Genomic DNA, 54,270 nt, shown 5'->3' with positions numbered 1-54,270 from the left:
TGAAACACATTTAAAGTTATAATGAACACCACGTATTATATCCATTATCTATATTCTTTCCACTTAATATATTCCATTATTTAATACACCAACTTGATAATCCTCTCTTGAGTAACATTTCATTATAAATATAACGCAATATTGTCATAGCGATTCATTTATTGATACAACCACAATCTTTAAGCCATTACAAACACGCAATCGTCTACTACTTCAAATAATATCTGATGGAATTTAAGCAGACACATATCAATACGTATATACGATAACATTGATAGTTCATGAATTCCAAAATATAGTTGCCATTAGAAACTGGTTTCAGAAACAATATAATCAAAAAAGCAATAATTGTTCCACCATAATAATCATAAGAATTTGCACTTCTCCAAGTTATCACCACAGCAAGTGGATATGCGCTCTTTTATTGTATTAAATTCATACCCGTTCAAGGACACAACACTTATGTGTTCGACAGAGGTTTAACCGCAGCCTTCCTAAATCCCCAGTAATTCATTTTATTCATCATTTAATACTGTAGATGTTCTTTATTTTCGCTCAGAATGTGGCCAAGAATGTCGTCTGCATAAAGAAGGATGCAAACATTTTCGCCGTTAATGATGATTCCCAGGTTCATGCACTTCAATTCTACAGCTAAATCGATTATGTATAGTCCGAATAAGGCATGCTAAATTAAGTTTCACTGTTCTACGGAGCCTTCTATGTCAAAGTAATCCCGTAGGTGTCCATAAACATCAAACCGTGCACGATATATGCTATACAGATGTCGCTGTATGTTACAAAAAGTCCTTGAACGCCGAAGGATAATAGTTTTGCCAACAAGCAGTCTCAGTCAACCGGGTCAGAGACGTTCATCATGTCGATAAGCATTGCGATTGTCTATTTCAAATTAATGAGCACATTGTAAATAGAGTTACGTGAACGCAGTTTCCGAAAGCCGTTTTGTTCACCTACAATCATATCATTAAGTCCAGATCTTTTGTTGATCGGTTGTCGAATACACTTGAGAAAATTGTTCTGATCGTCGGAAGTAGACTTCTTCCGCAGTAATTGAGACGTATACGTCTGTATACAACGGTCGCTTGTGCTGTTTTTCGGTATACGCCTTATGATGGAAGATGACCATAACGCGGGTATTATCCCGGTTTTATAACATTTATTAAATAGTTAGCCAAGGAGCGTGTATGAGTTTCCGTTATTACACACTTGGTACGGGAGTAGGTCTTCATCACATGCCTTGCCATTTTTTGCAATTCAGCTCAGCCTTATTTCATTCATCCATTGAAATGTATTGTAATATTTTCTCCTTCTTAAGTATCTATATATCTAGATTGCGAAACAGACGATGATATGTGCGTTGATTCCGCAGGGATACGTGTAAGGCCTACGGTAATTCAGTCAAATAATGGTTTCACAATTCTGTGAACTCTTGTTATTATGGCTGATCATTAAGCAATGTGGAGCCTATATATTCTTAAATAGTGCATTAAAATATGATAAATAAAAATGGAATTTCTGATTAATACCTTCAAAACAAATCATGCAAAGTTATTACGTTTCTTATTAATCCATGCATCGAATAATTTTAAGAATTACTTTGGTAGTCTGTATCAGACCTTCTCATTGCATGTCAAACTTTGATTTCAAATCACTTTATACTAATAGCATTCTTCTTTATTATTTAAGACTTTTGCAATAACTTGAAACAAATGTTTACGATGAGCCGGGTTGTCCGCGTTCACGCCCGCTAATGGCTAAGAAGCTTCGTCTCAAACCAGAGCCAACAAGTTATGGAGGAAACAATTCAATAATGTTCTCTGCCACATCCGGTGTATCCAAGGCTCTGTCATTGATCACATTGTTCCGTTTGTATATCACGTGCCATCGAAAGTAACTCTTTGACTTTAAGACTCTTTGCCGGTGAAGTCTCCTGTACAACGAAAAAACAGTCCGCTACGGACTCCTTATGATTGCAGGAAAAGTTAGAATGGCCACATTGCAGCCACTGCCATAGTCAAGTCAAGTCAGGTCAAGTCAAGTAAATTTTATTTTTAGTCGGCAAGAGTACATAACATATAACATAAGCTATACTTAGCTTTTAAACCGACATTTTTAACAAATGTATAATAATAACATATTAAAAAGCAGCTGTTAAGAGAGACAGTAAGATAATTTAAACATGGTTAAGACAAGCATTAATACAAAAGTGCATAATAGCATACATGGCATAAATGGCAAAGCATTTGTCAAGCAAAGGGAAGTAACTACACATAAACACAAAAACTGAGCGATTTATGCTAATAAAGACCATACGCCTACAAATAAATTAAAACAGTTTAAATAAATAGGGAAAGCATATCAGATAATAACATATTAAAAGCAGCTGTTAAACGAGACAGTAAAATAATTTAAACATAGTTAATACAAGCATTAATACTTAGGGCATTATGGCATAACTTGCAGAGCATTTGTCAGGCAAAAGGAAGTGACAAAAAATACAACATAGAACTGAGAGATTTATGCTAATCTAGGCCATAGGCATACGCATTAATTAAATCAATTTAAAAAATATAATAAGCATGCATGGCAAAGAGGCTTATAAGCACATAGTAGTATACATATATATATGAGATATCTATGCAGCAACTAAGACAAGTCTAGCCAAATAAGCAGAACATGACAAAAGACAAAGCAAAATAATAAGCAAAATGATAAGCAAAGTAATAAGCAAAACAAAGCATAACTAGAAAACATGTCAGGTCAGCAGTCCCAGTCTGCAGACTCGCTACCTGATAAGTTGGAACGAAGATATGGACAGCTAAGTCTGATTGCACCCTGAGCAGTTACATATCTTTCCATTCCAACCTGAGATCACGGTTTTAAATTGGCTGAAGGAGCCTGCTTGTCTGAATTCGTCAGGCAGCGAGTTCCACAGGACTGGGGCTGCATACCTGAAACTTCTCCTACCATAGTGTTCTGTCTTTACAGATGGAACCTGCAATATATTTGAGTATGTTAAGTTATAATTATTATTTCTTCTTTCAACTAAGTCATGCAGAACAGGTGGACATATTTTATTAACAATTTTAAAAGTTTCATTTGCCATGGTTCTTAATCTTAGAATGTGTAGAGGTGGTAAATTGGCTCTATTTAACAAATCTTCATAGTTACAAGCATAATCATCATAAACAAATCTCAAAGCTCTCTCTTGAATTTTCTCTATTTTCTGGGTGTAACTCTTTGTACAGAAGTGCCATGACAGAGGACAAAAATTAAAATTTGACAGGATAAAAGTGTGAAATATTGTGAGTCTACTAAGTTTATTCAGATTACGGCCAATTCTCTTTAGAACATTAAGTTGTTGAGCAGCTTTTTTACAAATATTCTGGATGTGAGTATTGAACGATAGATTGTAATCAATATCAACACCTAACAATTTTACAACATCGTCACAAGAAATAATATTATTATCTATTTCAAAATTAGGAGTTTAATCATGTTTTTTTTTACCAACGGCTAGCGCCTGAAATTTGTCAGGATTTGCTTTCATACAATTAAAAAAAATACTTTAATCTGTTGCTTACGGTCTGTCAAATAGGAGCAAAGAGTATCAGTGGCTTTCTCAGAGAGTCCATAGGATGCCAGCTTACACAGCAGAATGTTGTGTGGAAGACAGTCGAAGGCCTTGGACAGGTCCATTAGGATGGCGGCTACATACTGGTTAGAGTCCAAAGCCTTCTTCCAGTCCTCCAGTAGCCTGAGAATGGTAGTCTGGCATCCATGTCCTCTCCGGAAGGCGCACAAAAATTGATCAAAAATACTGTCAAAATAAGAAGCAAGTTGTTCTTCAAGTACTTTCTCATAAAGTTTAGAAGTGACAGGCAAAATACTAACAGGGCTATAGTTAGACTTCAACAAAGAATCATTTTTTTTATACACAGGGGTGACTTGAGCTTCCTTTAACCTATCAGGAAAAGTACCAGTAGAAATGGTAGAGTTTATCAAATGAGTTAAAAATGGAGTCAGAGACATCATGCCAATTTTCAAAAATTTAACAGAGATTTTGTCCACACCGGTTGCCTTTTTAACATTAAATTTACTTATAATTTGAGACACTTTTATATTAGTTGTAGGAGCAAAATTAAAAGAATTTTTACCAAAAAATTTGCCTAAGATTTTTTCTATACTGGGATGATTGTTTTCATCAAAATGGTAATCCTTGCCAATATCATCAGCTACATTTACATAAAAACTGATAAAAATTTCAGCTACATTAGAGTTGTCAGATACAATTTCATCATTTTCGGTTAAAATAATTTTTGATTGCGAGCCGGTGCATTTTTAAGAAAGATATGGTTTAATAGTTTTCCAAAAGTCTGTGGATTTACACCCTCCAAGGCAGCGTTCCTGAAATATTTTTTTTCTGTTTGTTAACATAGTTTCTGGCCTTCCTATAAGCTTCCCATGTTTTAGAACATTTTTTTTTAAATACTTAGTGTAATTCATTTTTTAGCATATATTGCTTTGCGTAGATTTCTGTTCATATATTGGACACTATTCTTTTTAACATAAATCAGTTTCTGTGGTGCATGTTTATTAATGACTTCTACAACATCAGATTCAAAAGAGCAATATACATTATTAACTTCATTTTTATCATGCAATTTGCTATGAGGTATATTCAAATTTAAAAGATCTTGGTTGTATGCTTCAGGATCAAAGTTTCTAAAACTCCTGATATATACTTTTTGTTTCTCTATTGTTGGAGTTTTACAGTTAATAATAGAAGAAATCATGTTTTGACAATCACTGATACCAGTGGGAAAGTTCAGTGTTTTCAAAAACAATTTGCTAGAGTTTGTGAGGATTACATCCAATAGCGAGGATTTACAGTTTTTAACAAAGCAAGTATCATTTTTAACAATATGTGTAAGGTTAAAAATTTCCATTAGATCTTGTAGAGGTCTGCCCTTGTTCTGACATGAAAGATCATAGTTAAGGTCACCAATAATTGTAAAATAGTCAAACAGGATTATGCACTTGTCTAAAGTTTTTGTAAAATAATCACAGAAAATGTCATCTTTCATACTCGGTGGCCGGTAGACACTAATAAAACAGATTTTGTATTTTCCAAATTTACCTCGATTATAATGCTCTCAAGATTATCACATTCCAGATCTTTCCGCGGACTTGAAGCAACGTCAGATCTAGTATATGCCGCTATGCCCCCACCATGAATGTTCCGGTCTTTCCTTTCAAGTTTGTAGCCTGGCACCTCAAATATTGTGTTTTGAAAGGACGAGTCCAATTTAGTCTCTGCAATAAATAAAAGGTCAACAATTTTATCATTCAGAATTTCAGCAATTTCCATAAATTTATTTTTTAAGCTGTTGATATTAATATGGCTGATTATGAATTTATTAGGATGTAGTTTGCGTGCAGCCCTCAGCTCTTCAAAAGGCGAGTCAATAGTAGAAACACCGCCAGAGTCACTTTCATCCAGATGGCTTATATCCACATCACTAAAGAATGAGTCTGTCAATTGAAAGTTGCTGCATATTTTGCAAAACAACGCATTATCACTGTTAGCTAATTTTTCATACTCCGCCGGCGAGATATTTGCACATTTTGGACCTATGTGCCACCAGTAGAAGCAATTCTCACATTGTACGGCACGGTGGTTAGTGGCAACTGGTTTACCACACTGACAACAAGGATTCCTGATTGGGCCAGGGTTCAAGGCCACATCGCCACTTATAATGAGAAGGATTGACATGTATTGTTTATTGTGTAATTTAATAGGGATTGACATTGGAACAGTTCTATTGTATCTGATATTGAAGTATAGTATGGTAAAGTGGTTGCAAAACCATTCAGTGGCGAAAGTAAAAAATGTCAATTGGTTTGGATAGTCCTTGTCAGCACCACATGATCGATCTAAGGCTCTGTTAGTACCATTTAGCTCACATATTGTGTCTAGCATATAATCCCGATTGATAGTAAATGATACCTTGAAAAAGCTTCTGTTTGCAATTAAGGTTACAAGTGTTAATATTACGAGAATCTTCTGAGTTGAAACTTCCATTTTCACGATTTGTTTACTTTCTGCGTTCTTCCGGAAGTTTGTTTTCAAAGCGCTTGGGTTGTGATTACGTGCGTCTGATGACACAGACTAGGAGAAAAAAGTCGATTTCTGTGTGTTTCTGGACTTCAGCGTCACTGTGTTGAATGGTAAAACGTTCAGTAGTAAATTTGTAAAAGCTTAAAGTTTAAAATACTGTTTAAAAGCTCTTATTTCAACCAATTTCATGAGAAAATTTGACTATAAAAAATTTCAGAAGCGCAGTTGACGCATGCGCACATCACATATGAAAGCCAACAAGTAAATTGACTTTCTCATACAAAACATTGTGAGCTGTCCATATGCGGTTCAATGTCCATCCTTATTCTTAGGAAAGCCAGCACATCCCGTTCACCACTACCAAGATCTGCCTGATCGAAACTCTACAGAGCCGTGCAGGAAGATTTTTCATGCGGCAAATAGCAGTATTAGCCAGATGAGAAAAGACATTCGCTGGCTAACAACGTCGTAGGGTGCAGGATCGCGTGACTTTGTTGGGTTCCCAATAAACGTTAATGGATGTAAACACACCGGTAAGCGCTGTTTTTCCAAATAAATTTTTAAAACAATTTTTCTTAATAATTTCAACTAGTGCATAAAAGACAGATTTTTATGCTGCTTATGGCAATGTGAAATACGTCAGAATACTTTATTTAATAAGCCTGTTTTTTTGTTCAAAAAACCATAAAGATCACAGTATATATGCATACAGCAAGTAAGAGGTCCTCTCAACCTCCGCGTAGAGATATGACTGGAACCAGCGTTGCTGGATCAAATACCTGCCTTCATAACCAACCACATGATGATAGCCGAGCCACATGGTACACTAATTTGCTCGTTGTTTATTTTTACCAGGGACCTATACAAACAAACTTTGTTTGTTTAGGTCCCTGTTTTACTTTATTTCAGATAAGTACTTTATTTTGTTTTATGAACCTAAACTTAGACTCATTTTAAAATATAAAAGAAATATACTACTTTTCATAATATAATACTTAAACAAAATATAAAATCCTCCCGAATCTGGTAGGATTTTCTTGTAATGGCAGATGATTGTATGTGAGAGCTTGGAAAGACAACTCTGCATGGAGCTGCATGTCCTATTAAACACTGCTCTTATGGTCACAATATACTAAAAGATTTCCTACACAAATTCAATGAACAAGCAATACCTTTAACAAAAAATAAAGTCAAACTTTTGCGCATAGAGACCCCCATAACCATACCTTTTTTTGAAGAGCATTCCAAGCCGCAATGATTAAAACAATAAAAAATAGGTCATGCGTTATGCAAAAAAAACTCTACGCGAATCAACGGTACTGTTTTACGGCCATCTATTTACCGGCTTTGTACCAGTTGATGGGGTTTCCCGTCATCTGTCAAAGTCTCATGTAGTGTCCAACCTTCAAGCAAAAGAGTGAATTTCTGTTAAACAACAATGTTTTCCATACCACATGCACAAAGAAACATTCTAAAATAAAATCATGGCAAGTGCCCCTACAGAGAATTGTGCCTTCTTATAAATGATGTTCATGTTTTTAGAGTGTATAGAATTGCACTCCAAAATTATTATCCCCATGCTTTTTGAAAAGCGTGGGGATATTTTGGTTATCTCCGCCGTCCGTCCGTCTGTCTGTCCGTCCGTCCGTCCTTCCAGCCACTATCTTCTCCTACACTATAAGCACTAGAACCTTGAAACTTACACACATGGTAGCTATGAGCATATGTGCGACCCTGCACTTTTTGGAATTTTGATCTGACCCCTGGGTCAAAAGTTATGGTGGTTGGGGTGGGGCCAGGTCAGAGATTTTCACTCATTTTTTATGTTATTTTACATTAACTTCTTCATTTCTACACCCATTTACTTCAAATTGACACTGAACATCTCTTATGACAATGCGGTCAATCTCAACTATGCATGGCCCCATCACCAACCCTGGGGCGCCCCGCCCACATAGACCACGCCCACCCAAAATTGCCTTTTACTCTAACTTCTTCATTTCTACACCGATTTACTTCAAATTGATACTGAACATCTCTTATGACAATACGGTCAATCTCAATTATGCATGGCCCCATTACCAACCCTGGGGCGCCCTCGCCCACATAGACCACGTCCACCCAAAATTGCCTTTTATATAAATTTTCATTTCTACACCGACTTACATCAAATTGATGCTGAACATATCTTATGACAATACGGTCAATCTCAACTATGCATGGCCCCATTATCAAACCTGGGGCGCCCCCTGGGTCAAACATGCGGCGTGTGGATACGCGTCGGCCTCTGCCGCGCCATTTCTAGTTTAGTATATTGTAACCTAAATTATTATTGTAACATGCAACAGCTGATATGTAGCCGCTACAACAACAACAACAAATGTCAAAACAAGAGAAATGTTCCAACATTTTCTAAAGCGTGAACGAGGAGATTGCGACATTGTTCAGCTGTATAATTTAGCTAAAGGTTGTTATTGATGAATTAAATATTGCATAAACCTATTTAAAAACTTTTTCGGAGCTTGTTACTAAATACACTTATTTTCAAAATTTGATTTCTCTTATTCCCTGGCTAGTCCATATAAAGGGACTACCAGAGGCTGAGCCTTTGATAATTTTTAGCTATGACGGCTCTGGGAGTCCATATGCACCAGTGCTTTTCACAGGAATTTTTTCAGGTGCCCCGGGGCTTATAAGGGTGGCTTCGGGAGGGGTGTCCCTTCCCGAAGTTGATTTTTTTTAATTTAACGTGTCAATTGACATTCTGTGGTGTGTTATTACTCTAAGAAAAACAGCGTCAAAAGACATTATTTGGTGCGCTATGACTCCTTAAACAACCCCCCCCCCCCCCAGCTATAAAAATATTTATAAAGACATTTTTTAATTATTGTTTTAAAACTTTCCCCGCAAAGATAGTAAAATCCCGAATAAAACGATTCCCCAATACGTCCATATCAACCCTACTCTATGACTGCATACTAACTAATTTTCAAGTGTCTATTCATTACCTGATAATCCCAATTTTATAAGCACTTTTTGGTAAATATTGACGATAAAAGTGCTAAATAATTTCTTTTACAACAAACGTTGCCATTTTTCTTAAGTATCAAATAAATTTCAGCATAAGTGACTATTTATAGATTTGATGAAATATTGCCACTGAACATGCGTGAATCCCTTGACGTAGTGTGTGCTTGTTCAAGGGGCCTTTTCACAGATTTTGGCATATTTTGAAGTTTGTCATTAAATGCTTTATATTGATAAATGTAAACATTGGATCTTAAAAGCTCCAGTAAAAATTCAAGAATAAAATTTAAAAAAAGAAAAAAAAGTAGCCGGTACCAGGGCTCGAACCAGTGACCCCCGGAGTCCTGGAGTTAGTCTGAAATAAAAAGGAATTTGCCCTCTCGGCTATTCCGCCGGTTATACACAGTTTAAATATTGTATACCTTATATAAGAAATCTTCGTAGTTTCTTAAACTTAAACGACAACAACAGAACTCTCCAAATTATTCAATTGTTTCGCGTAGCAACACTTTATTATTTTTGGGTTTTCAAATCGTCAAAAGTTACATATACTGGCTATATTGGACTATGGTAAATGTTCAGTAATACTGTTTCCTCACAAATAGCATAACTAAAACGAAAATTTGCGAGTCTGAAAGAATTTTTTTCAATTTTGTCAATTTACCAAACTGTGAAAAGATCCCTTTAATACAACCCTCAATACACCCACGCTTTTTATGCACATGACGCCACGTTGTACCTGCTGCATAATTTTCGCAACCTTTTTATTGAGACAAAGGGTCAACACAAGATAAATTATCACTGTTTATTTGAAGCTAGAATCTGTTAACGTAGAGTTAACATTTACATTAGAGAGTGGGTTTGGGATTACAAATTTAATTATGCTCATTTGAGGCTTCAAGAAAACATTAACAGTTGCCTAATAAATTCAACAATAATTTGCTAAAACGCTTTACAAATTGAGTAAATGTTTTGACAGTATTATTCATGAAATGCACAACTTCCACGAGGATTACAGCCATCATCAGTCTTCTAAGTAACTGGCCAAGATTTCTGTGGCAATAACATGTACGTCACGAGTCGTCTGCATGATTTAACTGCAAGTAGTGCCTGCCTACGAGTGCTGTCGCTTATACAAAGTGTACGCTCGAGGATCATAAATCAGCGTAAATTTTTTTCAGCGAAGTCAATATCGCTTTGATCTTAAGAATGGCTAGTTGCAGTAACAGCCAAAATACACTGATCGGAAAATCAGGCGCACGGCGGACTCTGATTTCAAAATTCAAGCACCCCGGTGAGGGACCGTTAAATGGCCTGTGGAAAGCACTGACACCCCTTCATAAACACAACCACAGTTCCCCGCAGCTGATCAGTGCGCATCACCAATTAAGGAAAGTGATGAATAAACTTCAAAAACACATTAAATTTACCTGAATTTACACTACAGACGTTATCCTTTGTATGTACCCTTAAAAAATACAACAATGTTTCAGCACACTATTCATGTTGACATTTTGATGTTAAAATTTGGAACAGTGTTAATATTCGAAAATCTTTATCGACTTAGGCTACATCACAAATAATGTGCAAAAGATTGGAATACTGCAACCTAACCGATAGTGGCATTTTATGTCAGCAATATTTTGACACTGTTCCAATTTGATGGATAGAAAATGCCAAAGAATAGCAAAGTAAAAAAAAAGCAATTATTTCTTGCTTTAATGGTACCATTTGCATGAGCTTATGCTTTAAACAGGTAAACGTTGATAAGTTTTTGCAGTATCTGTTCCTTAGTCCTTGCAGTGGTGATCAATTGCGTGTTTTTTTGGAGAAATTCTTAACACAAAAACCTGATAACAATCCAGTAATACATGTACCAGTATCAAAATGAAAAATTTATTTTCTTCATCCGAGTCTCTGATTGCCTGGTCTTAAGCTGGCTGCTGAAAGTTTGTAGTGTATAACAGTGTAACATGAATTAGGACTCATTCTTATGACAGTATTATCAATGCTATAGATTTGTTGGTACATGGTGTAAACACAACGCATGCTATAAATTAATGCAATATTTCTTTGGAGTAAATAAGTTGGTTAAAAAAACAAACATACTTTCGAATTCAGAGTATCTCAGCATTTTCCTTTGCAAAATATGATTATTCTGCTAGCACACGATATCACCTAAGTTTTTTAAATTTGGACAAAAGGGAAAGATTCTTGATATTTTTGTGTTTATTTATGCCTAAAAAGAACACATTTTATATGGCAATATTAATGTTTAAAGTGTTAAAAGAGTTTACATAAAAAAATATTTTCTATTTGCAACTCTCAGGGCCCAATTGCCACACTGTATTTCTGTGTGATCAAAGGGCAAATTGGTGTAGCAAAAGCCAAACAGGTGTTCAGTTCAATGGTTTTATTAGCTGGGCTGTTTTCGGAGAAAACCCGAAGGTATTGTCATAGCCAGCGTGTCCGTGTCGTCCGCAAAACCTTACCATTCGTTGAGGTTTTGAACATTGGCTCTAAAATCAAAGTGGTTTAACGTACAACTTTGAAACTTCATATGTAGCTGCACCTTGATGAGTTCTACATGCCACACCCATTTTTGGGTCACTAGGTCAAAGTTCACTGTGACCTCTAAAAAAAAAAAAATCTGACAAGCTTTCATTTATTCAAAACTGCACCTGCAGCCGAGCTTGGCACCCGTTATGCGATGCTCTTAAAATAGCTTACTACAGTACGGATCATTACCATCGGATCCAACTTGTTATATCAAAGTTACATGTAGTAGAGTGCAGTGCTTAGGCAATTGTAGGTTCAAGCCCTACACCTGGCATGCTTGTCATCTTAGGTTTGCTTTCTGAACAAAAGAGATTTCCTGTAATCTATTGGTCAACATGGGTTCCAAAGACAAGAGTTGTTCACTTCTGACAGAGGAGATTACTCGCAATTGAAAAAACATCATAACATTTCATAATAATTGGCTAATGTTAATGTTAATCTATATAAATTCTGAAAAGTGAAGGTGTGTCAAATGTAAAAAAGATGGCAGCCTTTAGGCTTAAGGCAATATAGTGAGTTTAAAGATGAAATAAAACACTTTATGCCAAAGTGGACTCGTCAATGTTCCAGCTATGCCATGAATTGAATGGTGTTGTGTAGAATTATGAAGATGTCATGAAGTGTCAGGATCTGAGGCTTTTTACGAGGTAAAAATGTTTATTTTAATTATCAAAATTCTACATCTGTGTAAAAAAGGTATGTAAGGATATAAATCATCTTTAGTGATGGCTGCATTCAGTTAGAATGATATTTTAATCTGTTATCGTAAGTACATATGATTATTTTTTAGGAAATGTTGACTACCTCAAAAGGTTGAAACTGGAAAGACGTCTAGAAGTACATACAGGATGTGTAAGTTAACAACTTTATAGGTTTTTTTTGCAATTGAATCAAATTCTTTTTGTTTCCTTTTGAAATAAGGATTAAAGCAAGTTTTTGGGTAGTCCAAATTAGCTTTTGGCTCATCAAAATAAAATAAAAACTTATTTGTTACTTGTTTGTTTGTTTCATTAAATTGAGATAATTAACATCACATTCAAGACCCCTTCCTAAGTCACTTTTTTAAGGTAAAAATAACTGTTTTGAAATAATAACCCTGAGGACATATTAGTATTATCTTTTCATTATATTGATAAGACCAATATACAATGTAAGTCCTTGGCCATCAGTGTTGATTCAGTATTGTAAAATGTGAAGATACATTAAAAATCTGAGTCAGCAAAGAAGAAAATGCTTACCAAACAAATTATAAAGAAGATCTTTAGCAAAATTGAAGAAATTGATATTGTAATTATTTGCATTTAAGTTTTGATATGATGGAAAAGTATTCAATTAGAATATTTATTTAAAACCTGCATTTCATTCGCCACCTGCTGCTCATTCAGGTGAACACAATATGTTGGAATGACAGAGGCACAAATATTCTGTCAGGTTCTGATGATCTACATCTGGTTGTGACAAATCCTTTCACTGGAAAAGTGAGTATGCAATGGTGGATACTGAGTTCCAAAATGGTGTCAGTCCTTTGAAAAACATGGCCGCCATGGCATTGGCAGTTTTCAATATATATGTATGGCTTTGTAAACCCGTCTGGAGTCATATTTTTTCCCAATCTTCATGAAACCTGCTTGGAAATGTGTTCTAAAGATGTCTCAGCTGAGTTCATAAATGGTTCCAGTCCCATGAAATACAGCACTGCTCGATGGGGCTAGGCAGTTATCCTTTAGGTTATCTTATCTTTTTTGTATGCTCTTAGAACAATTAATTAGAATAATATTTTGTTTTAATCAGGAAGCAGTTAAATAGGCTAGGGTCATATTAACATATAAATGTACATATTAAAATGTAAAAAATATGTACACCTGTCCATTATAGATAAACAGAATAAACTCAGTTCATTTGCTGTCTTGTGTTGTATTGATGGCCAAATGCTACCAAATTAGATTGTTTTTCCAAGTTTCAATATTTGTTGGCAAGAGCCTTCCATTATTTTAGGGTTATCTTAATAAGAAGTGATTTACATTTAAAATTACCTCTGTGCTGATAAGCGTGGCAATGGCAATTGTTTGTTATCAGAAAATTATTGCAGCCAGGACTTTTGAGTGGCGCTTTGGGAAAAATGGGCATAATGCATGTGCCTAAAGTGTCATGCCAGATTAATCAGGTACGACACTTTTATGACATTTTTCTTTTAAATGAAGTCTCTTCTTAGCAAAAATCCAATTTAGGCGGAAAGTGTCATCCCTGATTAGCCTGTGCGGACTGCACAGGCTAATCTGGGACGACACTTTACACTCATGCATTATGCCCAGTTTTCTCAGAATGCAGCTCATTTCATAAGCACAATATTCAAATGGTACTGGTTCTACCCAGGAAACATACTCGCTAGTGTCTCAATAAGCCTTAGGCTTTCAATGCAGTCATAAAATAAATAGGTTAAAACTAACTCCCACCTATTCAAGGTGCTTACGAAGATTCGTTCAGGTCACCGACAGAACATCTTTAGTGCGAGGTACCTGCCTAATGGCCTTGACAACGAGACAGTCAGCTGTTCTGGGGACGGGAAAATATTCTACACCCATCTGGAGAGGCATGAAACAGAGTGTCGATTTGACTGCCATTATGGAACTACATACAAGGTGAGTGTTGGTTCATATGAATGGCGTTCTGGGAAAACTGGGCTTAATGCATGGGCATAAAGTGTCATCCCAGATTAGCCTGTGCAGTCCACACAGGCTAATCAGGGATGACACTTTCCGCTTAAATTGGATTTTTGTTAAAAAGAGACTTCAATGAAACAAAAAATGTCATAAAAGCGGAAAGTGTTGTCCCTGATTAGCCTGTGTGAACTGCACAGGCTAATCTGGGATGACACTTTACGCACAAGCATTATGTCTAGTTTTCTCAGAACGCAACACTTATGAGCCGCTTTCTGGGAAAACAGGGCTTAATGCATAGGCATAAAGTGTTGTCCTAGATAAGCTTGTGCTGTCCAAACAGAGATAAGCTTGTGCAGTCTGCATTGGCTAATCTGGGATGACCCTTGTGCCAAAACTGGATTTTTGCCAAGAAGAGATTTTTTTTTAAAAGAAAAATGCAATAAAAGCAGGGAGTGGCGTCCATGATAAGTCTGTGCTGACTGCACTGGCTAATGTGGAACAAAACTTTAAGCAAATGTATTAATGCGGCTCATAATATTGTGCTGGCATGTCATATGTTTTGTTTACTTTTATATGTTTATAAAAGACATAAAAAAATGCTTAGATATTTTGTATGAAACATTGTCTAGTCAATATACATGTACGGGTATATCAATATTATTCAAGTATGGCTCTGGATCAAAATGTCTCATGCCCAGGTATGCTGTATGATGTTGTTTGATACAGTTGGAATATTCATATGATTATTGACACTATTAAATAATTTTAGATTTTGTTACTGGCTTATCAGTATTATTTGTTATCAGGACTTGTTCATGGATGTTGAAATTATTTACACTTGTTTTGTTATGAATGTTTTCAATTACTTTTTACTGAGTTTTAATGCAATGTGCCCTTCTGAATTAGCCTGTGCAGTTCATACAAGCCAATCAGAGTCAACACTTTACCCCTAATCTGAATTTTTGCTGAGAAGAGACTTTCTGTTAACAAAAAATACCATTAAAGCGGAAAGTATTGTCCCTGATTAGCCTGTGTGGATTGCACAGCCTAGTCTGAAACAACATTTTATGCACATGTATGAATCTCAGTTCTCCGAGATAAAGGCTCCATTTATTAAAAAAAAATATACTAGATTGTTAACACAAGACCATAGGTAATAACATGTTATGGTGTTGTTCTTGGCTAGGTCCTGGTTATTGCCAGTAAAGCCTCAACATTTATCAGCTGTTGCTCTGGGAAAACTTTTATTAATACATGTGCAAAGTGTTATTTCAGATTTGCGTGTGCAGTCCACAATGTTAATCATGGAAGAAACTTGTCCCCTTTATGGGATTTTTATTTATAGGAAGTTCCTTATGCCAAAAATTCTGTTAAGGCGGAAAAAGTCATCCCTGATTAGCCTGTGCAGACTGCACAGGCACATTTGGGAAGACACTTCATGCACATGCATTAAGTCCAATACGTTTTTTCTGCCTAGGTCCTGGTGATCCCCAGTGAGTTAACCCATTTATGCCTAGCGTCTAGAAAAAAGGCCTTGGCAAACAGCGTAGACTCAGATGAGACGCCGCATGATGCGGCGTCTCATCTGGGTCTACCTGTTTGCTTAAAGGAATTTCTGTTAGAAATATTCTAAATATGGATATATATACTAGACATCCCTAATTCTGGAAATAAATTGATCTTATTTAAAGGATGGGAGAGACAACTAGGCATCAATGGGTGAAGTCCAATACATTTTTGCTGCCTAGGTCCTGGTGATCCCCAGTGAGGCCTCCACATTTCTCAGCTGTGGGGAAGACGGCACTGTCAGATTCTTTGATCTGCGGGCAAAAACATCGTGCAACAAACCTTCATGCAAAGACGTCAGTGAATTTTAATTTATGCTTATACCTTTTGTGCATGCCTCGGCATCTACTTCTGCCGTCAGGCATATAGTGATTGGCTGGTGTGTTCGTTCTTCTGTATGTGTGTCCACTGTCCCTAGCTCTGTATGAGGTTCATGCAACATGACTTTTTTCGTCTAACATCCTTTATGTTTTCTGCTATTGTTTGATACTTGCATGGATGTTTTTATGAACACTCAACACACTCTTATCACCTGACCTGATTTTGACCTTGCATTGACCCCTTTTTTGCGAATTCAGAAAACAAATTCTTGGTTTACCTAAAATTCAATGTTTAGTTAAAGATCAATAATGCTTCCTACAAAATTTTCACAATTGAATGGATTATGTCCTTAAACACTATTAACCATTGCCCACTCATAAGCAAAGTGAACATGGCTATGTGCAAACAGCATAAAACCACAACAGCCTGCGAGTAACTCATAGTCTGTTCAGGTTTTATGCTCTTTGCTGCTCATCAGTATCTAAGGGTTGGAACTGAAACCTTAAAAACTTGAATCCAGTAAGAAAGGCCTTTTATGAAATTGAACTTTCTAAGTGACTACAAATGTGTAAAAATACGTATCTAAGGGGTAATAGGTTAACAAATTCACATCACCTGACCTCAAATTGACCTTGATATTGACCTACATGTACCTTTGGACTTTCAGAAGGTCAAAATTTGTAAGTGTACCCAAAATGACTGTTCAATTTACATCTTTACTACATAGTGAAATAACTTTGGTACTTCCATTCAACACTCGGCACACTTGCACCAGTTTACCTCATTTGAAATTGACCTTATTTTTGACTATTCAAATGGGCAAATACATTGATACTGATTAATTGTCCCTGCATAGGACATCATCATTTATTGAATGCACCATCTTGTGTACATTAAAATTGTGTTTTTTGATTAACATGCTATCTGAAAATGGATTTTGCTTACAAAATACTTATTACACATTTAATTTTAAGCATAAGTAATTTATTTGCTAATGTATTACACTTACTCAGGGGTGGTGAAATCAAATGTCCGAGATGCCAGAGTCGTACATTTGCTAGTCTGGGCAGCTCATATTTTTACAATTAAGTTGTCCGTGGACAACCTTTTTTTTTTAATCGGGTCAAGGAATCAAGCTAAACTACGGAGTTAATCGCGTAACGCATTTTCAACTGTTAGACAGTGTACAGACTGGTTTCTGTATTTTTACAATCAGACGGAAATAAAACTATGAAACTAAGACGATCATTTTTAAATCTTCAATTTCAAAGGAACAGAAACCCAAAGCTTTGAGCAGTCCACCCCACCCCACCCCCACCCCCAAAAATAAGGAAAAGAAAGATTACGATAAAATTATGATAAACGCACCAGAACTTTTCAAGAAACTTTGCTAAAGGATTTTCCATGGTAACAAGTTAATGATGATCAAACTGCTACATGTAAAATATGTAAGTCTTTATATTGTTTATAATGAACTGCTATAAAGAATGTACCATGGAAATACAAAAATGTAATTGAAACAAGCAAATTATACTCATTATTAACGATTATTTCCACAATATTTTACATTAATTAATAAACGCGTTTATAATTTATATAAACATTTATTTAACAGACAAGTGTAGTTCAGCAATGGACAAGTCAAATTTCCTAAATGGTTGTCCGTGGACAAGTACAGTTTTTTTAGATTTTGCCATCCCTGCTTACTGATGTGTGTATATACGGCTATATAGGCTCTCCCAATAATCTGTACACAAAAAATTGTCAAAATATGTTTGAATATTTACCTTTTTATTCCTTATAGTGAAAAAAATACCTAGCTTATGTTAAAAATGGGTCCATACTTTTTTTAAACAGCTAAAAACAGTTATAATTGTTAAAGAACTTACATGGTTTCTGGTTTAAGGATGTGTTAATATCGTGTCGGAGTGCAGTGACTGCCATCGTTGCTAACCCAGTGATGCCATGGCAACTAGCTGTTGGTTGTTCTGACAGCAATGTTCGTGTGTACGATCGTAGAATGCTTGGAACCAGGGCCACAGGTATGTCTGAAAAAATTAAGCTTGATTCTTGGAAAACTGGGCTTAATGCATGTGCATAAAGTTTCTGCACAGTCTAATCAGGCATGACACTTTCCACCTTAACTAGATATCTGCTAAGGTGAGATTTCCCTATAAAAAACAACAACATAAAAGTTAAAAGTATTATCGATGATTAGCCTGAGCGGTCTGCACAAACTTATCATGGACGACACTTCACTCACATGCATTAAGCCCATTTGTTCTTGAACGCAGCTCAATTTAAATGCAGCTTTAAAAAGTATGAATTCAGGAAGAATTTAGATGCAGCTTTAAAAGTATGAATTCAGGAAGAATTAAAATGGAGCTTTAAAAAGTATGAATTCAGGAAGAATTAAAATGCAGCTTTAAAAAGTATGAATTCAGGAAGAATTAAAATGCAGCTTTAAAAAGTATGAATTCAGGAAGAATTAAAATGCAGTTAAAAAAAAAGTATGAATTCAGGAAGAATTAAAATGGAGCATTAAAATATTGAATTCCAGAAGAATTAAGAAACATATTAAATTTGTTTATAATTCAAGCCAATTTCCTAAGTGCATTTATTTTGGAGATCATGTAAGATTACTAGAAACTGTATGCCATGAAAAATATAAAGCTATTTAACAGAATATGTTTTAAAATATGATAATATACATGTATATATGGTAATATTTAGACAAGTACAACGCTGATTAACAATGTCCAATGTTGGTTTTTCAGTTCTGTATATTATATATTTTTAACAATAATTATTTCTTAACAGAATTAACCCACCTTACCTTAAATAAACTGAGCCATAATACAAACCTGTGTCAGTTATTATGTTTGTAAAGTAAATCACTTACGCAGCAATAATTTTTTTAATGACTTTCAAGACAAGTTAAAAAAATGCACCAATATTATCCAGGTGTACACATGCTCAGATGAAAGGGGTTAGATGCACGTTTGTAAAGTGACGTCACATATAAGCCTGTGAAGTCCGCACTACAAATCAGGGACAACACTCCCCCTTGACCGGATTTTGCTAATAACAGAGTTCCTTTATACAAAAGAAAGCCATGTAAGTGAAAACTGTCGTCCCTGCTGACGGCACAGGCTAATGTGGGATGACTTTACGCACATGCATTAAGCCTGGTTTTTCCAGGACGCAACTCAAATCTTCCATGCATCACATATTGAATGTTCTCGTAATTTTCCCAGGTAATTACTGTGGTAAGGGAATCACAGGGTTGCAGTGTGTGTTCACACCTCCGAGTCTGGAGAAGGAATCACATAGAGTGACCTCCCTTAGTTATTCCAATGATGGACAGGAAGTTCTGGTGAGCTACTCGTCTGAGTTTCTCTACATCTTCTCTCCACAAGTGAGTATAAGCTGTAACATCCTTATTATTTATGGGACATTTATTTTTGTTGATTTAATGGGTTGGCAATGAATTACCAACTTAAATTCCTTTTTTTCCCAAAATCAGAAATCCAGAAATAAAGGTGTCCACAAAAGTTTGTTTTTTTTCAAAAACCACAAAATGTCATGCTGATGATTATTAATGATTTTTCAATAATATAGAACACAATCCTGGACAGGTATTTATAAACAGTATTTTTGACTCATCTTCCTTCATTTCCTAGAAAAGTTAATGCAATAAACACAGCATCTGAACTTTCATGCCTATATTTACTCTATTCAAAACAGCAAGTAGGTGCTTATACAATTCATTGTATATAACAAGTGCTGTAAACGTATTAGGTTTAGGTAAAACCAATTGAAATCTGATTTACATTAATGGCATAGAATATAAGTATTAGTTTATTATATGAACCTGGTTCAGGAAATCTGGGTGTAATGCATGTGCTAAAAGTTTAGTCAGAGCTAGGTGAGCCTGTGCAGTCCACACAGGACCTTAATTGGTCTTTGGCCAATAAGTTGGAATTTGGGCAAATAATTGATAATAGTTTTCGAGACCTTGTGTCCAATAATTGTTTTTCAACACTGTACTGGACCATTAAGCCATTTCAATGCTTAGAATGCATTTGGATGCATTTTTGATCCAGAGAAAAATCTAATTAATTTAAAGACTTTTTTAACTTCATTCAAGTTTAAAAGGCTTAATTTTCAAGCCTAAGATACTGATGAGCAGCAATCAGCATTACAATTTAAGAGACTGTGCGTTACCTGGTGGCTTTTCTGGTTTTAAGCTAGTTGCCTATAGTCATTTCATTGAGCTTTTGAGCCGGAAAGGATTAATTAGGGCTTGACTTTGAAAATCAACATGGTGTCAAAAAAGAAGGTTGATGAATGGAACATTGTTGAAATTGTTATTTACTTAACTTGTAACTTAATTAAGACCATGTTTGTGTCATAAAAAAAGTCTTATTTGCAGGATGTCGCCCAAACAAAGTGCTTGAAAAAAGAACTTCCAGAGGAAAAGGTAAAGGATGTAGTTTGTTTAAACTATTCATTTTGTTAAATAAAAACATGAGTTATGAGAGGAACACCTGTGGAAGACAGGCTCGCTCTGTATTTCAAATGAGCCTCAACTTGGAAAACAGGGTTTAATGCATGTATGTACAGTGTCATCACTGATTAGGATGGGAAAACAGGGTTTAATGCATGTATGTACAGTGTCATCACTGATAAGCATGGGTAAACAGGGTTTAATGCATATATGTACAGTGTCATCACTGATTAGCATGGGAAAACAGGGTTTAATGCATGTATGTACAGTGTCATCACTGATAAGCATGGGAAAACAGGGTTTAATGCATATATGTACAGTGTCATCACTGATTAGCATGGGAAAACAGGGTTTAATGCATGTAGGTACAGTGTCATCACTGATTAGCATGGGAAAACAGGGTTTAATGCATATATGTACAGTGTCATCACTGATAAGCATGGGAAAACAGGGTTTAATGCATATATGTACAGTGTCATCACTGATAAGCATGGGAAAACAGGGTTTAATGCATGTATGTACAGTGTCGTCACTGATTAGCATGGGAAAACAGGGTTTAATGCATGTATGTACAGTGTCATCACTGATTAGCATGGGAAAACAGGGTTTAATGCATGTATGTACAGTGTCATCACTGATAAGCATGGGAAAACAGGGTTTAATGCATATATGTACAGTGTCATCACTGATAAGCATGGGAAAACAGGGTTTAATGCATGTATGTACAGTGTCATCACTGATTAGCATGGGAAAACAGGGTTTAATGCATATATGTACAGTGTCAGTACTGATAAGCATGGGAAAAAAGGGTTTAATGCATATATGTACAGTGTCAGTACTGATAAGCATGGGAAAACAGGGTTTAATGCATGTATGTACAGTGTCATCACTGATTAGCATGGGAAAACAGGGTTTAATGCATGTATGTACAGTGTCATCACTGATTAGCATGGGAAAACAGGGTTTAAATCATATATGTACAGTGTCATCACTGATTAGCATGGGAAAACAGGGTTTAATGCATGTATGTACAGTGTCATCCTAGATTAGCCTGTGTAAGTACAGTGTCATCACTGATTAGCATGGGAAAACAGGGTTTAATGCATTTATGTACAGTGTCATCCTAGATTAGCCTGTGTTTGTACAGTGTCATCACTGATTAGCCTGTGTATGTACAGTGTCATCACTGATTAGCCTTTGTATGTACAGTGTCATCACTGATTAGCCTGTGTATGTGCAGTGTCATCACTGATTAGCCTGTGTATGTACAGTGTCATCACTGATTAGCCTGTGTATGTACAGTGTCATCACTGATTAGCCTGTGTATGAACAGTGTCATCACTGATTAGCCTGTGTATGAACAGTGTCATCACTGATTAGCCTGTGTATGAACAGTGTCATCACTGATTAGCCTGTGTATGAACAGTGTCATCACTGATTAGCCTGTGTATGAACAGTGTCATCACTGATTAGCCTGTGTATGAACAGTGTCATCACTGATTAGCCTGTGTATGAACAGTGTCATCACTGATTAGCCTGTGTATGAACAGTGTCATCACTGATTAGCCTGTGTATGAACAGTGTCATCACTGATTAGCCTGTGTATGAACAGTGTCATCACTGATTAGCCTGTGTATGAACAGTGTCATCACTGATTAGCCTGTGTATGAACAGTGTCATCACTGATTAGCCTGTGTATGAACAGTGTCATCACTGATTAGCCTGTGTATGAACAGTGTCATCACTGATTAGCCTGTGTATGAACAGTGTCATCACTGATTAGCCTGTGTATGAACAGTGTCATCACTGATTAGCCTGTGTATGAACAGTGTCATCACTGATTAGCCTGTGTATGAACAGTGTCATCACTGATTAGCCTGTGTATGAACAGTGTCATCACTGATTAGCCTGTGTATGAACAGTGTCATCACTGATTAGCCTGTGTATGAACAGTGTCATCACTGATTAGCCTGTGTATGAACAGTGTCATCACTGATTAGCCTGTGTATGTACAGTGTCATCACTGATTAGCCTGTGTATGTACAGTGTCATCACTGATTAGCCTGTGTATGAACAGTGTCATCACTGATTAGCCTGTGTATGTACAGTGTCATCACTGATTAGCCTGTGCAATTGGATTTTTGGTAAGAAGAGACCTCCTTTTAAAAAAATATAATAAAAGCAGAAAGTGTCGTCCCAGGGTAGCCTTTGAAGACTGCACAGTCTGATCTGGTATGGCACTTTACACATAATGACATATGCATTAAAACCCGTTTTTTACCAGAAAATGTTTTTATTGGATAATCATGAAACTTTGTGATAATTTGTGACGGCATAAAAGTTTCAGGACCAGCCACATCGCATGGAGTACTTCTGAATAATGTCTGCTAAATAAAATTGGCCTAAAATCTCCGCCAACAATTATAACTAGCCAGTTAGCCTTAAGCATTTTCAATGTATTAGCTTTAAATTATCATGAATGTGTCAAATTGATTTTATTCACTGTGTAACTCAAAAAGTTTTAAGCGTATCATCATTAGATGTGGTGTGCAAACATTTTTACAACATACTTAGACATTCTTCACAGATCAATGTTACCCAATGTTACCCAGACCTCTAAACTGGCATATTTTGTAGAAAGATGTCACCCGTGTTCCTCATTTACATCAGTTCTTTTGTGTTCTAGCTCATTAAGTTTTTAAGACAGTGCTCATATAATGCTTTATGTGACTCTTGTCTAAAAATATTGAAAAGTATGTCTTTGGTTGTTGCGGAACAAGGCATTGCAGTGAAATTAATTGCCATGTTCCAAAAATGTACATCATGAGGCAAAAACAGTTAAATGAGAATATATAAGTGTGCTGCCCAATAAGCCGCATGGCCAGAACATATCAATAATATTTCCCCAAATTTGATCACTATTAGTATTATAACCAGGCAGGGAAGGGATATATAAGATGCATAATTGGGAAATGGGTCATATGCAGCAAGCACAGCTCCAGAGCAGCCTGTGCAATCACGCAGTCTGGTAAAGAGCTTCTCTGTCTCTTATAAAAGCCAAGCAACGTAAAGTTGTCTGGTTAGCTGACATGGTAGTTTCTGACTAGAGTGTACAAATGGGGAGGCTGATCGCGAGCTATGCTGGCCACATATGTCCCATGTTCGCATAATATGGCTCATATGGGAGTAACTTTGACAGTTGACCAGTCTGCTGATTGGTTTATCTGCAAAATTTTGTGAAGTAAACTACTTCTGCTCTACGTTTGTCAAGCCATTAAATTGAAACTTTTGAATATGTGTTGATGTGCAAGACACTTTTTATCCCCCACCTATCACAAAATTGTTCAGGGCTATATCTCATAAACTATATAAGATCAACATGAAACTTCATGGGTGTATAGAAATCAATGAGGATAGGTCCATGAAAAAGAATCATAACCCTACACTTTCTTAAATAAGAGTTATTGCCCTTTGTTTTATAAATGATGTAACTTTTCAGGGCTATATCTCAGATGCCATACAAGACTTCAACTTTAAACTTTATGTGTGTTTATCAATGAGGAGAAGTGCCATGTTTAAGAACCATAAACCTTCACTTTCTTAAATAAGAGTTATTGTCCTTTGTTGTTTGTGTATGATGTAACTTTTCAGGGCTACATCTCAGATATGATGCATGATTTCAACAGGAAACTTCATGGGTGTGTAGAATTCAATGATTAAAAGTGCCATGGTCAAGAATTTTTCAAATAAGAGTTCTGGCAATTGGTTGTTTTTGTATGATGTAACTGTTCGGGCTATATCTCAGATACGCCACAAGATTTGAACATGAAACTTAACTGGGTTATAGATATCAATGAAGATAATTACAATGCATGAAAACAATTACCCTACCCCTAATTGAATAAACTTTTTAGGATTATACCATACATCAAGGGATTTGCACCAATCCATAAACAAAATGTATGTGGCATGCAAATCAATGAACGTGCTTGTTTTTTTTACACATTTCTGAGTTATTCGTCCTTGCAAACATATCTGACAAAATTAACTAAGGGCATCATATAACAAATTCTGACATTGACTAATATGGCATTTCATTTTGGCTACAGTTCGCTTAAAAATACCTCAATATGAAAAATGCAACAAAACTGTTCAATTTGTCTAAAGAAAATGTTGGGGCATGCGGACTTTTGAGTGTACTTTGATGGATTTAGTTTTGTACTGCTTTTTCAAGGTTGTTGCAAAGCATTCGGCAGACTGTGATGATCCCAAGCCAGGCCCCTCATCGACCCCAGATGAAGGAGCCGCAGGGTCTGACCCGTGTCCCCAACATCCACCGGTGAAGAGGCTCCGCCTCCGAGGTGACTGGTCTGACACTGGGCCAGGGGCTAGACCCATACGGGTACGCTCTGAAGCATCAGAAATGGAGGCAACTGCGTCCGGCATTGATACAGGACATGTGGCCTCAGCAGGTGAGCATTTGCATGCCTACGTGAAATGAGCTGTGTTCTGGGAAAACTTGGCTTAATGCATGTGCGTTAAGTGTTGTCTCAGATTAGCCTGTGCAGTCCACACATGCTAATCAGGGATAACACTTTCTGCCTAAAGTGGATTTTAATTCAGAAGTGACCTCCTTAAAGGGGCCTTTTCACAGATTTTGGCATTTTTTTAACTTATTCATTAAATGCTTTATATTGATAAATGTAAACATTGGATCATAAAAGCTCCAGTAAAAAATCAAGAAAAAAATTAAAAAAAGGAAAAGAACATTGCCCGGAGCAGGTTTCGAACCAGTGACCCCTGGAGTCCTGCCAGAGTCCTGAAGTAAAAACGCTTTAGCCTACTGAGCTATTCCGCCGAGTACACATGCTTGACGTATTTTATACATTATATAAGCAATCTTCGTAGTTTCACAAAATTTAACGACAAAAACAGAACTCTCCAAATTATTCAATCGTTTCGCGTTGCAACGCTTTATAATTTTTAGGTTTTAAAATCGTCAAAAGATGCATATAATGGCTATATTAGAGCATGGTTAATGTTCAGTATTACTGTTTCCTCACTAATATCATAACTAAAATGAAAACTTACGAATTTGAAACAACTTTTTTCAATTTTGTCAATTTACCAAAGCGTGAAAAGATCCCTTTAATGAGCAATTTTATAAAGGTTGATAGTGTGGTGCCTGATTAACCTGTGCAGGGACAACACTTAAAGCACATGCATTCAGCCCTGTGTTCCCAATAGGAGGCTACTTGGCATGCTTACATAAGTGATCATGGTGAACAAATGTTTGTTTCATTTAAATTTTATATTCATGAAATGTGAAATGCGCAAACAACTCCTTGGTCGGTGGGTCTGTCTGTTGGTAGACCACTATGTTTACAATCAATAACTCGTCAAGGAATTGATACTTCACATGTGCATTGGCCTTGGACAGTAGATGATAGTGCTGCAACAATACGCCAAAAACCTTATTGCAATATATTGTCAGTTCAAATACCCGTATTGCAATATTTTGCAATATATTGCTAACTTGTACCAAAATTATAACTTGCCAATTACCCGATAATCCCGTATATTCCAGTTTTAAAGCAAATTCTGGTAAATATTTACTATAAATGTGCTCAAGAATAACAAGAAACACAAACATTTGCAAATTTTCTTAAGTATCAAATACATTTGGCATTTGTTACTATTTAAAGATGTGATGAAATAACGTCCAACCGGGGAGCTTTTTTCCACTGAACACGCGTAATTCACCTGACGTGATGTTCCCATTTTTATACAACACAAAATACACCTATACTTTCCATGCGACGTTCTACATGTCTGTATAATTTTCACGCGCTTTTTATTGAGACAAAGGATAAAGCACTTTTTATTTGACGCTAGAATTTTTTATTGTCGCATTAGCGTTACAATTTGGAAGCGTATTTCCGAAATTCGGATTACAAATTTAATAATGCTCAATTCAGAATCGAACGAAACATTTACAGCTGTTCGCAATTAATTCAACGATAATCTGTTCAAACGCATCGAACGAATGCTCTGATGTAACAACGCTACTCTGTATAATACACTTTCAGAATGTTATTCTTACGAAAAAAAAAAATTTACACTGCTTTGTTTTGTTTACCTTGTTATCATTATTTCGGATGGCTTTTTTGGACGAAATGTGAATGAATTTTGTAAAATTTTCATACCGGTATGATGAAAATCAGATCGCAATACAATATGCAGATTGCGTATTGCGATATATACCAATATACCGGTATATTGTTGCAGCACTAGTAGATGACCCCTATAGAAATTGGGGTCACTAGATTTTTTGTGAAGGTCACTGTCACAATAAGTGTGAAAATCGTTTCCGATCAATAACTTATCAACGAATTGACCGATTGGCTTGATACTTCACATATGCATTGGAATTTAAAACAGTAGATGACCCCTATTGAAATTGGGGTCACTAGTTCAAATCCCTTTGGGGGGCATATGTCTCTGACAGCAGATATGTCTCTGATGGCAGAACTCTTGTTCTTTTTGTGGTACTTTCTTTTTCCCTGTGAGTTGATGATATTGTTATGAGCAATGAGACATGTGAAAACAGGGCTTAATGTATGTGCATAAAGTTTTGTCAAAGATTAGTCAATGCAGTCAAAACAAGCTAATCAAGGACCACTCTGTCAGCAAACACTGAATGTTCGTTACGAATAGCCTTCTATTAACGAAAAATTCCATAAAAGGGGAAAGTATCGTCCATTATCTGGGGCATACTGTGTACATGCATTAAGCCCCATTTTCACAGAACGCGGCTAAAATATTTACTCATACAGGTTTTGATCTCGTTTTTTTTCTTCAGAGCCAGAGTCCAGATCCTCTGTTATGAACAGAATGTCAGACCTGCTGACCCGTTGGCTTCACACGAACATGAGACAGGGCCGGGATCCGTCTGAAAACTCTGAACTTCCGGAATCAGTGGCAAGTAACCTCACTGAATCAGTGGCTAGTAACCTCCCGGAATCAGTGGCTAGTAACCTCTCTGAATCAGTGGAAAGCAACACATCTTGTTCTGCTTATGATGCCCCAACATCAGAGAATTCAGTGGCTGCTGCTTCAACAACTGCGATAGAACCTATTGGAGGCGCCCAACATTCAACAGATGGTCCACTTGTTGGGGATGATGTGGCTGTAGCTAATGCTACACTTTCGATAGATGGTCAGTCAACTGTTGAAAATCCACCTATATTAGATAGAACACTTTTGACAGCTGCTCAGGTCTCTAAAGAAAACTTATCTGCAACTAGTACCACACCTTCAGATGGCGCATTGAATCCAGACGACCTCTTAACAATAGTCAGCTCCAATATTACCGAAGATCAACTGACTTCAGAATGCCTGCCATCAATTAGCAACCCAAGCACTACTGGAAGGTCACCCACAACCGAATATTCACAAGCTACAGTCAGTCCTTTGTGTATGGAAAACACATCATCCATCAGCAGCCAGCGGTACCCTAGTAAACCTCCTTTTGCTCCTTTCAATGCAAATCTTGAACTAAGTGTAAATCCTTGTCTGCTTCCTCTGAAGTCAGACAATTCCAATGAAGGTGCTGCCAATGATATTTCTGGTATTGAAATTCAGCATGGCATGGAGCAATCACTACTTGGCAATAATTTGCTGCCGGAACCCTCAGAAATGTTGGAAATTGTCGACCCAGCTACAACGAACAATGAAATGTCAGAGTCATTAAAGCACTCGTGTTTAGCTACTGAGAAAGCTGTTAGTACTGATCAGCTTTGCACAGGACCGCTAGACATGGATGTGTTCGACTGCAGTCCGGAGTCACTTTGTTCAAAATCGGATGAATCTCAAAGCTCTGTGGTGAACAAATTGGGTGAAATTGCAATGGATGACAACGACGAAAATAGCAGAAATTGTTTCTTAAATAGTTACAGAAAAGACAATGAAGTGGAAAATGTTAGGTCTCAAACTGGTCTGTCTTTCAATTCACCAGAGTTTGGATTTGATGAAGGGAGTCAGAATATGAATAATCCTTTGCAGCCTACGTCCTATCATGAACCTAAAAGTCATGAACTTGAATACTTGAACCCTTCAATGCCATCACAAAGAGAAGATTCAAGTGAACTGATGCAGTCACCGACTGCACTGAAGGAATCCTCAGAAATAGCTGAAGCCCGCAGTGAAAGCATTGATATAAGAAATTCAGTTTCAGCCGCTGTGCAGTCGTTGAGAGAAAGAAATCTTGAGCCAGTTGTGTGTCTGCATTTCTCCACTGAAGGAACCACTGCTGGCATGATCCGAGTAGGTTTTACACAGGTGCAAAGCTCTGATGATGAAATGATGTCGGAAAGTGTTGTTCAAGGTGAAAGATCTGATGATCCTATTGCGAACATGGAAGATGTTGAACATTTGAGATCTGATGAAAACTTGAGATCTGAAAATGAGCCTTGTTTGAGGGTAGAAAGTGCCCAGGTTTCGGGGGAATTTTCATCACATAAGGCAGAAACAAATACATTTTTGGTTGGATCTAACCTTGGTGTAAATAATGAACAAATACTGAGGAATGTGAATTCTGAAAGGAGATTAGATGAAGATTCAGATGGGGCAAGTGCAATAAAAGTGGAGGTTGGCACCACTGGCTTTCAACCATTCTTGCCAGAAACTTTACCAGTAGGCCATGAACAAGCTTTCTGTGATTCTGAACATTCAAAAGTCGTTACTAGCAGTGCTGGTGAACTTTCTGAACAATCTTGTAACATGGACTGTGATTCTTCTGTCAATGACAGCAGTAATGATGTATCTTCAAGTAATCATGTTTTAGCTGGAAATGGGTCTGAACAGCGTGTTACTGATTATGCAATCAACACAGAAATGGAGGTAACAGCAACTGCTGCCAGTAGTTCTGAAGATTTGCCCTTACCAAGAACCCATGCTACATCGGAAACATCAGGTTTGTTTCCATTGTTAGCTTAAAGTCTGTTGCCTTAGTAGAATCAGTACTTTGTGTTTATGAGGATGTCTACTTGTTTTCATAGTTTTTTCAGCTTTTGCTAGTTTTTACTGAGCGTCAAAGCTGTGTTTACTTCAACCATTTAACTCTCAGATATGCGTTTTAACCAATTTATTTCAAATTAAATTGAAGACTTTCCTTATAGATTCAAGTTTAAAGGGCTCCCATTTCCAACCCCTAAAATATTGATGAGCAGCAAACAGCATAAAACCTGAGAAACTCGCAAGCTGGACTGGTTTAATGCTTGTTGAATATAGGCATTTTCACTTTGCTTCTGAGTGGGAAAGGGTTAAGGCCCATTTTTATGTCCACTTTTTTTCCACCTTTGTTTATGAATGTCAGAGAGATAGTTATTTCTCATTAATCTCAATACATGTATTTTCTTGTTAATGTTTGTTTATGTTTTTTTACTTCTTCTAAAATTTTGGTCAAATTTTCTAATGATATTCATCCCAATTTCCAGTCTCATAATTATTTATTTTTTCCCTAATAACTGTCTTCAATCCCTGATTAAAGGTTTCCGAAAACAAAATTAAATAAATTTCAACATTTAGTTCATTTCCCTATCCAGCTCTTTTAATTGAACATAAATAAATAAAATATTAAAAATATTAAAATTCAATTTTTAAGTATTATTTAGCAAAAAAAAAACAACTACCCATTTTACTTAAAATAATGTGATTTTTCCTCATCCAAAATGCCCCTGTCCGCATTCCTAAAATGTAGCAAAAAACACTGCTCAAAACATAGTATCACTTCATATGTGAACTGGTAGGTTCCTCTGGGGCTGCTCTGAGACACCGTCGTATAGGCCATAGTGGGCCACCTACCGGGCACTTTCAGCTCCATGATGATGATGACAGCGACAGTGGTAGTGAGGATAATGCTGATGGCAATGATGGGGTTGGGCAAGATGAAGCTACTCGAAGGTAAGTGTATAATAATGTATAAAATTGTAGACCTTATATGCAATTATTTAGATGTAAGCCGAACTGAGGGAATATGGGTCTTAACTGATGTGCGTTTAATGTTGTTCCAGATTATCCAGTGTCGTCTGCACAGGCTTATCAGAGACAACTCTTTTTGTTTTAATGGAATTTTTTGTTTAAAGAAATTCTGTGCTACACAAAGATTAAGTTTAAACGGAAAGTTTTGTCCCTGATTAGCCTTTGCAGACTGTACAGGCTAATCGTGGACGACATTTTAAGCACCCATTTTCCCAAAGCGAGGCTCTATTCGGCTATTAAAATTTCTGAAAATGTTTGAAAGTGAAGTATCCTTTTATAATTTACTGTTAAAATATAAGAAAATGGCTTCAAATATTATACTCCAACCTGGTCAAGATCTTTCGGTCTAGAGCTTTCTTTTTAACAGAAGCCAAGTAAAAATGGCTACACACAAACAGCAAAAAACCTGAACATCATGCAAGTCATTCGCAGGCTGTTCAGACTTTATGCTGTTTGCTGCTCAGCAGTATCTTAGGGGTGAAAATGAAGCCTTTAAGATTTGAATTTTCATTTTCGAAGGGAGTACAAACATGTCAAAATAAATATCTGAGCTTTATATGATTACATGTACATCTTTCTTTGTTAACAGGCGCGAGCAGGAGAGAACAAGTGCGGCATTGAAGCTGCAGGCGTTTCATCGCCTCCGTCAGAAGGCTCGGGAAAAGAAGGAGATGGAGACGTGGAACATGCTGAGACCTCGGGTCATACAGAGGTTCAAAGGTCACAGGAACGCCAGGACTATGGTGGGCAGGGGATTGAGGTTTTCAGAATGAAATTTTGATGCATGAGTGATGCAATAATTAAGCTGAGCTCTTAGAAAAAAGGGTTTAATGCATGTGCGTAAACTTTTGTAAAGTGTTGTCCCAGATTAGCCTGTGCAGTCCGCAGACGTTTTTCCAGAGCAAGGTTTATTTATTTATTTATTAAAAATAAGCCTTGTTGATGTGTGTGCATGTTTTAAAATTAATTGCATTTTTTTATTGTGGACACATTTTTATGGACAGCTTAAATTCAGTGCATAATGCTTTTTTTTTTTTTAAATTACATTGATTTTTTTACGTGCAAGTACTTCATGGAATTGTGTTTAAACTTAGTGTTATTTTGAGCTTACAGTTGAATTTTGTATTAAAGTGTTTGAATATAAATGCAGATAATGATTTTCAAGAAGTAGAGTCTTATCTCTGATTCTCTTCATCTCTTGCTTAAATGTATCTATGATTTAAATAAATAAATAAAATAACTGGGGTGAATGCATGTGCATAAAGTGTCATCAAAGATTAGCCTGTGTAGTCCACACAGACTTATCAGGTATAACAATTTCCACTTTTATTAGATTACATGTTTTAAGGAGGTCTCTTCTTGGACAATTCCTATCAAGGCGGAAAGTGTCATTCCTAACCCTTTCAGTGCTGAAACCGAATTTTGAAGGCCTTTGCAAACAGTTTGGATCCAGATGAGACGCCACAGAACGTGGCGTCTCATCAGGATCCAAACTGTTTGCTTTTCTGAGAGTATTGTTTGAAAAAAAAGAAGAAAATGCTTATTTTAGAAATTCAGCAGACGACATTTTAGCAGACGACAAATTTCCCAGCATGCAAAGGGTTAACAAGCCTGATAAGCCTTAGACTGCACTGGCTAATCTTGGAAAGCCTTTTACTCACATGGATTAGGTCCTGTTTTCCTAGAACGCAGACCATGTGATGAGTGGCTCCAACTGTGGCAAAATGTTTGTGTGTGAAAACTGGGCTTAATGCATGTACGTAAAGTGTCATCCCAGATTAGCCTGTACAGTCTGCAGAGGCTAATCTGGGATGACACTTTCCGCTGGTATGGAATTATTTATTTTAAGGACATCTCTTCTTAACAAAAATCCTGTCTAGGCAGAAAGTGTCATCCCTGAATAGCCTGTGTGGACTGCACAGGCTAATCTGGGACAACACTTTATGGTCATGCATTCAGATCAAGGAGGCCAACTTCTGGGGCACTGACCATGTGATGAGTGGGTCTGACTGTGGCCATGTGTTCGTGTGGGATCGCCACACGGCCCGCGTCGTCATGTTGTTGGAGGCAGACAAGCATGTTGTCAACTGCATTCAACCTCACCCGTATGATCCAGGTATGTTCTGGTTTATTGGAATTTATATGCCTCAATCTTTATGATCCTGGTAGCTGGTAGATTGCAGTGTATTCGATTTTTTAACAATTTTATATCAATAGAAAATGTCATTCATATGTTGTTGTAATTTTAGTATAAAATACAAACAACCAACTAGAAATCCTGTTTCTCAGACTGTGAATTGGTTTCTGTGTTCAATAGCTGAAAAAACTGGACATTTACTATTAAATTATGTCATTTAAGTACTCATCTTAAGTAGGTCATGATGACATGTAAATATTCACATTTTACAATTTAATTAAGGGCTTAATGCATATGCTTATAGTGTCTTCCCTGATTAGTCATTGCAATCAGCACAGAATTATGTGCCCTTGAACTAAGCATGCGGGGTTATAACTCAAGTTTGTGAAAGATCGCTAGTTTATCCCAGCCATTTAATGATGTCCGTCATGTAATCAGGTCATAACTGTAGAGTCAACTGTAGGGAGCATTCAATTAGGATGAATACATGTATATCAGTGCTGGTTTTTCCCAGGTATCTTAATAAATAAATCAACAGCTTCATTAAGTGAGCCATAAACCCCATTTTACTCAATTTTTATATATTTTTATATTATACTGTTTTGTGGAAGCGATTTACCACAATTGTCACTTTCCTTAATAAATAGACTACCTGATAGAAATGTGTTCATCTCCTGAAGCTTTCGTTAAAGTTTTTATAATTAATAATAACATACTTAGTTCTCTTCATTATCGCTAAATTAATATCTTGTATAGGTAAATCACATTTCTGTGTATACTTATTACTCTTAAACCCATCCCCATATTGTTTTAATAGATTTAGGATTCTTAAGGCACTTTGACATATAAATGTGTTATATTTATTTACTTTGTCACATTTGGCGTCATGTTTTCATTTTATGTAGGCATAGATACATTTGATTATAATTGTTTTAGACACGCATTTTGTAAGTGATTTATTCTTACATAAATATGAGGTTCAGCTAAACGCCGGGTATGCAGATACTTTGATAACAGATGGTACTTCGATACCAGATAACAACAAAAGCCAAGCGCGAGAGTTGAGTTCTTCAGCTTTTTTGCATTTATGTTCTGTTCATTTGTTTTTTAGACAAGTAACATTGCTTGGTCGATTAATGGTATACATGTGTAGCACTTCGTATTGCGGAGCAAGAAAGTCGTGAAAATAACCCAGTCGATTATAAAAAAAGAGATAAAATTTCACTGATAATCATCATTAATTCGATGATCATACGTATTTCAACAAAATAAAAATACTTGGAAATAAATCAAGAACGTGCCAACTAATCGAAATAACAGATCAATATGTCCTTTAATGTTACAACATGTTAAATTTTAGTTAAATAACGTATTTGAGGAAATTCAAATGTTTTAAGCGTCGGATGCCAAATTTTCATGGACACTTATATTACCGATCATCTCAAAGACAATGGCACTTCGATTCCAGATAACTCGACACTTTTTACCAGATATATCACACTCTATTTAGTGAATCAGAAATGCAGAATTCGCTGTGGGATACTGCTATAGTAAGCAGGCAATAAATAAAAATGTATGTACTGACGTAAATTAACAACAAATTACCCAAACATGTTCTCATCGCTTTGGAATATGATAATAAAAGGGAAAGGGAAGTGCAATAAAAGGGAAAGAGAAGTGTTTCCTATAAGTAGAGCTCAATATAAAGGGAATTTTCCAATCTCTTTTAAATTTTTTCGGCTATGCATCAGTATCGTCTTCATGATGCGATTCTTATGAGCACCAACGACAAAAAAAAATATGAGGTGTACTGACTGCTTTAAGACCCCTTGCTCCCCTTATCTATAAGTTCAATTGAACACAGTCGTGTTGATTCACGTGATCCGTTGTATTTTCAATTCTTTTAATCTCAATTTACCACTTAAAAACAAGTTTATTGTTTAGACAATTATTTTCGGTCGTCACTTGAAATATATTACTTCAGAAATAAGCATTTGAATCTTATTTAAAATTTGCACTTATAATATTAATTATATAAATTAATAGAAATAATATTTTTGAAAACAAACAACGCCATTGGTTATATTTTACATATGTATGTAATTACGTTATGCATACATTCCCAATGTGTCGGGCTTGACAATGCAAATTCAAAATGTTTCGTAAGAATAGCCATAATATACACAAACGCATATCAGGTAGAAGATAAAACTCCGTTATCAGAGTGCCCAATTTGTTGAAAGTCTCTGTTATCCGAAGTGCCCTATATCGGGAATCAAAGTATCCGCAACTTCATGAATACCACCTATTAAAACATGCCCTATCTTCGTTTATATTTGATTGAATACTATCAAAATTTCAGTATTTGAAGCACAGTGATTACTCTACATGCTGGAATATCAAACAATTTCTTGCAATATTTCTAAGTAGGTTTATTTTGTTGAAATGTTTACTGTTCATCCAGTTAATGCTGTTTTCCGACCGAATTTTCTATTTTTTGGAGAAAAATCTACCATTGTTCCGTGATTTTTTTCTTTGCAATAAAAAATGATATACCATTTATAAACTCGACCATGAGCCTTGTCTAATCTTTATGATATAACTTTTAAAAAAAACGGATGAACTTACCTCTCGCGCTTGGCTTTTGTTGTTATCTGGTATCGAAGTGCCATCTGTTATCAAAGTATCCGCATACCCAGCGTGAGCTAGCCCTTATAAAAGTTAAAACCCACAATGCTTTGCATCGACAGTAAGAAAGCTGTGATCCCAGTTTTAATCATATACGGTAACATTTATACTCAAAATCAACAAATATTTCGCAAAATATTTTGTAAAATAATGTTAACCAATAAAAAATCTGTGTTCCTTATAGCAATAGCCAAAATTTCAATGCTAGATGTGGTATTGTAACCTAGATTTAACATGATACAAAATGCTTGTTTTAATTTTTTTGTAGCACAATATATTCCATTTTTAATTTCCCGCAAAGATATCTATTCATACAAAACACCAACACTAACTTGGTACATGAACATGTGTTGAATATATTGTTTTGCAAAAAACAAAAAAGAGCATTTTGTATCTTGTTAATCTATGTTACCAGACCACATCTAGCGTAGAAATTTTGGCTATTGCTAAAAGCAACATTGATTATTTTTGTCTTAGCTTTATTATTTTTTCGAACATTGTAAGAAATATTCTTTGATTATAAGCATTTATGGGCTTTTAATGTTCACAATTGGTATCCTGTTATAAAAGTAGTGGCTATGAACAAGATTTGTCTCCCCTGATTTAGTTTCTGGAAGTCATTTGTCCTATATTAATAGCTGTATACTCATTACTGGCAACCGAGTGCAATGATAATAAGATTAAGTAGATAAGCTTGAATTTGATTGACACTTGTGGAAGCCTCTTGTCTAATATTATTGTGTCTGTGATATATCCTTCTATTCCTTTCTAGTACTTGCCACTAGTGGTATTGATTATGATATCAAGATCTGGTCCCCACTCCATGAACAACCATGCTTCGATGAACAGTCTGCAGATGAGGTTGGTAACAAAGGGAAAACTGGGCTTGAGAAATTTGGGTAACATGTTGGCCCTAATTAGCCTTTGCAGTCTGCACTGGCTAATCAAGGATGACATTTTACGCCTAACTGAATTTTTTGTTCAAAGAGACTTTCTTCAAACAAAACATTCCATACAAGCGGAAAATTACGTCCCTGATTAGCATTAGCCAGTGCAAACTGTACAGGCCCTATCAATGGAGCATGAATATTCTGCTTTGCACAGGTCAGTCTGTTGGTCAGGCACTATAAGGTTGGACAGTAGACCTTACATTTATTAGCAATATCTTGAGATCTACTTTGACGTACAACAATGCAAAGATGGATACGTATGAAGGAAAGAAAACAGTTAATTATTGATTTTGCAGTCAAGGTTCTGGGTATTCATAGTGTGAAATTAAATAATTACAATAGTCATTTCAAGAAGTCACATAAAGTACATGTTATAGTCACGAAAAACACCCCTGAAGCAATTGTGATTAAACACCAACTGAACATGATTCATTCCCTGATTATTGGATGTATTAATGGACTGACAGCTGTAAATACTTCATTTTATCCTAATTGACATGGTTTTTATAAAAAAGACTTTTCCAGCAATTTTCATTATCCATATAGTGATTTAATTGGTAATTGTGTGCTAATATCTACACTTGTTTTAGTCAAACCAAACAAGAAAGATTATGCCATAGGTGTCAATTTAATTCCCATACGTTTTACAATAAAATTGTGTTAGGAAATGGTCAGCCATGCATTGATGTAAAGATGGCATGCAAGTTACGACATTTACAAAAAAATGAAGATCTAATCTTCATTAGAAATCAGGTCCTGCATATACAGGCTTGACAATAGCAATGGGAAGGCATTCCTATCACATTTGTATGGGTGTGCTCTGTGAAAAAGGGGTTTAATGCATGTGCGTAAAGTGTCAATCCAGATTTGCCTGTGCATTCCGCACAGGCTAACCAGGGATGACACTTTCTGCTTTTATGATATCTTCTGTTTAAAGAAAGTCTCTTCTCAGCAAAAATCCAGTAAAGCCGGAAAGTGTCGTCCAAGAATAGTCTGTGTGGACTGCAAACTTTACGCACATGCATTAAGCCCCCTTTTCACAGAGCACGGCTCATATATATATATCTGATTGTGGGTCATTCAGCATGCAGGGGATTAAAATTAGGGATCCTCATTTGATGATCAGTTTGTTTAGGGAGCAACTTCTGCCTCATTTGTCAATCAATAAATTTGAAACATCACAAGTTTCATCACAACCACAAGTGAAGTGTGCAAGACACTTTTTTCTTCTCTTCGAATCCACACAATCCTGAGGTATTTGCCCCTGTATATAGCTGACAAAGGGTTGCTGAGGTATTTGTCGTATTAGCCTAATTCTGAGAAAACTGGACTCAATGCATGTGCATAATGTGTCATCCAATATAAGTCTGAACAGCCCACTCAGGCTACTCATGGATGGCACTTTTCGCTTTTAGCATATTTTTAGAATACAGGAATCCTCTTCTTTTCAAAGTTAGGGTGGAAAGTTTGTTTGACGCGTTGCCACACATGCATTTAACCCAGTTTCCTGAGAATGTGACTCATATTTAAGCCCAGTTTTCCCAGAATATGATTCATATACGTGACAGCTCTTGTTTCCTGTGTTCCAGGTGGTGGCAATGAATGCGGTGATGCTGGAGGAGACTCGAGACACCATCACTGTGCCCGCCTCCTTCATGCTGAGAGTGCTGGCCTCCATCAACAGCATCAGATCCGGTAAGGGCCAGAATATAGTCTATCGCTTTTCTCCAGACCTTGCATAATGAGAAAAATGTAAATATGTCTTAAAAAAGGACAAGTTTAAGTATACCTCTGCAAACACGATTAAGAGAGGTTAAATTGGAGTCACACTGGTAAAAGTGATGTTAGTTTGTGGAGTTAACTACATCCCACGTTTCACAGGATATCAAATTGAGCATCTGAAGATAAATATATCATCACCACGATGTGATGATGTGCGAGACATTTATTTCGTCCCTGGTTGACCACATATTAGCTCTTGAAGATTTGCTGACTAAGCAGTAGAGGGGTATTTGCCATAGTTGTAACATAGCTCTTGTTTCAGTGTAGTATCGTACATATTTTATTTTGTTTTACCAAATTGTTATACTAACATCAGTGCAATTGTCTATTTTCTATGAGCACATGCTGACATTTCTGTCTCTTCTTCCAACAGTCTTCACAAAAGTGAATGTTCAATCCCAATACTTAACTTAATTTTAGTCAGTAAATAGCTATGTTACAAACACTGCTTGTCTTCTATGTTTAAATGCTTATATTTATGAAATAAAAGCATGTAATGACTTATTCACTTGTACAAATAATCTTTTATGAAGGTCGCAGAAGTGCAGAGAGAAACAGGAATGTTGAAGACATGCAGGAGCAAGAGGATCAACCTTGACCTTGAGATGATGGTCATTGTATCCATAGTTACCAAGAAATCAAGGTCATTTTGTCCATAGCAACAGATTCAACAAGGCTCTGTATTCATAGTAACCATTATTCAAGGTCACTATCTTATTATCTGCAATTTAAACAAGGTCACGGTATCCTATGCATAAAAAACAAGGTAACCGTATTGTACTTATAGCAGAGCTTAGGTCACATGATTCAGGTATGCTGATCATAAGGGCATTTTTGAAGTATTTTAGGTTTATCTTAGAATATTTGCACATAATGAAAATTAAATACATACTATTGTCTATTTGAGGATATGAATACTTATGGGAGAGCTTAGGTCACATGAAAACATAGTGATTGAGGTCATGAGCGTTAACATGTATGCTGTTCAAAAGGGGTATTTTTAGGTGTTTTAGGTTTATCTTAGAATATTTGCACATACCGGTAATGAGAATAAAATAAAGTGTTGTTTATTTGAAGATATGAATACATATACAAATCTATTGATAGAAAAACACACATTAGTGAATAATTAAGCCCAGATTAAATAAAAGATAAGAATGAAGTTCTAAGTACATATAGTGTATATTGGGATTGTATTTAGGGCTTGTTGGAAGGTCAAGGTCACTGTTACTTTAATAGCAAAACAGTATCCGATCAATAACTTGAGTTTAGATGAAGATATTTCACTGAAATTTTGTGTGAGGTAGCTTAAGTAAAGATCGAGCTTGGGATTGCTTTTGGTGTCAGTCAGGTAAAGGTCAAGGTCACTGCTTCTAAAAATAGCAACACGGCAAACAGGTGGTTTCCTTTCTATAAATTAATTCTGCATTGACCCATCTTGATTAACTGTAATGGAGACTTAGCTTTAAATAGTATTTTCCGGCTTGTCTGGTAAAGGTCAAGGTCACTGTTGCTAAAAATATTGTTTAAAGTGTCATATGCTGAGCTAGAGGTATTGCACTGACATTTTATATGCAGGTTGCTTGAATACAGACTAAGCATGGGTGTTCACTAGAGGCAAGTCCTGAAAGGTCAAAGTCATTGTTTCTTACAAAATAAATATTTCTACTCATATACTTAGTGCTTAATTTGTGTATATTGGTGGTTATATGTATACCTGGCTTGGAATTCAATCTGGATCAAGGTAAATGTATTTATAAAAAAGAGTGTTTCAGGTCAACAGCTTGAGTTTTTATGTGGTTGTTGTTCTGAAGTGTTGTGTTTTTGTAGCTTTCATGCAGACCTAGCTTGGGGGTGCATTTTGGTCGAGTACAAAAAGGTCATAGTTACTCAAAATAATTTATCTGTTTTCGTCTCAATATCTTGAGTGTGGATCAAGATGATGTGATGATATAATGTTTGAAGGTAAATTAGTAGACATATTTACCCTCCCTTGGTGGAGAGTTTTTTTCAATAAAAAACAAATAACTGCGCTATAAAAAATATTTGATATTTTATGATAGAAATGCATTCTACTAAATCTTGTTCATGTAAATTAAATATAGAATCCTTATATCATGAAAACTCAGAAAAGAATGCTGTTCAATACTATTCTAATGTCAAAATGTAAAGATATAAAGGGCTCAACAAACCTGACCTTAAAGGTTATTATATTAATTTGTTTTTATGAATGCAAAATTTGTTAAACACTATGTATCACTTATCTTAGCCATTATTGCACGCCTTTCTCATAATTGTAATAAACCTTGCTCTGAACAATTAGGGCTTAATACATACACTTAAAATGTTTTCCCTGATTAGCAAGTGCAGTCCCCACAAACTAATCTGGGACATCACTTAACCCTTTGCATGCTGGGAAATTTGTCTTCTGCTAAAATGTTGTCTGCTGAATTTATAAAATTATCATTTTCTTCGATTTTTTTCAAAGAATACAATCAGAATAGCAAACAGTTTGGATCCTGATGAGACACCACGTTCTGTGGCGTCTCATCTGGATCCAAACTGTTTGCAAAGGCCTTTAAAATTTGGTTCCAGCACTTAAAGAGTTAACGCCAATGCATTAAGCCCTGTTTTCTCAGAGCGAGGCTTTAATTCATTTATAAGATGTAAACAAAAAAAGAGAAGTAAGCTCATAGAAGCTCCTTTTCGCCGACTTGTTTTGAGAGTTAAGTTTTTTTATGTATGTTTTTATGGTATATGCAGCTTTTCAAATAATGGATTGTTTAAATGTGAATCAACCACTGTGTTGATTGCAAACTGGTTCTGTATTTTGTCGTAATCTATTGTCTGTCTTAAAAACATTTTTTGTGAATCTGCTTTTTATATTTTGAGGTGTTTGATTACATTATAAGCTCGGCTGTTTTCGGACAGTACCTGAGGTTTTGTCATAGCCAGCTCTTCGTGTCGTCTGCCGGCGTCATGCTAAAACCTTGACATTTTGATCTAAAATCAAAGTGCTTCCACCTACAACTTTGAAACTTCATATGTAAATGCACCTTGATGAGCTCTACACGCCACACCCATTTTTGGGTCCCTAGGTCAAAGGTCAAGGTCACTGTGACCTCTAAAAAAAAATCTGACAAGCTTTCGCAGCCGAGCGTGGCACCCGTTATGCGCTGCTCTTGTTTTACATATATCATAGTGTTCATATCAGATATAGAAATATTATATACCATTTTCATTATCAACACAGCATCTGTTTACAGTCTTTTTGAGTTATATTTATTGTTTATTTAAGGGTGTATGTTATTCAATGAATTGATTGATTTGTGACTTGAGATTAGTTTTAATTTACTAGTATAAGGTTTGTTTATGGCTTGTTTTACATAAAATCGTGATTCAATTACAAATGAAAATATTTATTGTCTTTGCTTCTTCCTTATTTAAATAACAAAACTGCACATTTTTAATCTGAAAAAAAAAATATATAAAAAAAAAATTAAAATAATTTATTTTATTTGTACATTCATGGTTTAAAATCGTTTTAAAAACTGTTGATTTTACTATTTTTGAACTTTTGGTACGAACCAGTCCGGAACAAAACCGATAAAAACCAAATCACTGGGGACAACTCTTACAAAAGGTTCTTCAATCATACGTCAAATACGAAAGACCGATGCCATATCAAAAAAGCCAAACAAGACTGTTATCCAAAAACGCAAAATTATTTGGTATGCGGCACGACAGCGCCGTTACCATTTACATGAACGTTTGCATTACAATAAAGGTCTCACTGACACTGTACATGGTATGAGAGGTGTCGGACAGTAACGAGACCACAATTACGTAATAATGTAAAACGTCGGCCACATATATAAGTAATTATAACATCCGACATTTTATTTAACATGCCGACGAGTTACTTATGTTGTCATTTGCTCCCTTGTGTTTTTATGCATCAATAAATAGCAAAAAGCTTTTTTAGGCCAATTTTGTATGATCACAAAAACAACTGGTGGTAAATAGGATTAGTTTCGTTTGCAAAGAAAGAAAATGGCTAACTTTTAAACAAGGCAGGCAGGGTGGTCAACATGCCCTGTGCATCTGCCGATTTGGGCGCAAACTTTGCGAGCATTTTTTACCGAAACCGGTTCTAAAACTAAATGATAGGGACTGCAACACAAGGTTTTATGACATAAATGAGATACATGCTGAGAGGGATCCAAATTAATGCAAAAGTGAAACTGAAAAACTATGCGATGTACATAGTGGGTCTTGGATGGGAGCTCGTGTGGACATTTTGCTTTTATTTTCCCATATCTAACACCCCTATGTCCACTGGAGCACCCATCCCACATAATACACCCTTTAACTGGGTCCAAATGGCATCTTCCATATATTTTTTTCCAAACCAGCCTGCTTATAAGCATCCATTATGTCTTTATTGGCAGACGATAAATAATTCCGGATGTGCTTAAATCAACAAACGTGGCCGACATAGATAACAATAAGAAGCGATTGGCAAACTTTAGCGCTAACGACTGCTTGTTGCTGGCTCAAATTATGAAAGAGCCGGCTCAAGAAGGGTCTATTTTGACCCGTTATGCGTATATGAAAAGCAGATTTAACCCATGTAAGTATGTATTAACAAACGTTATTTTTCATTTGTTATGGTGTAGCTATCATAGTGTGAAGTATTTTGACATATTTGCGCTCTCGTTTTGTACACATATTTTTTAAGTCGAGATAGTTAATAAATTTGACACGATCATGCATTTACACTTACTTTTTATATACAAGATACGAAATACTAACTTATTTAAAGTCGGTTTACAATAATAACAGTACAACATTAGCTATTGATCGACACATTCGAAGGTAATATGGTTCTGTACAGGGCATATATACAACTGTAAATAAAATTCATTTTTTTCTTGTTATAGTACCAGGCATATTCAGTTTATTAACAAACCACATGATAAAAACTTAATAACTATATAAAAATATATACACATATAAAATACTACATATTCTAGTAGAAACAAGAAGCTGTCACACAAAAGTAAAAACTGATAACGCATAACAAAAGAGACGAAGAGATTATTATGTAGTTTTAAAAGCCATGAGTGTTTAAATAAAAGAAAATAAGATATAAAAGGAAAACATAATTACTAATTAAGAGAATAGAATTTAGAAAAATATGATCAAAGTATATTTTACTTAATAATGATTTAACTTACATATTTAATAATCAGTTTCGTTGCATGAGGAAAAGCATATTATCACAGTGTGCATGAAACATAAAACAAGCAAGCAACAAAAAGCCAATTTTAGCATCTTACATATTTAATAATCAGTTTCGTTGCATGAAAAAAAACATATATCACAGTGTGCATGAAACATAAGGCAAGCAAGCAACAAAAGCCAATTTTAGCAACTATGTTGGATCCATGCAATAGGAACAGCGACAGCTCTCACCGTCCCATGAGCTAACCAAACTGGAGAACTGATTGAAATGTAACTACCTGGTCCATGAAATGTTGGGGCAGAGTTCCATAGATTGGCAGCCCCGAAACGGAAAGAGTTAACGCCGTATCTTGATGTTCTTACTTGGGGGATTTCAGCAGTTCTGGTGTATCTAAAGGAATATGAATTATATTTAAGATTAACAAGGTCATCAAGATAAATGTGAGTTTGATCATAATTGACTATTTTACACGTTTCCAAATAATTGATCTTAGTCTCCTAATTTTCAATGAAGGCAAATTTGACTTTTTCAATAAATCGTCATTAATTGAAACATAATCGTCATAAACGAATCTTAATGCTCTTTCTTGATTGTTTTCATTTTCTTTGTATTTAATTATCCACAGTAATGCCATACTACAGGACAATAGTTAAAACTCGATAGGATAAAAGAATGGTAAATGTAAAGTTTACCTAACTTACAAAGGTGTTTTCCAATTCTTTTCAAAACATTTAATTGCCTTGAGACTTTGTTTACATATGTAAGGTATATGACTATTAAATTTCAGTCAATTGTGACCCTTTATAACTTTACTTCGTCATCACAAATGATAGTATGATTATTTCCAAGATTGAATGATATAGCTTGTTCTCTAGATTTTTTTTCCAATGGCAATACATTGAAATGTATCTGGGTTGGCTTGCATTTTATTGTTTGAAAACCAAGGTATACATGTTTTGCTATCTTCTTAAACAGCATTAACAACGTCTGTTAAATGATGTCATGAATATGAAAGGGTATTGTCGTCAGCATAGTTATACAAGCTGCTATTTGAAATAAAATAAAAAAATGTCGTTTATAAAAATGTTAAATAAAACCGGCCCAAGAATAGATCCTTGAGGAACTCCTTTGTATAGATGTGAAAACTGACTATTGAAATTTGTCATACGGACGCACTGTTTTCTATGCGAGAGCTAACTTTTCAAAAAATCAGTCGAGTGTTCGGTCATATCACATGCTTTAAGTTTTAACAGTATCAAGTCGTGAGGGAGAATGCTTTAGATAGGTCCATTAAAATTGCAGCAACAAATTAATTTTCATCCAAGGATTTTTCCAATTTTCTATTGTTTTTAAAAGTACCGTTTGGCAACCATAGCCTTTCCTAAAAGCAGATAAAAAAGGGTTAAAATAATTGTTAAAATATGTTGTTAATTGTTCATTTATGGATCGTTCGAAGATTTTTGACAGTGTGGGAAAAATACTAACTGGTCTGTACTTTGCTTTATCTAAATTTCTATTTTTTATTTAATGGTTTTACTTGAGCTATTTTGAGTTTATCTGAGAATGTTAAATAACTTATACTAGAGTTTATAATGACGGTTAAAGGACCTGTCAGAACAGGTGGAGCTGCCTTCAGCAGTTTACTAGATATACCATCAATGCCTACCGCCTTTTTAGTGTTTAGTTTTTGAATTCGCTTCCCTACAAAATCTTCGCTGACAGGGTTGAAAGTAAAACATTGATTAGGTTTGATATTTGAGGATATCATAGATATGCTAGAGTCATTTTCATCAGCTGTTAGGGATTCATTTCCTATGTTTTGTGCCGCGTTTACAAAAAAGTTATTAAATATATCTGCGACTTGTTTATGATTTGTAATAAGCCTGTCAGTTTCGTTTAGAAAAGTGTCTTTATTGATATTACTACCTTTGTTGGTTTAAAAAGGTTTGACAGTTTTCCAGAAATCCTGAGATTTGCATCCCCCTGTAAACCTTTCAATGAAGTAGTTATTTAAAGATTTACGTTGTATTTTGGTTACACGATTTCTTTGTGGCCTGTTATTTTCCCAGTTTTTTAATTCTCTTTATTCAAATATTTGTTGTGAAGCATTCTTTTTAATATATTGCACCTTTTAATTGTTTATTCATGTATTAACTTTGTTATGAACTTTTTGATATTTAAAGGGGCATATAAATGGCCAGAACAGTATTTCATAATCTGAAATACATCGATACTTAAAAAAATTTAAACTGAGCCTGTAGTAACAAATATTCTCTATTAATTTTTAGCTCATCTATTTTTTGAAAAAAAAATGAGCTATTGTCATCACCTCGGCGTCGGCGTCCGGTTAAGTTTTGCGTTTAGGTCCATTTTTCTCAGAAAGTATCAATGCTATTGCATTCAAACTTGGTACACTTACTGACTATCATGAGGGGACTGGGCAGACAAAGTTAGATAACTCTGGCGTGCATTTTGACAGAATTATTTGCCCTTTTTTATACTAAGAAAATTGTAAAATTTTGGTTAAGTTTTATGTTAAGGTCCATTTTATTCCTTAAGTATCAAAGCTATTGCTTTCATACTTGCAGCACTTACTAACTATCATAAGGGGAGTGTGCAGGCAAAGTAATGTAACTCTGACTGACATTTTGACAGAATTATGTGCCCTTTTTGTACTTAGAAAATTGAAAATTTGGTTAAGTTTTGTGTTTAGGTCCACTTTATTCCTACAGTATCAAAGCTATTGCTTTCATACTTGCAACACTTATTAACTATCATAAGGGGACTGTGCAGGCAAAGTTATGTAACTCTGACTGGCATTGGACGGGATTGTGGGCCCTTTATACTTATTAAATTGAAAATTTGGTTAAGTTTTGTGTTTTGGTCCACTTTACCCCTAAAGTATCATAGATATTGATTTCATACTTGGAACACTCGCAAACTATCATAAGGGTACAGTAAAAGGACAAGTTGCATAACTCTGATTGTAATTTTTACGGAATTATGGCCCTTTTTTGACTTAGTAACTTTGAATATACGGTTAAATTTTGTGTTTCGATCCACTTTACTTCTAAAGTATCAAGGCTATTGCTTTCAAACTTCAAATACTTTCATGCTATCATGAGGTTACTGTACCTAGCAAGTTGAATTTTACCTTGACCTTTGAATGACCTTGACTCTCAAGGTCAAATTATTAAATTTTGCTAAAATTGCCATAGCTTCTTTATTTATGATTAGATTTGATTGATACTTTGACAAAACTACTCTTACCTGACATACCACAATAGACTCCACCCAAACCATCCCCCGTGCCCTCCCCCCTCCACCCCAACCCCGAATCCCCCCCTATTATTTTTTATTTTTTTTAAGATCATCTCACTAATGACCACCACACCCTCACAACTATACCCCCCCACCCCACCCCCCAATTTTTTTTTGAAACGGTTAAAAAACACAAATATTTATTTTTATTATTTTATGTTTGAAATACCGTCCAACCATCGCACCCAAGAATTCCACTGCACAGAAAATGATAATCCTTAAATTATAACAAAAAACATGATTTATGTTGCAATAGTTCACAGTAAGCACATTGTGTGCATAACAAATTTGTTTGCTGTGTATACAAAAGATGTTTAAACTGATGTATTAATGTTTCACTTGCATTTTCCACATGTGAACAATGTTATTGTCACATATCCAGCACTAAGTCTATTATGCATTAGCAGTATTTACTTAAGTTACCAAACTTATTTTAAATTGTCTTTTATAGCTTATGGCTATGCAATATTTATTTAGTTCATTTCACAGCTTCTTACCTGCAGACTCTTTCTGGTTGCATTCTTCTTACTTAACCATGTAACCTTCTTTCAGTTGTCCGATTCCTCTTTCTACTTTTTCCCGTGTAATTTTTATGCCCCCCCCCCCCCATCGAAGAAGAGGGGGTATATTGCTTTGCACATGTCGGTCTGTTGGTCGGTCGGTCTGTCGGTTGGTCTGTCGGTCTGTCTGTCGGTCCGTCCACCAGGTGGTTTCCGGATGATAAATCAAGAACGCTTGGGGCCTAGGATCATGAAACTTCATAGGTACATTGATCATGACTCGCAGATGGACCCCTATTGATTTTGAGGTCACTATGTCAAAGGTCAAGGTCACGGTGACCCGAAATAGTCAAATGGTTTCCGGATGATAACTCAAGAACGCTTAGGCCTAGGATCATGAAACTTGATATGTATATTGATCATGATTCGCAGATGACCCCTATTGATTTTCAGGTCACTAGGTCAAAGGTCAAGGTCACAGTGACCCGAAATAGTAAAATGGTTTCTCTATGCTAACTCAAGAACGCTTAGGCCTAGAATCAAGAAACTTGATAGGTAGATTAATCATGACACGCAGATGACCCCTATCGATTTTCAGGTCACTAGGTCAAAGGTCAAGGTCACAATGACCCGAAATAGTAAAATGGTTTCCGGATGATAACTCAAGAACGCTTATGCCTAGGATCATGAAACTTCGTAGTAGATTGATATGGCTGGCAGATGACCCCTATTGATTGTCAGGTCACTAGGTCGAAGGTCAAGGTCACGGTTAGCCGAAATAGTAAATGGTTTCCGGATCATAACTCCAGAACGCTTATGCCTAGGATCATGAAACTTGATAGATACATTGATCATGACTCGCAGTTTACCCCTATTGATTTTCAGGTCACTATATCAAAAGTCAAGGTCACGGTGACCAGAAATAGTAAAATGGTTTCCGAATGATAACTCAAGAACGCTAATAGCTACGATCATGAAACTTCATAAGTAAATTGATCATGACTCGCAGATGACCCCTATTGACTTTGAGGTCACTAGGTCAAAGGTCAAGGTCATGGTGACCCGAAATAGTAAAAATGGTTGCCGGATGATAACTCAAGAACGCTTAGGCCTTGGATCATGAAACTTCATAGGTACATTGATCATGACTCGCAGATGACCCCTATTGATTTGAGGTCACTAGGTCAAAGGTCAAGTTCACGGTGACCCGTAATAGTAAAATGGTTTCCGGATGATAACTAAAGAACGCTTATTCCTAGGATCATAAAACTTGATAGGTAGATTGATCATGACTCGCAGATGACCCCTATTGATTTTCAGGTCACTAGGTCAAAGGTCAAGGTCGTTGTTACCCGAAATAGTAAAAATGTTTTCCGGATGATAACTCAAGAACGCGTATGACTAGGATCATGAAACTTCATAGGTACATTGATCATGACTGGCAGATGACCCCTAGTGATTTTCAGGTCACTAGGTCAAAGGTCAAGGTCACATTTACAAAAACATACTCACACAATGGCTGTTACTACAATGGAGAAGCCCAAATGGGGGGAAGGATGTTTTACAAACAGCCCTTGTTAATGATCTGTTTCACACATAAAATTGAAAAAAAAAATCTGAGTTTCATTAACTTTACTCATGTATGTCTAGAATGTCATATAAACTGTATGTACACATATGAAAAAGCAAGTTACTATAAATGTGTTTGACATGGTTATTACATGCAAGAAAATGTTGTAAACAGTACACAAAATATATGGTAACAAGATATGTATTTGTTCAGAAACATTATGTCCCCTTCTGCGCCACTTGGAAGCTATTTATTTGACCTTTGACCTTGAAGGATGACCTTGACATTTCATCACTCAAAATGTGCAGCTCCATGAGAATAACATGTATGCCAAATATGAAGTTGCTATCTTCAATATTGCAAAAGTTATGGCAAAATGTTTAAGGTTGGGGCAAACAAACCAATCAACCACAAACCAATCAACCAACAAACCAACCAACCAACAGACAGGCAAAACAATATACCACCAATAATGGAGTATAATTAGTGTTTTATGTTCCCCACCACTAAAGTGGTGGGGGACATAAAAAAAACTAATTATACTCCATTATTGTTAGGTACTGTACATTTCGTTTTCATCAAGATACTTTACCATTACAACATATTGATATGATTTAATATTTACACTTTGACACACTCATTCATTAAAATTTCACTGTACATATCCCTAAAAAAATTCATCTACTGTTACTGCTCTACAGAGATATTAATTATATATAGATATTATATATTATATTATAATAAAAATTCATCTACTTTTTATTGCTCTATAGAGATATGAAATTATATATAGATATGAAATTAATTCACGCATGTGTTATAATTATTTTTTGTCAATACATTGTATGAACAATTAAATTGTAATGTGTTCCTTATTCATGCTATAAACTGTTATTATAAGTTTAATTTTTAAACAAACATTTTTTTATTAAAAATTATTTTTTATAAATGGATACCAGTTGTAATCACTCTTACTACCTGGCTGTGGATTCAAGATATGGTGTAAGCAGCCATTCTGAAACATGCATATCCCCTGTCGCCCAGAAATGTGATATCTGCCTCTAAGGGAATATGCCCGTCTGCAAACATCTGGCGTAGACCACTGTTATTGAGAATTCTGCAGTCATGCACACATCCAGACCAACGTGCAACAATATTTGTTATTTTGTCAAAAGCATCAATGACAATTTGGTACATTGATACTGTGAAAACGTTTTGGTTCACATACACTGCTTCATCTTCTGATGGCGCCCTTTATTCGCACATGAGTTCCATCAATTAATCCACCACTCTTGGAAAATCGGGCAATTCCATGAATTTTCGATCTGAACATCTAGCTCTTGAATGGTGGTGGGACATTTAATAAATCTGGTTACAAACAGGTCAGATGAAAGTTGTTGTGTAACCTCATTAATTACTTTAGAAACGGTGGACTGTGAAACATTGTGTATGTCGGCATCATTTAAGTGTATACCACCAGTGGCCAAGAATCTTAAGGTCGAAGAGATTTTTCCATAGCAGAGAGACTAAATATGTCAGTGAGTTGCTGGCTGTATTCTTGGGCCCAGTAATTGTTCGAGAAACATAAACGCATTTCTATCAAATCTATACCGTTCCAATAGTTGACTATTTGTAAGAAGATCAACTGTATTTTTCTTACTTGCATGATTTTCTACAAAAAGGACAATAAAACAGTATTATTATATAACGATAAAGTATTAAATTCACTTATCTGCATTTCAATTAAAATCCAATGGAGTTTTTGAACAATTCTCAGAAGTGCCAGTGCTTACTTGTATATAAAACACGTCACTTTCAGAGAATGCATTCATTTATTAATATCCATTATCCCTCAGTAATATCACAGATCACACAATTTCAATACACAGCAGTTAAATCCTTCCAATCTTTGTACAACAACATAACGCGTGTCACAATAACGGGTATTATTAACAACCACCATTTCAAAATGGGTGGGGTATTTCATAAACATAAATGAAATATACAATTCAAATGGCTTTTAAATTTACAAACACCATCATTACAACAATTCTAACCATAAGGTTTAGCTTTTTTTCATTTTTTACTAAACAATAAACGATTGGAAACGTTATTTTTCCAAGAAACCATAATCTGTTTATTTGCGTGAACCCCTTTCGAACCCCTAAATACTAGATGCAATCAAATAATAGTTTTATTACAATGAAAACGAAATATGCCTCCAAAAAATATAATATTTGCTACATACCTGAATGGATTTAAGAATGTATATCCCAAATCATAACTTTGAAATATACTAGGTAGTTTCCGCCCCCCACCTTTCACAAAAAAAATCCAATATGGCCGTCTTCTAAGAGCATCTGCTTTCGAACCATGTACACAATTACAGTATAGTTTTAAACTTTTGGTCCAAAACAATAAAACTTGAAACAGTTAATCACTTTAAACATTTAACTACTTACACAGTTATGCTGATGCTTATATTCTTCAGTGCTTGATTGGCCGTGACAAGGGCAGATGAATATGTAATTACGCCGAGTGACTCGCTGCTTGCAGCAATATATGAAATGTGTCAAATGTTTGCAGCCATTGAAGACACACTGTGCCCATTTAATGATCACAAGGGACACACAATGTTTCAGTTTTTCAGGTTGAAACTGCTTGCAAACGCAGCACTTATCCTCGTCAGAAATATCAGAGTCAGAGTCATCTGAATATGAATCTGATTGAAAGTTTATTTGTGATGAACCAGGAACAGGTTCTGGAATGGGGTAACAACAGGATTTTTTTTGTGAACTGACAGACCTTTTTACAGATTTTCAGGTTGGTGTTGTTTTTGCGCGTCTTGTGTGCTGTTGGTTCACATAAAGGCTGGGACTGTGCTCTGCTGAAAATTTCCTGACATATGTCTGATCGGGTAATTTCTTGCCCGGAAACACCACTAGTGTTTTATTGATTGCTGTTTTATCATGTTCTTTCTTTTTATCAATAACAGACTCTGTAGCCTTGAAATAGGAGTCAACGTCAGACTTATCAGCAGCTGAGACAGGTATAGGATCTAAACCGACATATTGCGCGGAGGGCTTGAAGTTGTCAACAGGGACCGCTGTTCTGTCGAGAGGATATATACAGGCTTTCTGAAAAGACACCGTTAGATTGCTGTTAGAAAGTACTTTTACATATGGGTTTGAAGCCAGTGCAGCTACATTGAATTTAGTGATTTTGGGAGACGGATTTTCCCTCATACATTTTTGACACATGTTATTATAAATCTTCTGTTAGGGAACAAAGCATCCAATATCCAAGGGTTGTAGGCAATGGCTTGTATGGGCAGGAAGCACAAACAAAAGCACATTATTCTTTTGGGCCCATTCTTGTACAGGAGCATTGATATGTGACATGTGTCCATCAAATATCAATAGGATTGGCTGACTTGCATTTTGCCATTTTACCTTTGAATGCTGCGTACAAAATGGCGTTTCAAGTACTCATGGAATATGGTAGAATTCGACCAACCACTTTTAGAAATAGTGCCAGCAGAGTCAGGTGTTGAACCTTGAAACTTCATTCATGCGCTGCTCCTTGAATATAAAAATGGTGGAATGTGTGTACTAACGCATTGCCACCACCAATGATTGTAGTGATTCCTGACCTTGATGAGGTTAAGGCTGGGACACATGCCTTGCCACTTACAGCATATGAGGCAGAGTGTTCAGTTCGTACACCTTTTTCATCAATATTGTATATACATTCTGGCTTATTTTGTAGATCATTGTTCTTGATGACAGTTTCTGGATGAGTATACTGCCTGCATGCTCAGTTGTGGATTTTGCTGTACACTGACTGAGGGCTCTAGTTTTACTACCTTTATTTCAGGCCAACGTCGTCAGAAACCATGAAACCTCTTGACTGACAATGGGTTGTCATGTGTTAGCTTCTTCAAGAACACTGCAAAGTCAGTTGCCTTGGCTACAACCTCACATATTGTGAAACCATACCCAAGGTTTGCCATATATTTAACATGGTCGACAAGTTTTGCTTCCTCTTCAGTGGAGAATAATGGACCATGTCCTGTCATGACAGTCTGCGGATCTACCCTGCCTTTTACTCTATCTCTTAGGGTGTGGTACACCGAATTTATGTAATACAACTTAAGAAATTTATCAAATATTAAGGAAAACACTGCTATTTTAAGTGAAAACTTATTATTTAAGGAAATTTCCACAAGATAACAAGCTACTGGAATATCACCCCTGTAAATGAAATTATACAAAAGAACTACTTTATTTACACATGGACAACCTTTCTTGTTCTAAGCCTGTTTTTAACATTCCAATTATATAAATCACTGACGCATTGAACATAATCTTCCAGCTAATTCAATCCTAGAAGGAAACTTTGTTGCACTGAAGTCGTTAGAAGTTGCCACAATAAATATTTCCGTGTCCCCTGTATCAATCATCCATTAATAACAGTTTGCTCCATACATTCCAGTTTGACATAGATCTAACTAACCTTTTATATACGAGTCGCTTTTGTAATAATACTCTCTTCTGTATTTAGAATATGCTTATACAGTAATACAAAGTACGGTTAGAGGTAATTCAAAAGAAACGCTACTGTAATGCAACGATGCCGTTAGGTTTCCGCAAGCCACACCCAAGAGGAACAGACTGAAGACGCTGGTCTATATATATATTTGTTCTTGTATATTTTGTTTCTTCCCACTTCTACAACGTTTGTAATGCAAACTTGCAACTTAGGTACAACGTAATATGACTAATGATGTATTTACAAAAATTAGATAATGCTACGTTCGCGATAAAGACATATTGAGTAATCATTTAAACTTAAAACTTATAACAATTGTATAATATCGTACCTCTTTTGGGGGGGGGTATACCCGCAATGCTAATGCAGGGGTGTCAAAGTTCAGGATTATTCCTAATTTCATGAATTTGGCCCTCAAAAACTGCTTTTGATGTTGATATAAATTAGAGGATTTTTGTTGTGGTATTAAAAGATTTTTGTCAAAAAATGTCATTTTTAACATAAATTATTTAATTTGACATATTGTTAACACAGTTAACATAATTAAATGAATAATTAACCCTTTTTTGGCACTGGCCCCCCACATGCTAGGCTTATTTTCATGATTTTAGATTTTGGCCAATTGACACCCCTGTAATGTAATTAACAACATCGAATCACAACACCGGCGTGTTCTTTGCAACGCAAACAACAGAGGTTC

General features: G+C 35.8%; 1 protein-coding gene across 3 annotated transcripts; it reads left to right on the top strand.

Moving 5' to 3' along the window:
- The first annotated feature begins 8,497 nt into the window (after positions 1 to 8,497).
- LOC127853517 (DDB1- and CUL4-associated factor 6-like) lies at positions 8,498 to 41,800 on the top strand. Of its 3 annotated transcripts, XM_052388071.1 has the most exons (16): positions 8,498 to 8,606; positions 12,516 to 12,577; positions 13,111 to 13,203; positions 14,188 to 14,364; positions 16,134 to 16,247; positions 18,179 to 18,314; positions 19,530 to 19,690; positions 20,708 to 20,755; positions 25,017 to 25,254; positions 27,645 to 29,756; positions 30,592 to 30,745; positions 31,413 to 31,566; positions 32,783 to 32,939; positions 36,421 to 36,509; positions 38,188 to 38,293; positions 38,914 to 41,800. In XM_052388071.1, the coding sequence occupies exons 1-16, from the start codon at positions 8,537 to 8,539 to the stop codon at positions 38,976 to 38,978; spliced, it is 3,936 nt and encodes a 1,311-aa protein (XP_052244031.1). In that variant the 5' UTR covers positions 8,498 to 8,536; the 3' UTR covers positions 38,979 to 41,800. The 3 variants fall into 3 exon arrangements, 2 of the variants coding, with proteins under 2 accessions (XP_052244031.1, XP_052244032.1); XR_008036650.1 differs by lacking the exons at positions 38,188 to 38,293; positions 38,914 to 41,800 and having other exon boundaries at positions 31,413 to 31,583; XM_052388072.1 differs by lacking the exons at positions 8,498 to 8,606; positions 12,516 to 12,577; positions 13,111 to 13,203 and having other exon boundaries at positions 14,226 to 14,364; positions 16,077 to 16,247.
- Positions 41,801 to 54,270: the final 12,470 nt, after the last annotated feature.

This window comes from Dreissena polymorpha, chromosome 12 (assembly GCF_020536995.1).
Source record: "Dreissena polymorpha isolate Duluth1 chromosome 12, UMN_Dpol_1.0, whole genome shotgun sequence".
Lineage (NCBI taxonomy): Eukaryota > Metazoa > Mollusca > Bivalvia > Myida > Dreissenidae > Dreissena > Dreissena polymorpha.
This window is presented reverse-complemented; position numbering and strand designations above follow the sequence as displayed.

Bases quoted from the DNA above. Each gene is read 5' to 3' on its own strand.
- LOC127853517 (XM_052388071.1), top strand. From the start codon at position 8,537: ATGTTCCAACATTTTCTAAAGCGTGAACGAGGAGATTGCGACATTGTT. The intron at 25,255-27,644 runs GTGAGCATTTGC...TTTTTTCTTCAG, and splicing joins AGGACATGTGGCCTCAGCAG to AGCCAGAGTCCAGATCCTCT. The intron at 36,510-38,187 runs GTTGGTAACAAA...CCTGTGTTCCAG, and splicing joins ATGAACAGTCTGCAGATGAG to GTGGTGGCAATGAATGCGGT.